Source organism: Hyperolius riggenbachi, chromosome 12, assembly GCF_040937935.1.
Source record: "Hyperolius riggenbachi isolate aHypRig1 chromosome 12, aHypRig1.pri, whole genome shotgun sequence".
Taxonomy (NCBI): Eukaryota; Metazoa; Chordata; class Amphibia; order Anura; family Hyperoliidae; genus Hyperolius; species Hyperolius riggenbachi.
In genome coordinates, this window is record NC_090657.1 from 82,659,170 (window position 1) to 82,731,258 (window position 72,089).

The 72,089-nt window shown below is 44.6% G+C and overlaps 1 protein-coding gene across 1 annotated transcript; it reads right to left on the bottom strand.

The window, feature by feature from the left end:
- Window positions 1–11,262: 11,262 nt before the first annotated feature.
- SOST (sclerostin) lies at window positions 11,263–23,364 on the bottom strand. Its single transcript, XM_068262125.1, has 3 exons — window positions 23,355–23,364; window positions 23,000–23,152; window positions 11,263–11,969 (listed from the first exon to the last, which is right to left on the bottom strand). The coding sequence occupies exons 1-3, from the start codon at window positions 23,362–23,364 to the stop codon at window positions 11,551–11,553; spliced, it is 582 nt and encodes a 193-aa protein (XP_068118226.1). The 3' UTR covers window positions 11,263–11,550.
- Between the last annotated feature and the right edge of the window lie 48,725 nt (window positions 23,365–72,089).

Consider the following 72,089-nt stretch of genomic DNA (forward strand, 5'->3'; position numbering starts at 1 on the left):
AAGTAAATTGCATATGGTCCAATGGGCCTTATTCAATTTACTTTTTCTCTTAAGTTTTCTCCTAGGTCAGGGATGGGCAAACTACAGCCCACAGGCTGAATCCGGCCCCTGTGGCAGTTTCTTCCGCCCCCATCCTGATGCAGGGCTGGATAGCGTGTGTCCCCAGGAGGGGAACTGGCTTGCAGCGTCCAGTTCACTGGCTGCTGCCCGCAGCTCACCTCAAGCTTACAGGAGTCTATGGGTTCCGGAAGACAGAGCAGGGCTACGGGAAAATGGTGCACAAAGCCCTGCACTGGAGACTATTTGTGTCTCCAGTACAGGGCTTTGTGCACCATTTCCCTGTAGCCCCGATCTTCCTGTCAGCACAGGACTTTTGCAGTTCAACTTGCTGCACAAAAGATGATCGAGGAGTGTTGCACCTTTATGTGCATTTTCTGGTGAAACAGTGCCACATTATTTGTATTTTCTAGTGAAAAGCTGCGCCATCATGTGTATTTTCTGGGTAAACGCTGCCACATTATCAGTATTTTCTGGTTAAACTCTCCGCCATTGTGTGTATTTTCTGGGGAAACGCTGGGCCATTGTGTATTTTTTGGGGGAAACGCTGTGCGATTATATGTATTTTCTGGTAAAACACTGCTTCAATGGCCTCAATTCACTAAGCTTTATCAAACGGTTGATAATTTACCTCATGGTTAAAATCTCGTTTTGATCTCACTAAGGTGTTTATTTATCAAATGTTTTATTGATAAAACATTCAATAAATATATAACACCTTAGTGAATTCAAAATTAGATTTTACCCATGAGGTAAATTAGCAAATGTTTGATAAAGCTTAATGAATTGAGGCCAATGTGTATTTTCTGTGGAGATGCTGCCACATTATGGCCTCAATTCACGGAGCATTATCAAACGTTTATCAAACACTTTATCAAACGTTTGATAATTTACCTCATGGGTAAAATCTCATTTTGAATTCAATAAGGTGTTATATATTTATCGAATGTTTTACCGATAAAACGTTCAACATATAATAACACCTTAGTGAATTCAAAATGAGATTTTACCCATGAGGTAAATTATCAAACATTTGATAAAGTGTTTGATAAACGTTTGATAATGCTCCGTGAATTGAGGCCTAAGGTGTTATATATTTGTTGAACGTTTTATCAGCAAAACATTCGATAAATATATAACACTTTAGTGAATTTAAAATGAGATTTTACCCATGAGGTAAATTATCAAACGTTTGATAAAGTGTTTGATAAACGTTTGATAATGCTCCGTGAATTGAGGCCTATGTGTATTTTCTGGTGAAACGCTGCCACGTTAAGTGTATTTTCTAGGGCAGTGCTGTCCAACTGGCGGCCCGCGGGCCGCATCCGGCCCGCCAGGCCACCTGCTGCGGCCCGCTCGTGTCCCTGGGATGCAGGCATGGCTTGCGCTATCGGCGCCATGCCTGCTCCCTCGTATTGTGGCCTCCTGTGTCCCCGCTGGCCTCTCCTATGTCCCCCCGCTGCCGCTGCCTCACAGATCAGACCTCACAGATCGCGGCGACTGAGGTAAACAGAGGGCGCATGGTACCCGCACGGAGTACGTCACATGCGAAAGTGAATCATTAGTCATTTCCGCATGTGACGTTCTGCCGCGTCTTCTTCTAGCCCCCCGGTATCCTGCGAGGTCCCCCGGCATCATCTTCTTCCCTGTCGTGGTCCTGCTGCCAGCTCTGGTAATCTGGCGACTTCGGCCGTGGCCGCGCATGCGAGACCCTAGCACACACCCTGCGCGTCAGCACGCTGGTCACTGTAAAGGTGGCCACACATGATACAATAAAATGATCCGATTTTACAGAAATTCGATAAAAACTATCGGATCTCCCGAAAAAATCAAAAGCTTTTTTTTCTCATTCGACTGAAAAATCCGATCGGATTTCCAGTTTTCTTTGATTTTAATCGATCCGGAATGCCAGATATTTTTCTTCAATCCTTCTAAAGATTGTATCGTGTGTGTTAGATTGTCAATTTATTAATATACACACCCTAGCAATGTTGTCAGAGTTTCCAATTATTTTTATCATAATTGAGGAAAAACTGAACATAGGTGTGTGGTACATTGGTCATATTTTTGAATGGTGTATGTGTATGGTGTATGGCCACCTTAAGAGTCCTGCACATGTGGGGTTCAGTCTTTAGAAAACCGCACATGCAGGTAAATCCGAATTTCCTTTTTTCATTACTGCTCCCTTTAATTAGTGAGTTAGTGACCTAAAGCTAGTATGCAGTCTCTGAAATCAGAAAATCTTGACCTTGTGCGTTGACGATCACTGATTTATTATTTAGAAAATCTGTGTTCAGCTATGGTTGCTAGCAACCATGTTATTAGCATCCATGCAATAAATCTCTTTTCATTGATATGAACTTTATCGACCCTATCATGTCAACTCTCTGAAAGATTGTTTTTAATTTGTAAATGCATTTTTTTTATTGGCTCACGTAGCTGTGACATGCTTGTCTCCTCACATTATTATATCGCATTATTGTTCTGTTGCTTTATGACACATTTGTGCTAAGGTTTGGTTTTAGCATATGTAGAAACAACTAAGCATAAAATGATTAGCAATGGTATTATAAATAAAACAAAAACAAAACATATTTATTAGAAAAAACATGAAAATTGATAATTTCTCCACAACCCATCTCCCCTGTTGGAGAAGACGTTTCCACAACCTTAAATGACACCTGAACTGCAGGCATATTTATTTCCTTTTAACCACTTAAGTAGCAGAAGCCTCTGGTCCCTTAAAGGGACTCTGTAACAAAAATGTCATTGTGTTTTCAACCATCCTACAGGTTCCTAAACCTATTATAATGTGCTCTGGCTCTACTGCAGCACTTTATACTATCACCATCTCTGTAATAAATCAGCTTATCTTGACCCTGTCGGACTTGTCGTCCTGTGTCTGGAAGGCTGCCAACTCTTCAGTGTGATCTGCTATGCATGCCACCTCTATGCACACTCCCCTGTGTGTGTGTGTTATTTACATTAGCCAGCTTTTCTCTGCTCTCTTATCTTTTACAAGCTGGATAAATCCTCTGTTCACATACTGATGAGTCACATACTGCAGAATTACAGACAACTGGGCAGAGCTGTCTGCAAGAGTAAACAAACAATCAGCTTGTAACTCTTCAGTGAGCTGCAGGAGGAAAGAAACACACAAATGATCTCTTGAGATTCAAAAGGAAGGCTGTATACAGCCTGCTTGTGTATGGATGTATTTTCTATGTGTGGACATACTGTACATCAACCTACTTCCTGTTTTGGTGGCCATTTTGTTTGTATACAAACAAACTTTTTAAAACTGTTTTTGACTACTTTTAATGCGGCGGGGAGCGGCGAAATTGTGACAGAGGGTAATAGGAGATGTCCCCTAACACACTGGGATGTTTACTTTTGTGTGATTTTAACAATACAGATTCTCTTTAAGGACCAGAGACTTTCTGGTAAAATAAAATGGGGTTCACCGATGTCACGTGACACAGACCCATCTCTTTTGCCGTTCGTGTGCACTCTCCCGTCGCTGCAGCCTAGTCGGTATGACAGCAGAGCTCCATGAGTCAGTCAGGAGCCACTTTCATTGGCTTCTGACCTTGTGAGCACTGTGAGCCAATCACAGTGATCACAGGGTCAGGAGCCAATGAAATCGGCTCCTGACTGGCTCGCGGAGCTCTGCTGTCATATGCAGCGCAGTAAAGGAAATCTATGCCCTGGCAGGGTTAACAGGTCCCAAACACGGCATACATTTCAATTACCATGGTCCATAGTGGTTAAACAATACCAGTTTCTTGGCATCCTGCAGTTTGCCAGCAGAGGGATGACACCAGCAGCAGCCAACAGCAATGGCTGCTCCAGATGGTAACTAGCTACTTTGGGTCTATCAGTATGCCAGACACCATGCATACTTATGAGGCTGTGGAGAATGTGGTCCCCAGAGAGTACATCTAGATTGAGCTAACTCAGTACCCACCTGAAGTTTTTTTCATGCTGCCCTTCCAGCGACCTATATGAGTGGGGGCTCAGTGCGTTGGGTAGGGTGGTCACAAAATCCTGGATCAGTGGGTATTTCATGGATAGGTTCTGTGTTCTTCCCTCACAGGCTTTCCCTTCTAAAGTCTGCTCTAGAATACAGTAAATGCAACTAATAATACCGTAGTATAAATTGTGTACTTGCTTAAAGTGGTCTGAAAGTCAGCATTTCTACTTTGCTCTAAAAGATTCCTTACAGCTTTAAATCTACTATCCCAGAGAAAAAAAATGGTAGCAGAACATCACTGAAATGGTTAAACACAGCACTTCGTCCTGCTGTGCAAATGCTATTCAGCTTCAAATCCGCATCCAGACTGGAGATAACAATCTTAACCTCTTGCCGACCGCGTGGCCGCGGCGGCAGCCCCAGGACCGCCTAACGCCGATTGGCGTAAAGTCCTGGGGCCAGCTAAAACAGGAGATCGCACGAAGGATGCGCGCGCATCTCCTGCTTGGGGGGTGTAGTTCCGCCCCGCCTTCAGTCTCCGAGCGGCTGTTGCCGCTCGGGAGACTGTTAGACGGCGTGATCGCGTCTATTTAGGTGTACAGCGCTGCGATCGGCAGCAGCGCTGTACTGGGGACAGCCGTGTGACACGGCTGTCCCCCTGGGACACTGGAGAGCGATCGGCTCTCATAGGCAGAAGCCTATGACAGCCGATCGCCACAATTGGCTGGCTGTGGGGAAGGAGGGAGGGAGGGAGGGAATCTGTTAAAGGAACATACTTTTTTTTTATAAAATCAGGAACAAAAATATTTGTACAAAAAAAATAAACAATCTGGGGGCGATCAGACCCCACCAACAGAGAGCTCTGTTGGTGGGGGGAAAAGGGGGGGGGGAAATCACTTTTGTGCTGTGTTGTGCGGCCCTGCAGCTTAGCCTTAAAGCTGCAGTGGCACAGTTTACTTAAAATTGCCTGGTCACTAGGGGGGTTTAGCACTGCAGTCCTCAAGAGGTTAACACTCTCCGAGAAGCTGTCTCTGCTTCAGACACATGCACAGTTCAGAACAGCTCATTAGAATAGTTTAATATATAATAAAAAGCAGATGGAATAAAATGCAATGGCAGCTTTCAGGGCAAGATAAACTACTTTGGAAACTTGTAATTTGTAGATAGACAATATTACTTGTGCACAAAAGCAAATATGATAACTGTATGAGTAATACAAAGTAGGAAAACACATTTTTATTGAATGTTATGTCGGAGTTTCAGACCACATTTTAATCATGTATTCATAATGAAATCCTGCACACTGATTTGTTTGCCTTTAACAATTCATTCTAATCCTTTGTAAATAAGTCAACTCTGGCAGTGAATTGTTTATACAGACTTTTATTATTTTGTAATGTTTGTGCTATATATGAAGTTTTTCAGTACTAACTCTTGTGTTATGCTGGGTAAACACCAGCAATGTTCTGTTTGATTTTCCGTTCAATCGATTTTCCGATTGATATTCTGATCGAGTTCCGATCGATTTCCTTATCGATTTCCATTCACTTCAATGAGAAGTCGACCAGAAAAACTATCGAAAATAAGTTCGAACATGACGGAAATTATCTATCGAACCATCGATCTAACTGAAAATTGTATGGTGTGTACCTAGCATTATATTTGCTTGGTTCACATTATACAGAGACACTATTTCTGTACAGTCTAATGTGCACATGCAGTCTGTTTGAAAAAAAAAAAAAAAAAAACCTATTAAAAGTCTTATTTTTTGTATGCTTAGGTCACATTATATTAAATATAAATATATCCAACGGCCTGGGTATACTGCTAACTTGTTTCTGCTTGTCGATGCCTTGAATCATTCTCCCCAAGCCTCTTTGGGAACTGAGACAAGGGATTACTTTTATATTGTTGCTGCTGCTGCAATGTTATTCTTTACAGGATTCATATTCCTGCCAATTTACTGTTAGGCAGTGGCGGGCCGGGGGCGGGGGGGTGGGGGAGGCCTCTCCGGGTGTCACCCCTGATAGGGGTGACACCAGGGCAGAACTGATCAAAGCTCCAGCGGATTCACGTAGCTTCGCCCCGATCATGTTCTTTGAAGCTCCGAACCTTGGTTGCATAGCCCTGTCCCAACAGGAAAGTTCCTGTAGGGAACAAAACTCTCCCTCCTGCCCCCCTCCAAACCACTGGCAAGCACAGCAGGTAGTTGGGAGAGAACGGATATGTGCCAGATAGTTGCTCTACAGAAGCCCCACCCCCGACAAACAGAGCAGAGGTTTGGGGAGTAATTACTCTCTCGTTCTGTGCAGGAGTTTTGAAAGAGCCATGGGATGGAGTAGACAGAGAAGTAGTTTCACCCATTTTGAGACCAACCACTTTCCCACACCACTATCTTCACCATTCCTCTGCGCCCAATTGCACCTAAAAGCAACCAGTGTGTCACTGTTCCTCCCTCCTTCCACACTAACCCCACCAGCACCCATCGGTTCTCCCACCTCACCAGCACCCACTGGTTCTCCCTCCTACCCACCCCACCTACTGTTTCTCAATTGCACCCATCCCACCAGCACCCAATGTTTCTCCCATCCACCCCATAAACACCCAGTTTTTCTAACACCCACCCCACCCGCACCCAGTGTTTCTCCCAACTACCCCATCAGCACCCAGTGTTTCTCCCTCCCACCTCATCAGCTCCCAGTGTTTGTCCCTAACACCTACACACCCATCAGCACCCATTGTTTCCACCCCACTAGCACCCAGTGTTTGACCCTCCCAATCAACCCACCAGCACTCAGTGTTTAACTCTCCCTCCTACCCACCCCATCAACACCCAGTGCTTCTTCCCCCCACCTTATCAGCTCTCATTTTTTTATTCACTCTTAACTATCCACCCCACCAGTACCCAGTGTTTCTCTCTCCTACCTCATAAGCTAACAGTGTTTCTCCCTCTCAACCACCCCCACCATCAGTTCCCGTGTTTCTCCCTGTCAAGTACCCACCCCATCAGGATCCAGTGTTTCTCCCTCCCAACCCATCAGCACCAACCCCATTTCTAAGGGCAGGTTAGGTGGGAGTCCACCCAGGGTGCAGTTAGGGAGGGGGGGCCCGACTCCTCTCTCCCTCTCCTCGGCCCCCCTTCATGCTCCCCCTCCATTGCAGAGATTTATGGGCAGCAGAAACGGTCATTTACTCACCTTCCGGGCTCCATTCGAAGATAATGTCACCGGGCTGCTCTGTCTCCAGTACCGACGGTGAGTAAATGGCTGCTTCCACTGCCCATAATTCTCTGCAATGGAGAGGGGACTACGGAGGGGGGCCTGAGGAGAGGAAGAAAATGAGTCAGACCCCCTTCCCCGTGGCTGAGTCCCTGTATGCCTGCTGCTCCCCACAGGGGACAATTTTACACCCTCGCCCAGGGAGAAATTTACCCTAGAAATTGCTCTGATCAGCACCTAGTGTTTCTTCCTCCCAACCCATGAGCACCCAGCGTTTCTAACTCCCACCTACGATATCACCTAGTGTTTCTCCTTCCCATTGACCCATCCCACCAGCTCCTAGTGTTTGCAACCCACTAGCATCCAGTGTTTCTCCCTCCACCAGCACTCAGTGTTTGATTTCCTAAACTCCAAAGTACAACAATGGGCAGCACGTTGGTGTAGTGGTTAGCTCTCTCGCCTTGCAGTGCTAGGTCCCGGGATCATATCCCAGATAGGGCACTATCTGCAAGGATTTTGTATGTTCTCCCCATGTCTGCATGAGTTTCCTCCGGATACTCTGGTTTCCTCACACATCCGAAAAACATACAGATGAGTTAATTGGCTTCCCCCTAAAATGGCCCTAGACTATAATACAAACACTACACAATACATACATAGACATATGACAATGGCAGGGATTAGATTGTGAGCCCTTCTTAGGGGAAGTTAAGTGACAAGACAATATACTCTGTACAGCGCTGAGGAAGAGGTCGGCGCTATATAAATACTGAATAATAATTTGTGGTCATTCTGACTCGTGGTGCGCAGGATGCAAGTCAGAGCGATGGACAGATCTCATCATACTTTGTCCCATTCTCCATCATTCTGGCTCGTGGTGCGCAGGATGCAAGTCAGAGCGATGGACAGATCTCATCATACTTTGTCCCATTCTTCATCATTCTGACTCGTGGTGCGCAGGATGCAAGTCAGAGCAATGGACAGATCTCATCATACTTTGTCCCATTCCCCATCATTCTGACTCGTGGTGCCCAGGATGCAAGTCAGAGCGATGGACAGATCTCATCATACTTTGCCCCATTGTCCATCATTCTGACTCGTGGTGCGCAGGATGCAAGTCAGAGCGATGGACAGATCTCATCATACTTTGTCCCATTCTCCATCATTCTGACTCGTGGTGCCCAGGATGCAAGTCAGAGAGATGGACAGCTCTCATCATACTTTGTCCCATTCTCCATTATTCTGACTCGTGGTGCGCAGGATGCAAGTCAGAGCGATGGACAGATCTCATCATACTTTGTCCCATTCTTCATATTGATGTGAAAAACATAGATTTACATTTGTCTTCACACATTTTACTCTTAAATAAATCAATATTCCAAAAATTACTTTTAAAATACATTTTATTGAAATCATACATAATAAATAAACGATAAAACTTTATATGCTTTTCCATGGAAATTAATAGGTGCATAAAAATGTACAAAATATTGCTTTACTTTTATTTTCATCACTACTTTTAAAAATCTGCTTATTACCTAATATTGCAAGTTTGCAAAGCGGCAGTAATGAATTCAATTCTATTCCAACTCCAGGGACTATGTTGGCGCTTTAACCACCACTACAGTATATCTACATCCTCTGTGACTTCACCTAAGCTAGGAGGACATAGATATAGGTCTTGTATCTGAAGCACAGCTGTGCATGATTGGGCTTGCTACTTTACACACCTAATTAGTGAAAGGGAATATATGTTCCCTGAGCCAATAAGATTGATTTCTACGGTAAAAAATGCTTTTATTTTCTCAGTTCATAGTGAAAAATACACACTGTAGCATTATTTCAGAATCAAATATTCTCACCATAAATTGTGACAGGAACATAATCTAAGTTTTGTGATAAATGGTAGAAATAGCCAAATAAAATGTGTGTTGTTTTTATCTACAGTAGCTCTTTTTATTTCTAAACTGGAATCGGCAAAATTGAGAAATAATGTGGATTTCTTTCTTCCATTTTTTTCCCTCTTTTTTCCAATTAAAATGCATAGAAAAAATAGTTTGAGGGAAAAAATGCCATACAATGAAAGCCTAGTTTGTCTTGGAAAAAAAAAGATATATATTTAATTTAGGTGTCATAAGTATCGATAAAGTTATTGCTGATTAAATAGGGACATAGCTAAAATGTCAAAACTACTCTGGTTCATAAAGGGGAAACAAGGTCTGCATGCAAAGTGGTTATACATAATAATAACAACAATAATAATAATAGTTGTTGTCGTCGTTATTGTTTTATGTGTTCATAGGCTTTACATTCACGAGTAAATGCTGTAAAATGTCAATTTATCAGTAAAACAAATGCATAGGCTTATCCCTGAAAATGTCACATATTTATTTCTATGCTGCATAAAAATGCAACATTATGAAATATATATTTACCATGCCCTGTTAGAATGTGATGGAGGTTTACAGCAGTTGTGTTTCTGGCTGCCATCTAACTTGTACTCCAGAACACAGCAGTAATCTCTAAAGCTCTGATGCAATCACTTTCCTTGTGCACTGGGGTTCAGAACAAGGTGAAATAGTAAGCATTGGCTGGCACAGACCAGTTTAATTTACACTGCTTCCCGAGCAATTGGCCACCCAAGATACTCTGGGATGGAGATTTCTACAGGAAAATTCGAAAAAGTCTGAAATCATGTACCCTATATAGAACAACATTAGCAAGGCACAATTCTAATACACACACATATAATAAATATAGATATTTGATTTTCATTGCAATAATATTGATAAATAAAGGTGATGTGAAATTATATATAATACATTGTATATTGTAAAATGTTAATATTTTACTTATTCATACTATATCTTGTATTATTATTTGATTACATATATTCTAATAGCCTTCGGTATATACCTGTATATTCTGGCGTATAGAACGACTGGGCGTATAAGACGGCCCCCCAACTTCTCCAGTTTGGACTACCGTTCTTCCAACGCACGCCAAATAAAAAAAAAAAATCATCATATGCTATGTATATGCCAAATAAAAAAAAAAACCATCATATGCTATGGTGCTATGTATGAACAGATACTGGTGCTGTACTGTATGTGGTACCCAGTATATAACAGTATATAGGCGATTGACTCGTTGGATTGGTCAACTCTCCCTAAGTGGATTGGTCAGCTCTCCTTGTCTACCTGTTTATCAGAGCGGTATGGAAGAATAGATTGCGCTGTGACCATAAAACACGCCTCTTTCACCCTTCTGGCCCACCCTTGTATCCTATTTACCTCCTTCCCTGCCTCTCAGATCTCGCACATGTGTGCCTGCGCCGCTTCACTACAGTCTTCAGCAGCAAGATCTGAGATGCGGTAACAGTACAGAGCGTATCACCCGGCAATAATGACACCCGGTGTATAAGACAACCCCTCACTTTTCAGAAGATTTTCAAAGGTTAAAAATCAGTCTTATACGCAGGAATATACAGTAACTTTTTATTGTCACTTATAACTAATAAACTGTGTATAGGACATGTAGGGCCCAATCCAATTCACTAATTATCCTAAGTTTTTTCTCCTAGGTGATATTTTCACACCTTATCAATAAAATACCCTTTAAGCCACCAGCAAAAAAAGAATCATTTTGACAGCACCTTTTCACCTACTTTTTCTTACTTTTCAGTGCTGAAAAGTTATTTTAAAGAGAAGATGAAAAATGATCTTTCAGGAGAAAACTTAGAAGAAAAAAGTGAATTGAATAAGGCTCATATGCAATTAACCTTTTCTCCTGAGTTTTCTACTTGGAGAATATTTTTCATCTTTTATTTAGAATAATTTTTCAGCACTTTGCAATTGAAAAAGTACCAAAACGTAGGTGGAAAAGAACTATCAAAACTATTTTATGTAATTTCTTGCTCCCTGGTGAGTTAAAACTCTTTCTCCTTTACTTCCCCCCCCCCCCCCCCCCCCCCCCCCGCACACACACACACACTCTCCCCCTCTGTTTCTTCCTTTCTTCCTCTCCTTTTTTACTTTCACCCTCTCTTCTTTCTTTCACTTGACTCCTACTCAAATAACTTACCACACACATAATAGATAAGAAAGATGTTTAAACAAGAAATGACTCTCTTAAGTGACAGGCACCATGGTAGGAAGCAAAAATTGGAGCAGATAATTGGATTTCAGCCTGGTCACATAAACAGGCATACATTCCCATGTCTGTGCCTGGAAATACACTTGAAGTATGTACACATACTTATATACTTAGATATAACACACACTTTCATAGACGTTTGCATGATTAATAGGCATTTTCCAGTTCATGGTGATTTGGTTTATGTCTAATTCTGGCAGCCTGGGACTTCTTTTTCTTTGCATTCTTCACTTTTCTCTTCCCGAAGTCTTTTAGCACAGACTGGTTGTGGAAGCGACTGTAGCGTTTGCAGCGGCATGATGTCACAATTCTTCTTTTGTATGTTCGCACTTCATTGTCAGGGCACAAGAGCTGGATGCGTTGCATGTGGCTGTGGGCAGGAACACAGCGGTATTCCCTGGAGCTCTGATGCCACCACTTTCCTCTACCAATGGAGTTTGGTAAGAGATGAAATGGTATGCACTGACCAGCACAGACCAGCTCTTTTACCATCTTCATACTCCGGCATTGGCCTTCAGTGATATATTCCATGGAGTGCAGTTCTCTACAGGCTAATTCTGAAGGATCTGAAAAAAAATGTATTCAAAAAATAAAATGGTATTAAACATACATGTAAAGTGAAAGAATCATTGTAACCGCTATATGTATAACACAGCTTGCATTTATCAAATAGAAGAAGACTTTACTTGGTTTAAAGGGATCCTGAGCAGTCCCCTAAAATAAAAAATTTCACTTACCTTGGGCCTCCTCCGGCCCACTGTAGGCCGCGAGGTCCCCCGGCGTCATCCTGGCTCCTGTCCGTATCCCTCCAGCGGCTCCCGTTACTGGCGACACCCAGGCCAGGTGTCGGGCCGGCTCTTCCTACCCGCGCAGGACTGTCACGCCGGCCGGTGTGATGATGCATAGCGGCCGGCGTGATGAAGAGCGGCGTTCAAGACCAGGAAGAGCCAGGCCCGACACCCGGCCCAAGTGTCGCCGGGATACGGGCAGGAGCCAGGATGACGCCGGGGGACCTCGTGGCCTACGGTGGGCCGGAGAAGGCCCAAGGTAAGTGCCATTTTTTATTTTAGGGGACTGCTCAGAGTCTTTTTAAAGGATACCCAAAGTGACATGTGACATGATGAGATAGACGTGTATGTACAGTGCCTAGCACACAAATAACTATGCTGTGTTCCTTTTTTTTCTTTCTCTGCCTGAAAGTTAAATATCAGGTATGTAAATGGCTGACTCAGTCCTGACTGACCATTTTCTGTGTGGTTAGAAAAAGGAATTATGTCTTGGCAAGGCCAGATTTATACTTTTTCCAGCCATAGGCAATGTAGGAGGTCCCATGTACAGCAGTGCCCCTCCCATTCCATGTACAGCCCCAGCTTTCATGTATAACATCTACAGTATGTACAGTGTGTACTGTAGCCCCTCTTTCATGTACAACTCCCTTGGGCATCAGCTTCAGTTTCCATGTGTTGCTCTCCATTTGCAACCTACTCTTTCACCCCTTAAATCCTATTGCAGGTCCAGGTGCCCCCTTGAGCTGCAGCTGCCCAAGGCCTGGGCCTTTGTGGCCTTTTCAGAAATCCAGTCCTGGGTCGTGGGATGGAGAGTAGTGATGGGCTCACGAGTAGTCACGACTCCCTAAGGACTCAAATTCATTATTTAAATGAGGCTTTATTGCCTCAGCTTTGCGGCTGGATGACAAGGGGCTAGTTACCCATAAGTCCATCTTCCTCCATGCGCTCCAAACAGCTTGCACATGTCCTATTAGACGCGTTGCAAGCCTCACTACGTGCACTTCCTCCTTCAAGCCGGAGGGAGGAATTGCATGGTGGTGAGGCTTGCAACGCGCCCAAAAGGACGCATGCAAACTGTTTGGAGCGCAGGGAGGACGACGGAATTATGGGTAACCAGCCCCTTGTCATCCAGTCGCACAGCTGAGGCAATTAAGCCTCATTTAAATAATGAATTTGAGTCCTTAGGGAGTTGTGACTACTCTTGAGCCCATCACTGATGGAGAGTGGACAATTACTCTTGGCTGTGGACAAAGATGATGACAGGTGCAACATGACTGGAGACGATTGAGACATTGGTTAGAAGGGCAGTATGGGAAATGAAAAGTAGGTAAATATGACTGAAGGGTTATCAGCTGATGGGTTATGAAGAATGACAGCTGACTATCTGAACTCCATGGGTATACATGATTGTGTTTGGGAAGAAATTATATGTAAATTATTTTTTTATTTTATCCTTTAAAACATTACTGCATGAGGGTCACTGCCTGCTAGCATGCCTGTCCTTCTCAATGCTGCATTTCAAGAGGATGGGCTTTTCATTGACTCATGTCAAAAGGTGAGACTTGCCAAATTGTAATTACAGGGACCTCACTATTATTTAGTATTAGCGCTGACATCTTCCGCAGCAATGTACAGAGTATATTGTCTTGTCACTTAAAGAGACACTGAAGCGAGAAAAAAAATATAATGATTTGTATGTGTAATACAGCTAAGAAATAAAACATTAGGAGCAGAGACATAAGTCTAATATTGTTTCCAGTACAGGAAGAGTTAAGAAACTCCAGTTGTTATCTATGCAAAAGAGCCATTGAGCTCCATAACTAAAAGTCGCAGAAAGTTCTGTCTTCTGAAGCTTGTTATTTCAACTGTCAGTCACTGTATTTTCGCATCATTTTACAGATGCAGCCTTCATGTATGCTTGTCTTCAGAACGGAAATGGGATTTTGTAAAATGTTAGTCAATGGAAACTCGCTAAATTAATTAAATACATTAATTAATTAATTAATTAAATACATGTGAATTAATTTCATTGCTAAGCACAGGAAAATTGCAGACTGAAAAATCAAAAGAATTGCATTAAAACAATCACCAAATGCAGAACTGACAAATAAACACAGAGGAATTGAGCGCGCCCAGCCGGGCTGCAGCTCTCTTAAGCTGCTCCAGACCTTGTCTCAGATTTCTACACCTTTAAACCTATTTGTGCTGAAACTGGACTCAAAATACAGAGGAATTCCACCCACCACGACTAAGGCTACAACTACAACCAACCAGAACAATCGGATTACTTTGGATGGCAGAGATATAAACTGGATTGAAATCCTCCATGAAGCTTACCACTGCTGAACTGGCTTGCAGCACCGGATCTTAAATTATAGCTATAATGTTTTCCCCAACAGCACCAGCAGAAACAGCCACATAAAGTGTCAGTCATAGCATTTTGTTAAGGAATGATAAAAATATACATTAAAGTATATATGCTATAAAAATCGAAACATTGTTGTAATTTATTTATAAAGTGCCAACATATTACACTAAGTAGTATGCTAAGCAGACTAGCAGCCCACACAGCTCACTCGCGTGGCTGGAAGAGAGAAGCGGTAAGTTCCCGCCCGCTGCCAGCCGCCGACACTACTAAATTCTGGAGGGGGGAGCGAGGACGTCTCTCCACCCCTTCCCAAGGTGAGAGAAGTGGTGGGGAGACGACCCCCTTCCCCCCCACTGTGCCCGTTGCTCCCCCTTCGTTGCACTGCCACCCTTCCTTGGGTTACCTACAGACCTGGCTTCATATACTGGGACACCTATACACCTGGCTACATATACTGGGGACACCTGTACACCTGGCTACATATACTGGGGACACCTATACACCTGGCTACATATACTGGGGACACCTGTACACCTGGCTACATATACTGGGGACACCTATACACCTGGCTACATATACTGGGGACACCTGTACACCTGGCTACATATACTGGGGACACCTATACACCTGGCTACATATACTGGGGACACCTATACACCTGGCTACATATACTGGGGACACCTATACACCTGGCTACATATACTGGGGACACCTATACACCTGGCTACATATACTGGGGACACCTATACACCTGGCTACATATACTGGGGACACCTATACACCTGGCTACATATACTGGGGACACCTGTACACCTGGCTACATATACTGGGGACACCTGTACACCTGGCAACATATACTGGGAACACCTGGCTACATATACTGGGGACACCTGTACATCTGACTACATATACTGGGGACACATATACACCTGACTACATATACTGGGAACACATACATATATATATATATATACACACACACACACACCTAGTTACATACTGTATACTGGGGACACCTGTACACCTGGCTACCTATTCTGGGGACACCTTTAGACTTGGCTATCTGTACTGGGGACACCTATAGACCTGGCTACATATACTGGGGACACCTATAGACCTGGCTACCTATTCTGGGGACACCTATAGACCTGGCTGTCTATACTGGGAACACCTATAGACCCCTGGTTACTTCCACTGGGGATACCTATAGACCTGGAAACCTATACTTGGGGCACCTATTTTGGGGGAACTACAGCCAGATTAAGTGTATTTTGTGGGAACCGCTGCTGCCAGATTAAGTGTATTTTGGGGAACAGCTGCCAGATTATGTGCATGTTGGGGATCTGCTGCCAGAATGTGTATGTTGGGGGAACCACTGCTTCCAGATTATGTGCATTTTGGGGGAACCACTGCTGCCAGATTGCATGTTTTTGGGTGATCTGCTGCCAGATTACGCATATTTTGGGGAACTGCTGCCAAATTATGTGTATGTTGAGGGAACCGCTGCTGCCAGATTATGTCTATTTTGGGGGAGCCATTGCCATATTATCTGTATTTTGGAGGAACCCCTGCCAAATTGTATGGATTTTTGGTAAAATGCTGTCAGACTAAATGTATTGTGGGGGGAAACACTATCGCAGAGCTCTAACTTCCCCGGCAGACTTTTTACACCACTGCCTAAGTCATGTATATTTGGCCCCACCCACAGAGGCGTAGCTAGGTACTTCAGCGCCCGGGGACAAAGAAAGTATTTGCGCCCCCAATAGACTCTTATGACGCGCAATGGAGCCAAATGTACATGAAGTTGCAATGCAGCAGAGAGGAAGATTCTGAAATGCAAACAAATGTTGCTGAACTATGAGGTTATAACATTAAACTGTGCTCACAATCTAATCCTACCATAGTCTAATCTCCTACTATTATGTATTTATATAGCACTGACATCTCCTGCAGCACTTTACAGAGTACATAGTCATGTCACTGACCTTCCTCAGAGGAGCTCACAATCTAATCCTACTATATTATTATTCTGTATTTATATAGCAGTAACATCTGCAGCTCTGTACAGAGTGCATAGTCATGTCACTGATTGTCCTCAGAGGAGCTCACAATCTAATCCTACCATAGTCATAGTCTAATGTCCTACCATATTATTATTATGTATTTATATAGCACTGACATCTCCTGCAGCACATTACAGAGTACATAGTCATGTCACTGACTGTCCTCAGAGGAGCTCACACTCTAATCCTACCATAGTCATAGTCTAATGTCCTACCATATTATTATTATATATTTATATAGCACTAACCTCTTCTGCAGCACATTATAGAGTACATAGTCATGTCACTGACTGTCCTCAGAGGAGCTCACACTCTAATCCTACTATATTATTATTCTGTATTTATATAGCAGTAACATCTGCAGCTCTGTACAGAGTGCATAGTCATGTCACTGATTGTCCTCAGAGGAGCTCACAATCTAATCCTACCATAGTCATAGTCTAATGTCCTACCATATTATTATTATGTATTTATATAGCACTGACATCTCCTGCAGCACATTACAGAGTACATAGTCATGTCACTGACTGTCCTCAGAGGAGCTCACACTCTAATCCTACCATAGTCATAGTGTAATGTCCTACCATAGTATTATTATGTATTTATATAGCACTGACATCTTCTGCAGCACATTACAGAGTACATAGTCATGTCACTGACTGTCCTCAGATGAGCTCACACTCTAATCCTACCATAGTCATAGTCTAATGTCCTACCATATTATTATTATGTATTTATATAGCACTGACATCTCCTGCAGCACATTACAGAGTACATAGTCATGCCACTGGCTGTCCTCAGAGGAGCTCACAATCTAATCCTACCATAGTCAGTCTAATGTCCTACCATATTATTATTCTGTATTTATATAGCACAGACATCTTCTGCAGCACATTACAGAGTACATAGTCATGTCACTGGCTGTCCTCAGAGGAGCTCACAATCTAATCCTAACATAGTCATAGTCTAATGTCCTACCATATTATTATTATGTATTTATATAGCACTGACATCTCCTGCAGCACTGTACAGAGTACATAGCCATGTCACTGACTGTCCTCAGGAGCTCACACTCTAATCCTACCATAGTCATAGTCTAATGTCCTATCATATATTATATATTTATATAGCAGTGATATCTTCTGCAGCACATTACAGAGTACATAGTCATGTCACTGACTGTCCTCAGAGGAGCTCACACTCTAATCCTACCATAGTCATAGTCTAATGTCCTACCATATTATTATATATTTATATAGCACTAACCTCTTCTGCAGCACATTATAGAGTACATAGTCATGTCACTGACTGTCCTCAGAGGAGCTCACACTCTAATCCCACCATAGTCATAGTGTAATGTCCTACCATATTATTATTATTATGTATTTATATAGCACTGACATCTCCTGCAGCACTTTACAGAGTACATAGTCATGTCAATGACTTATCTCAGAGGAGCTCACAATCTAATCCTTACCATAATCATATTCTAATTTCGTACCATAGTCTAGGCCATTTTTATGTATTTATTTTGGTGGGATCAGAATGGGTTTACTCACACATTCAAAAAAACACAGATAAATGGAGATTGCATGCTGCCTGAGATTCAAGCCAGGGACTGCACCTTTGCGAGGGTACAGGCACACATGGTGACACTTGAGCTCCGGAAGAAGCCGATAGTATCATTCCCCCTAACATTGTAGTAGATCAGCCGACCTTATTGACTGCTAACTCTATGCTTGGATTCAACGTCGCAAAATGGCCACTGCTAACTGGAACTGGAGACCTCATAGCCGCTGCTAACTCCAGCACCCAACCACTGCTAGACAGATTTCAGTGCTCAAATTACCTTGTTAGCATTACCATAGTCATTCTACAGTATGTCATGACCTAGTGCAGCACCCAAATAATAAGGCATGCTGTGCGCCCTTTTCTAACTGTTTAGGCACAATGACAACATGCCACCTTCAAGCAATAAGTGTACATATATTGATGCCAAGATTATCAGCAATAATTTTGGCCAATGTTGTTGCCAAAAGATATGTGCACTGAAAGTACTGTGCTTTATCCAGCAAATACCAACCTGCTCCATGAGATAGATGGGAGGTGGCAGGAATGTGGAAAAGAGATGGACAAAGCTGTAAAGGTGAAGAGACAAAGGGCTCTATTCTCAAAGACTTCCCGCATGCGGTAAAGTACATGAGGGAAGTTTGCACCCAAAATACCGGCAAGTTGGAATTCTCAAAATGTTCCGCATGTTTTTTCCGCATGCGGAAAAAGTGTGATAAAAGTGCGGGATTCATGCTGTAAAATTTCCGCAAAAGTCAGTATTTTCCGCAATAAAAGATCAATTCTCAAAGATGTTCAGGCGCATCATTTCTTCGTTAATTACCGATTTTTTATCACCTACAAGTAGTAGGTGATATATTCCGCATCCCATTGACTTTAATGAAGTCTGGAGGCTTAAGGGCTGTGCTTGGTGGACTTTCTTTTTTTTTTTTAAACACTTTTTCATGCGACCTTTTTACCGCATGATTCCCGCATGAATAATGCCTGTTTCCGCATCTTTTTTCCCGCATGCGGCAAACATGCGGAAAATGTTAATGAATGCTGAAAAAATGCGGAGTTTACCGCTGGCGGGAATTTAGCGCTAAAATTTTGCGGTACTTTTGGCTCTTTGAGAATAGAGCCCAAAGGAGGGAGAGAAAGAGACAGAAAGAGAGAAACTGAAACACAATGAAAAAGGAGAGGAAAGATAAAAATCAATGGGGGAGGGAGAGATAGATGACAGACAAGATGAAGCACAGCTGATATGGAGGAGGAGGGGGGGGAGAGAGTGAAAGGAGTTACATGTGCAGAGGAGATCTGACCCACATAGTTAAAAAAATGTCTATGTCCCTCTGCTAGTGGGGGAGAAGGGGGCGATCGTTGACCAGCAATAATCACAGACCTGTGCTGGCTGGCTGATAAACGCAGAGAGACACTAAACAGATCATGAGATTTGACGCTGAGCAGACACTGCTGCCCGCCCTGCCTGTCTTTGAATACTGCTCCGGATTCCAGAATATCATTCTTTACCTGGGGGTGCCGGGCAGACTCGACTCGGAGGAGCTTCTAACTGTTACATTTCTTCTTGTCTCTGCATTTGTAGCAGAGACAAGTTGGATTTGGCTGCTGCTGGCTCGTTGGCTCAGCTCACTCTGAACTCCCGCTTCACAGACGAACTTCTCCCTGCCTTCTTGCCTCGTCAGCTCGGCTCCTCCTCCTCACAACCCGCAGTGAATCATGGGGCTGGCTCTGCGCAGCGTTCCACTGGGGACTGACGTCACTGACCTCACAGGGAGACCCCGGCCAGCGAGCAAGCCCAGCAAAGTACTTAGGCAAATGACAAAAAAAAAAAAAAAAAAAGACACCGCACGGCAGGGCGCCCTTAGGGACCCAGCGCCCGGGGGCACATGTCCTACCCCGCCCACCCCAAGCTCCGCCCCTGCCCACCCATGACCATGCCCACATTCTGTTGCGTGTCCACGTCCATTTTTTGGTCTTTATAAAAAAATGTATCCTTTGCCAGTACATTTTTAGATCTTTGTCTGTAAAAACAACGTGAAAGATTGGCAACACTGGTATGGGGCCCCATAATCCTTTATTGCCCGGAGGCCCCATGAGTTGTCAGTCCGCCCGTGTCTCCATTTCTCAGCCAATCCTAAACACTGACATGGATATGGCTCTTGAGGACTGGAGTTCAACACCTGTGACCTATATTGTAATTTTCTGCCTCATTTTATTTATTTGCATGTGCTGTTTTTCTTTTTTTTAGTTCTAAATTTGTAATGCATTTAAATTCATGCTGCTAGATGATTTTCTATGTTTGTGTCCTTATTTTTTTGTAGTTGTAACACTTTCTGTTTCTCACTAATTATATACAGATCAGTGAATCATCTGTAAGCCATGTTTGTGATGACACAGAGATGAAGTCATAGTTATACAATGTTATTTCCTTCAAAGCAGTGTCCTAAAGCATCAGCCTTCTCTATCTTGCCTTCCCTTTCCCCTCTCTCTGTTACACACGATCTCATCTAATTACAGCAGACTGAAAGTAAGAGGGAGTTTTACAAAGTCAGAACTACTAATTTGACTCTATCTATAGATCATCATAGTTAAAACCGCATAAATGCTCCTAAAATAACGTAAAATGTCCCACGTATTTTAAATGTGTGCATTTGGTTTGCACAATGGTTCAAACAAGCCATTGGAAGTTATCTATAGATAATCATATGCATGAAATGTTTAGAATAAAGTAAAAGATTCTTGTGCGTGCGTGTTCATTTAAAGGAACTGTAGTGAGAAGTATATCGAGGCTGCCATATTTACTTCCTTTTAGGAATTACCAGTTGCCTGACTGTCCTGCTGATATCTGCCTGTAACGCTTTTAGCTATAGACCCTGAACAAGCATGCAGCAGATCAGGTAGCGGCACAGTGGTGTAGTGGTTAGCATGCTTGCCTTGCAGCACTGGGTCCCTGGTTTGAATCCCAGCCAGGACACTATCTGCGTAGAGTTTGTATGTTCCTGTGTTTCCTCCAGAACACTGCGGTTTCATCCTACATCCCAAAAACATACAGCTAAATTAATTGGATTACCCCTAAATTGGCCCTAGACTACATTAGATACAGATTTGTACAACAGGAGGAAATGGCAGTGCTTCCAAATGCAGGCTGCTCCCGAATTGACCAGCTGCATAGATGTGCATAGCCCAAAACACCTGCAGATTACACAACTTGCATTCAAAACTGATACAGGAAATGGAGGACGTTTGCTTCCAAAAACTGTTGCACACAGATTGTTCATTACTAGACTCTTCTACAACGTTGACATGTCCTCATGAAAGAGACCTAACCACTAACAATTAAAACATAGTGTAAACCTGATGCTGCTAGCTATAAATGGTCTACACATTTTCTAATGAACAGCAAAAAATTGGCAGCACTCCTAATAAGGCTGCAACTGAAATGAAACCAACAGAGGTGTGCACCGCCCCTCCCAGGGACTTAAATCCACACCTTGAATACAAATCAGATGCAAACTATGCACTACACTCTAGATAGATACTCTAGATAAATTGAATGCAAACTGATACACATGAATGCAGCTAGCCACAAGTAGTCCTACATTTTTGTACAATAGGAGGAAATGGCAGCGCTTCCAAATGCAGGCTGAACCCTAATTGGCTAGCTACATAAATGTGCAGAACCCAAAACACAGGCAAAATACACTACTTGCATTCAAAACAGATGCAGCAAATGGAAAACGTTAGCTTCCAAAAACAGTTTGCATTTAGATTGTTCAGTAGTAGACTCTTCCACGATGTTGACATGCCCTCACCTAACCACTAGCTAACAATTAAAACCTAGTGTAAACCTCGGGCTGCTAGCCATAAATGGTCTACACATTTTCTAAAGAATAGCAGAAAATTGTCAGTGCTCCTAATCAGGCTGCTGTACATTAGATACAGATACTACACAATACACACATAGACAAATGCAGGAATTAGATTGTGAGCTCCTCTGTGGCATGACAATATATACTTGATAGAGAATTTATGTGTGCATCAAACCAAGTAACACCTGACAAATCTAGCTTTGCAAATTTGGCCTAATTGGCTACTCACGAGACATAGTTAATGCAAATATGCATTTGCTTTCGCATGCCAAAGTTTGCAGGGTTAAAACCAATACAGCAAAGCGGTTGCCCTGCGGGAATTAGTTCATGCTACATTAGCACTATCCAGGAGCGCCACGGGGAGGCTTCCCAATGCCCCCATACAACCGGGGTGCTGCAGGGCCCCAAGCTCTCTCACTGCCTGGAAACCACAGTGGCATCCCGGAGGGGGAGGTGCAGGCGCCCGCACCTGCCTCCCAAAATTAAAAACAGGCACTTACCTTGACGTCCATTGCGTTTTAACCCTGCAAACTTTGGCATGCGAAAGCAAATGCATATTTGTATGAGCCATGTCTCATGAGTAGCCAATTAGGCCAGATTTGCAAAGCCAGATTTGTCAGGTGTTACTATAAAGTGTAGCATGACAATATATACTCTGTACAGTGCTGCGGGAGATGTCGGCGCTGTATAAATACTAAATAAGAATCAGTCAGCTGTTTCTGACATTATTGTCTGATCTATCAAGATTAGCTGCATGCTTGTTTCTGGTGTTATTCAGACACTACTGCACCCAAATAGATTAACAGGACTGCCAGGTAACTGGTATTGTTTAAAAGGAAATAAATATGGCAGCCTCCACATACCATACCTCTGACTTCAGTTGTCCTTTAAGTCATGCAGAAAATGTTAAAATATATATGTTACAAACGTTATCATTACCTGTTGGATCTGTAGCCTCTGGCAGGAATCTTCCTCCATGCTTAGCTTGGTTCAGAGTGTAATTGTCACTAGTGACAGCAGTTTCTATGGTCTTGCTGCTCTCTGTGTGTAGTTTTTCAGTAGCATCATTCTTGAGAGACGCCCCTCCCAGAGCTGAGCCAAATAGAATGTGAAACAGTGCAAAGGCACAGCATGCATCCAGAGAAAAGTACATGATGCTGCCAATGCTTCACTGATTAACCTCTCAACTCGGTCACAGTCAGAATATTCCCTGATGACTGATATTTCCCTTTTTAAATGTTCTCTTCAATAGCCTCAGCCAATGAGGACAGAGATAGGGAGGACTTCATCTTACCTTCATTCATGGGAGAGATGTGGTAAAAAGGTTGGGGCGTGGCGTGGTATGCTAATTCAGTTCATTAGTTTATTCTGTGCTGCCCTTCCTTCCATCTCTGGCTCAGACAGCTAGATTTCTCCATGTGACAACAGTCAATAGTCAAAAATTACTTTGAAATTCTAATTGTTTTAAACCTGTTGTGTTAGGTCATACAGGTCACCTGAGCTTGAAATTAAAGTCTTGGTGTACCTATTTTTGTACTTGCTTAACATGGGATGCAGCTTAATATTGTAATATACTAGTATGATTGATTTTAGCCCCATCCTATGATCCTGGCTTGTTACCTCCAGCATGTCTACTGTAAGCTGTTATCCTGTGCCTGCACTCTAAATGACCTGAGTGTTCGCTCGGTGCCCTTCATAGTTAGGGGTACCTTCAGAATGTACTGTACTGAAATAGTAGTAGCTGCTAATAAAAGGCTGCTGCTGCTGGCACAGTGGCGGCTGCTGGTGAGTAGCCGTTACTGCTGCTGGCGTAGTGGCGGCTGCTGGTGAGTGCCTGTTACTTACTGATGCTGGCACAGCGGCGGCTGCTGGTGAGTGGCTGCTACTGCTGCTGGCATAGTGGCGGCTGCTGGTGAGCAGCTGTTACTGCTGCTGGCACAGTGGTGGCTGCTGGTGAGTAGCTGTTACTGCTGCTGGCACAGTGGTGGCTGCTGGTGAGTGGCTGTTATTGCTGCTGGCATTGTGGCGGCTGCTGGTGAGTGGCTGTTACTGCTGCTGGCATAGAGATGGCTACTAGTGAGTTGCTGTTACTGCTGATGGCTACTAGTGAGTTGCTGTTACTGCTGCTGGCATAGTGATGGCTGCTAGTGAGTGGCTGTTACTGCTGCTGGCACAGAGACGCCTGCTGATGAGTGGCTGTCACTGTTGCTGGTACAGTGGTGTCTGCTGGTGAGTGGCTGCTACTGCTGCTAGAATAGTTGTGGCTGCTAGTGAGTGGCTGTTACTGCTGCTCAGGGCCTTGACAAGGCAGAGGCGAGAGAGGCTCCAGCCTCAGGGCGCAGTGTAGGAGGGGCGCACAACTCACTCAGCTATCATTCCTCTATTGTATTTTAAGCAGAGAGAAATAAGAACAGGGGATACATGGCAATGACTGCAAGCCAGATACCTAGAGATTAAGGTGCTGGGGAGGGGGGTCGCCTCTTAGCCAGTGTGTGACGGCTGGGGTGGGAGGGATGGAGGGGCGTACTTTGGTGTCTCCGCCTTGGGTGCTGGGGGACCTTGTCCCGCTCTGCTGATGAGTAACTGTGACTGCTGGTGATGACAGGGACAGTTGCTAGTGAGTGGCTGTTACTGCTGCTGGCATAGTGACAGTTACTAGTGAGTGACTGCTGCTGCTGCTGGCATAGTGGCAGCTGCTAATCAGTGGCTGTTACTGCCGCTGCATTGTGACACTGCAGGTTAGTGGCTGCTGCTCCTGGGATAGTGGTGGCTGTTTATTATTGGGTGTTGCTACTGCTGCTGGCACAAGTGGTGGCTTCTGATCGGTGGCTGCTGCTTGCTAAGTGATGGCACAGTGGTAGGTGGTGGTGGTGGCGACTGCTGCAGAAAGTGCAATATTTCCTTTTAAGACAACGGTACAGCAAGAGGAGGAGACTCCTATCCAATAATAAGCAGAAACACTATATTTAATGTTTCATATATTTTGCACAGCTAATGGTATATTTTTTCTCACTCTTTTCTCATACAAATAAGCAAAATGTAAGATTAGCCAAAAAGATGAATGTGGCTCTTAAAGGTTTTTTGGATGGAAAACAATGTTCTTTCTGGCATATTGTGTCCCCTTTGGACTTGTGAGCCTTCTCTACCCAAAAAATGGGCCCAGAAGAACAGAAAGGGTTAAAGTCATGTTTTGAGATAGGGATGCAGCCTCGTTAATCAATGCATGCATGTATAAGAAAAAGCTTTTCCCATCTTATGAAATATTGAGTGGGATGAATATTACCAGTCACTAGGCTTAGCGCTTTAAAAGCCTCATGTATGAAGTGTCTGACTTTACCTCAGCCTGCTCCCCTTCCTGCAACTAATCAGCATCTTGCTTTCCTGTTACTAGGGCAGGTTAGAAAATTGAGAGGGAAATTGGTTGCTAGGAGAAGGAATAAAAAAAATGCTTAACACTGTAACACTTTATACATATATACCAGTTTAGCATTAATTTCTAGATGTACGAGGGAAGTAATGAGCGTGGAAAGTATATTTGGAAACTACAGTGCAGAACTGCTAATCCTCGCATACATACAGAAGGAAAGAAAACGGCATGCTTAAAGGGAACCTTAAGTGACATGGTGGCAGAGCTGGAGGGGAAGCAGCGCTATAAGGAGGGGAAGCAGGGACATATCCCCCCCCCCCTCACCTGGGTCACCTCCTTCTGCACTCTTCTTCTCCAAAATGCGGGCGGCAAACAGGCAGGCAGGGTGGGAGGAGAATAACTCGCCTCACTTCTGCGTTCCAGCCGCTGGAAATCTGCATCGCCGTCACGTGCCACTTCATGTGGCACATGACGGCGATGCAGCGTTCCAGCGGCTGGAACGCGGAAGTGAGGTGAGTTGTTCTCCTCCTGCCCTGCCTGCCTGTTTGTCGCCCGCATTTTGGAGGAGGAGAGTGCAGAAGGAGGTGACCCAGGTGAGGGAGGGGGGGGGGGGATATGTCCCCCTCCCCACCACTGTCTCCTCTGCCTCTCCTTGTTGCGCTGCCCACCTCTCCTGGGGCAACTATACTACCTACACTGGGGGCCAATATACTAGTTATACTAGGGGCCACTATATTGCCTACACTTGGGGCAGCTATACTGGGGACCACTATACTAGCTATACTGGGGACCACTATACTAGCTACACTGGGGGCAGCTATAATACCTACACTGGGGGGAGCAGCTATACTACCTACAGTGGGGGCAGAAGATATACTACCTACACTGGGGGCAGCAGCTATACTACCTACATTGGGGGCAGTAGGTATACTACCTATAATGGGGCAACTATACTGCCTATACTGGGGGCAACTATACTAGCTATATTGAGGGCAGCTACACTGGGGGCAACTATACTAGCTACACTGGGGTAACTATACTGAGGGCAACTATATTACCTTAACTTGGGACAACTATACTACTTACACTGGGGGCAACTAGCTACCTATAATGCGAGCAACTTTATTACATATACTGGGGCAATTATATTACCTATACAGGGGGCACCTATACCTGGCATTACCCGCCGTGGCAGGCTTAGTATGCCACACTTACTCCTTTCCTATTCTTTTTTTTTGGGGGGGGGGGGGGTCTTATAATATGCAGCACTGGAAGTCAAATGCCCTAGGTACGCCACTGCTTCCAACAGAAGGGTTAAGAAGAAAAACAATGCACTTGGCGTTCTGGATCTCTTCTGAAAGCATTGGGAAGGCCTACTGATCACTTTGGTCAAGAACTGTCTAGCACATGTTAAAAGGCTTTAGTCTATCAGCGTGAACTTTATGACAGAATATACTGTACGTTGAATCACTAGCTTATCTTGGCAGAGATGCTTTGCCCTCTACTCTGTTTAATTTTTGAAGAATACAGGTGAGGAAGGTATGAAACGGCTTATATTGGCTATTTTGTTTTATTGAGATATCTGATTCCAGCTGTATGTTTAACTGTCTGCCTTGCTTTTTTCCCTTCATTTTGGAGCTTTGCTTGATATCATTCAGTGGGTGATCTCATCATGCGTTTTACAGAATTTAAAGTTGGCAAAAACGAGACCGTAAATAAAATGCCCTTTTATTCACCTTTAACTGTACTACACTCTTACAAAGAAAAATAAACCTATGTTGTGTCTACTTCCATAATACGTTATGCACTTATGCTCAAGGAATGACAACAAATACAGCATATGTAAATAACTGCCTTCCAAAAATAGACATGAGGGATATATTTTTATACAACATAAACAAGTTATCTAGTTGTTACATCTGAGATGTTTTCTTTTAAATATATATATATGTATATAACACAGGTGATCGGTTGCGCATGCTTTTGCCCCCTGTGACAGACACAGCGTAATACAAGTCTGAAGACAGTCTTCCATGATCCACAAACACCAGTCTTTATCTATGTTGGGACGGCCAAGCTATTTCCACAGCATTTACACTATTTACAGAGAGCGGGAAACAAAACATGAACCAGTGTTCTCCCCAGGACTAATTAAGCGGGCGGGCCGACCGACTGTTTTCAAGCCCCGCCCGGGTGCTATCCAAGGCTAGCCTGAATTTTCACGCAGTTCTTCTGCTTTGCCATCCGTGTGCCGATATGCACTAGTGTCCGCTCTCACAGAGCGGATCTCCCTTTGCATAGCTGCCCCGAGTTCCTGCAGCGCTGCCCTCTCGTAGAGTCACTCAGGCCTACAGATCAGCGACAGCCAGCAAAGATATGAGAGAGGGGAGCGATTTGCGGTAATGCGCCATAGACTTCAAATACAGAAAGTGACAAGTGATGTCACTTCCTGTATTTGAAGTCTATAGCGTGTAACCCCATTTCGCTCCCCTCTCTCATATCCTTGCTGGCTGCCGCTGATCTGGAGGTCTGAGTGACTCTACGGGCAGGTAGCACTGCGGGAACTCGGGGCAGCTATGCAAAGGCAGATCCGCTCTGTGAAAGCGGACAGTAGTGCATATCGGCACACGGACGGCTGCAGGAACTATGGAGCACATCTTCTCCCCCGTTGGTAGAGCGGCCTGGCCAGTACTCCCCTGGGCTGCAGCCGATTAAGTCTCCAGGACCAGTGGGCTGGGAAGCGGGTCACCATGTTCCAACAGAGGCCCCACTAGACGGATAACTTCATCCACAACATCCTGGGGTGCACGGAGCTCAGCGACCGGCAGGAAGGAGTGCTGGTGGTCGGGGGATGGGCACTACTATGTGGGTGCCAATGTGGTGAGTAGGGGGTGGGGGTGACATTGGCTAAGGGGAAGGGGAGGTGTTGTAAGAGTGCAAGCACACAGGATCAGGACAGAGGGATGCCCTATACTGTGGGGTGTAATAATCATAGTGGTATAGAATGGTTTTCTAATTATAAATATAATGGTTGTAGCAATGCAAGGGCTGCATGTATTGTGCTGTAATGTATTGTGATGTGCTGTAATGTGTGTGCAGTAATGTATTGTGCTGTAATGTATTGTGCTGTAATGTATTGTGATGTGCTGTAATGTGTGTGCAGTAATGTATTGTGCTGTAATGTATTGTGATGTGCTGTAATGTATGTGCAGTAATGTATTGTGATGTGCTGTAATGTATTGTGCTGAAGAAGTAGATATAGGTCGTACTACCAGCAGATGTAACGTCAGGATGTGCCTGGATCCCGGAAACTGACAGCCAGCAGTCCCAATTTTGCAAGAATAAAGTTCAGTCCGGCACCATCCAATATAGTGCTCTTATATTTTATTTGAAGATAACTGACAAGTATTATGCCAGTTATCTTCAAATAAAATAGAGCATTATATTGGATGGTGCCGGACTGAACTTTATTCTTGTAATGTATTGTGCTGTAATGTAATGTATTATGCTGTAATGTATTGTGATCTGCTGTAATGTAATGTATGCTCTGTAATGTAAGGACATTGCTGGGATGTAATCACTAATAAGCTATGAAGTTTGAAGGTTGGTGCAGTAATATGTGGAGTGTGGTGGGTGCTGCATGGGGCATACTGAAGTGCAGTAATATGTGGAATGTGTTAGTGGTGAAGTAGTGTATGAAATGTTTGAGAGTGCAGTAACCTGTTATAAGGAAATAGGACCCAGTATTGTTAGAGTTGTCAGGGGTGCATGGGACATGATAGGGGTTGCCGTACTGAATGGGACATGATGCAGTACTGGATAGGATGTGATATGGGATACAGGGACGCATGGGACGTGATAGGGAGTGCAGGGATGAATGGGACAGGATAGGAGGTGTACTAATGCATGGGAAGTGATAGGGGGTGCAGGGATGAATGGGACGTGATAGGGAGTGCAGGGATGTCCTATGCTGTAAGCATTCCCCCCCCCCCCCCGGCTACTTTTTCATGCCACCCGGCTGGAAAAAAATTCTGGGGAGAACCCTGTGAACAATAACCTTGCCACTAAATGCATTGCTAATTAAATGTATATGCTGAGAAACATTCTCTACACAGAGCAAGGCTTATGCTTGTCCCGAACTAAAACAAGGTAAATACTACATTCTTCAGCACAAATCACAATGGAGTTGATTCCCTATAGTATATCACACTGAGGAGCACGAGATAACTAGAGGTACGCAAGGTAAATGTAACACTGCACGCTACGCACACTGTTGGCTACATAGTGTGTGTTCTTAAGGTGCGCATGCTCGTTTTAAATTATGTGCACTAATGCAGTACTGCTACTGCGATACTAGACTAGGGCGGGCGCTACTGCGTTAATTGATGAAGTAGTGGTCGCGCTAGTGAAGTATCGTGGTAGTGGTACTGCACTAGGGTTCGTAATTTAAAACAAGTGTGCACACCTTAAGAATGCACGCTATATGGCATGTATCAGTGATCCATACTCTAAAGCTTCATACACCCATATGAGGCATCCGCCCCGCAGGATTGTGACTCCATCACTTGGGCAACAGTGTGGGGCCAAGGCTGTGATGTGTTCTGTTGCTATGGATTGGGAGGAGGGCTAAAGGATCAGGGCACGACAGAGTGTCATGGAATGGGCAGGGTGAGTAAAAGAGCAATGCCCTGGCAGAGGCATTGAGAAAGATCAGGGACCATTGTACACAGACTAGACTCAGCTGAGAACAGACTCTAGAATGCGAACAAGGCTTATTTGGTCTGGCATTGAACATAGCACATCACTAAGTTTGTTTTGGGCACTTGATAACTTGAGTAGAATGTTTGTGAATTCCAGTTCAGGCAAAGTTCTGCTTAAATTAGCGCCTGTCACCTGTATAAAAGGTAGAATTGTTCACAGAACTATTTCTGGGAAGGATCAATGGGCTTGATTCACAAAAGTGTGCTGTTTTCTCGTTTGCGTGCGATCGCGAATTTTCGCGCGCAAATGCAAACTTTCACACAAAAATTCCTGTTTGCATGCGAAAACGATAACAATTTCGTGAGAACATTTGTGGTTCCACGCAAAAAACGTTTCATTGCATGCGAAAATTCGCAAACGTGAAAATTGTGCGAAAACGGCCGTGCTAACAGTTAGCACTCTTTTGTGACTCAAGCCCAATGTATTCAGTTGGTGTTATAACTAAATTTTTAGGTGTTTTCTTCATTAATTGTAATTGAAAATATAAAGAAAATCTCAGGCCTTCATGGTCGATTGGATGCGCAGTGATAATGGCATGTGAGATCAGGATGAGCGATGAACATGACGGAACCCCCGGCCCCTGTCTTCTCAAATGATTATGTGCCCCATGGGGCCCGTGCATTAATATCTCTCACCTGTCCAGCCACTGCGAGTCCAGCTGCTCCTCAGCTGCTGCTCGGGTCCCACGTGGCTGATGCGTACAGCACTGGCTCACGTGTGATGTCACAGGCGCCACGTGCTATGCGGGACAGCCATGTGGGGACCAAATGTGGAAGAAGAGTAACTGGACTCCTGGAGGAGGGACAGGTGAGAGATTTTAATTCACAGGCACTTGGGAGGGGGGGTTAAATTAACATTTGGGGGCACAGCGACGGAGGTGGCGTTTGCGCCGATTCTACAAAGATACCATGCTGAAATTGATCGGAAAGTTGCCTGCAGTGTAGGAGCGGTCAAGAGATCTCTCTCTGGTCAGATTCGATCTGAGTGAGATCGGTCTCTTGGTCAATCTAGCGATGTATGGGCACCTTTGTTTTTGCATTAGATAACCATGCAAATCCCATACCTACCCAGGCTGACTTTTCTTTCTCCCATTTATGGAAAGCAGCCGTTTAGCTAATGACTAAATAGAAAGTGAAGTTCCTAATGACTGAATTACTTTAATGAGCTTAATGAGTTTATTGAACAGTATGAAACACAAACTGTACAGCCTTGTTCTTGACAGCAAAGATAATGTGTTTTATCTGCTTCTAATCTGTTTGACTCACATCTGTCTGCAGCACTGCAAACGCTGTTCCCTCTCACAGTCTTTACAATAGTTGATTATTACACAAAAATACAGTTCAAACTCTATTTTGGTCATTTAATCTCAATCCTAAATATTAATCCATGCCTTGCACTGATAAGAAGCAAAAACTCTGAAACAGCTGCATGCATATTGGATTAGTATGGCTCTGTGAAATTAACCTTTTCTCAGCTGTATTTTTTTTCAATGATGTGCACTGCAGCGCCACATTTTTTGTGCCTCCCCAGCGTAATGTAGAGCGGCAGGGAGCACTTCATATTTTCCTGATCCAGATGCAGGCTTCACTCACCCCTTGCAGGATCAGCCCCTCCTCTTCTACCACCGAGCAGCGCTGTAGTGCCGACATCCTCCTTTGGGTCCCGATCCCATGTCAGATCGTGTGATTGGGACCCAGGGAAGGGGCTCAGCATTACAGCACTGCTCCTGCAAGAAGAAGGAGAGCCAATCCTGCAAGGGCAGAGGGAAGACAGCGTCTGGATCCAGAGACGGATTTACCATAAGGCACTGTAGGCACATGCCTACAGGTGCCTGATGATGGAAAGGTGACTCACTCCCATCCCCGAGCGCCTCCCCCTCCTCCTTCCCTATGCAGAGCCCTGATGAGAGTGTAAATGAGAGGTTACTCACGCTGCTCATGGAATTCCAGTTTTCCCTTCAGTCAGGGGCACATCTACTTAGTATTAAGCCAATCATGCGCTCACTGTGCTTCCTGTGAGAGCGTGATTGGACAGTCAGAGAAGACCAGAGCAGCCGCATGCAGAGCCGGAACTAGGAAGACGTAAGTTGTTCCCTGCTCGCTGCCGCCTACTACTGTGATAAATTCTGGAGGGGGGAGAGTGGAAGGTGGGGCCCCCAGGTGAGGGAGGGGGGAGACTTGCCCACCTCCCCACTGCTACTCCTCCTTCCTGCGCTGTGCCCCGTCTTGCCGCTGAAGCTGGGGGCATCTGTAGACCTGGCTAACTAAATTGGGGACACCTATAGACCTGGCTATCTAAACTGGGGACACCGATATATCTGGCTACCTAATCTGGGGACACCTGTAGACCTGTCTACCTATACTGAGGACACCTGTAGACCTGTCTACCGATACTGAGGACACCTGTAGACCTGGCTAACTAAACTGGGGTCATCTATAGACCTGGCTACCTAATCTGGGGACACCTATAGACCTGGCTACCTATACTGAGGACACCTGTAGACCTCGCTAACTAAATTGGGGACACCTGTAGACCTGGCTACCTAAACTGGGACACCTATCGCCCTGGCTACCTATACTGGGGCACCAATACCTTTCTACCTATACTAACTACTTATACTGGGGACACCTATAACTTGCTACCTATACTGGGGACATCTATAACTTTCTATTTATACTGGGGACACCTATAACTTGCTACCTATACTGGGGACATCTATAACTTTCTATCTATACTGGGGACACCTGTAGCTAACTACCTATACTGGGGGTACCTATAACTTGCTACCTATACTGGGAGCACCGATAGCTAACTACCTATACTGGGGACACCTATAGTTGGCTGCCTATACTGGGGGCAGCTATACTCAAGCTGTAGGCCCTTCATATGAAACTTGCCATAGGCCCTGCATACTCTCCACTAACTAACTCCAATAAGGCCACCCAGCATTGCAGGCAGTAGAACCCAGGGTTGTGGAGTCGGTACAAAAATCTTCCGACTCCAACTCCGACTCCTCAGTTTATGAAACCACGACTCCGACTCCAACTCTGACTCCGGGTACCCAAAATGGCTCAGACTCCGACTCCTCGACTCAGACTCCTTAGTCTAATACTTAACAGGGCTGTGGATTTTGTACAAAAATCATCCGACTCCGACTCCAGACTCCAACTCTTCAGTTTATGAAATCAACGACTCCGACTCCAACTCCAGGTGCCCAAAATTGCCCCGACTCCGACTCCTCGACTCCAACTCCGACTCCACAGCCCTGGTAGAACCCAGCCCTCCCCAGCCAGCACTGACTACCTAATACTGATGTATATGGGCACATGGCTACTTAATTCTGTTTTCTGGGGAACATGGCTACTTAATTTATGTATACAGGGCCAATTTGGCTACTAAATTATTTTATTTTGGTGCGCCTGGCTATTTATTGTAAGGCACTTACATTGTAAAGCACTTGGCTACTTAATTATTTTATCTGGAGGTGTGTGACTACTTAATATTTTTTATTTACCGGCATTTGACTACTTGATGAATAATCTTGATGCTTGATTATTTTATCTAAAGTTTATCTGGTCAGACCCACTCTCTGTGAATAACACCACTACTTATTTTGTGTATTTTTGGGTCTGCCCATGACCCATCATGACCACGCCCATATTCCAGTGCAATGCCATACCTGTTTTTTTTTTTTGTTTTGCTGCGGTGCGTTGTGTGTGCCGCATGTGGCCACTTCCCTATCGTGGACTGTTCCCAGAAGAGCTCACAATCTATTCCCAACCATAGTCATAGTCTATTATCCTGCGCAGAATTTCATTAGTGCATGCGTATGTTAGCCCAAAAGGTGGTGGTGGGGGCATTGTGTGTGTGTGTGTGGGGGGGGGGGGGGTGTAGGCCCGAGGCTGAAACTTATCTGGTGGACCCTTAGTGTCCCAGTCCGACCCTGACTGTATCCCACTTCTGGTTACAAAGCCCTCCCTTCTTTACATTGTAAGCTCACAAGGGCTGGGCTCTCTCACCCTTTTGTGTCTTAGAATTGGTTATTAATTTTGCAATTAGTTATACATTTTGTTAATTATGATCAGGGGCGTACCTAGAAATCCCCGGGCCCCCCTGCAGAAAAAATCCGCCCCCCCCCAGGGCCCGTTCAGGAACTTTTGGGGGGCAGGAGGGGTCACAGCATAAGAGGAGAGTGTGGCAGATCGGTGGGGAGGGGGGACATCCACCCCCCCTCCCTCACGTCGGGCTCTCCTCTCAGCGCTCCCCCTCCTGCAATCATTGGTGGCAGCGGGCAGCAGCAGCAGGGGCAGGCTGAACACATTACCTCCTTCTCGCCGGAGGTCTTCCATTCTCTAAGAGCAACTTCCTGTTTACACAGGAAGTTGCATGAAGCTCTTAGAGATCGGAAGACCACCAGCGAGAAGGAGGTATGTGTTATCCTGCCGCCGCCGCTGCCCGCTGACACCAATGATTGCAGGAGGGGGAGCGCTGAGAGGAGAGCCCGAGGTGAGGGGGGTGGTGGTAATGTCCCCCTCCCCACCGATCTGCCACACTCTCCTCTTATGCTGCGACCCCTCCTGCCCCCCAAAAGTCCCTGAGCGGGCCCGAGGGGGTCGCATCCCCTATTGTTACGCCAGTGATCATGATACATTTCACACTGTAATTACCAATTCTGTATGTTGTAGCAGTGTCTATATTTGGTGTACACCATTGTCTGTATTACATACAGCATGTTTGTTTCTTACTTTGTACAGCGCCATGGAATAAGTTGGCGCTTTATAAATCAATGAAAATCGTAATAGCATTACGCTACAACAATGCACTGGCCTTAGTATGGGTGAGAAAATTGCCTACATGCCATATCTTAGTCACGTCCAACCTGCGTTGAACAGCCTGCTAGGGGTCACCAGATCCCCACTTTTTTTTAAATGGATGTAACTTGTATGGTACAACCTGCTTTTAATTCAGCTCTCGACTTTGTTTCCATTGCTAGAGCACAGCAAAACTTCTTAAACGTTTCATTCCTGTGGTTTATCGCTTATTTTACAGATCAGACCTTCAAGGCAATGTTTCCTTTTTCTCCATATCACAGTATAGATTGAGACCTAAATAACACCACAGACCATGTATTTTCTGAAAGCAGATAAGCTGCAGGCTTGAAAGATAGTATTGATATTTTGAATACCCCGTAGCTGTCAGAAACAGAAACACTTGGGATGCGCGCAAAGTACCCTTAGAAGTCAATCTCCTGCAGGCGCTCACTTCAGCTATTTGGATGCTTAACCTCATGCAGTGTGCACAGTAAGAGCGGCATCCTGCTCAGCAGCTCTCTTCATGATTATATTTTAGGATGGTCATTGAAGTAAGCAAAGTAAGAAGTGATATAGTATAGATTATATTTTTCTTTAAAAAAGGGAAGCAGGACTAACATATTTGGAAACGTTTAAGAGGTTAAATGATGAAATATTTAGAGTTTTCAATTCAAGATTTAGAGAGCGATGGCCTTGGTAAAAAAAAGAAATAAAATTATATATATATATATAATATTTTTATAGCACCCACACATTACTCAGCACTGTCCAGAGTATGTTGTCTTGTTACTGACTGTCCCTCAGAGGGGCCCACAATTGAGTCCTATATATATACCCTATATAATTAAATCCCTGGGTCGCTGCATGCATACAAGTCAATTCGTTCTGCTCATGCGCGGCATTCCCTAAGGTTCCGGGGTTGCTGTGAGACATTGGCAGTCCACAGCCAGGGAGAGCAAGGGATGGAGAGCAGACTATGTGCACAGGTAAGGGGGAAGGGGGGGGGGGTGCGACTGCCCTCAAGGTGGGGAGACTGACCTTGCCATGGGTTCCTGAAACACTATGTAGCCAAATTTTCTGCTACCCTTCAGATACCCTGCTAGTATAATAAACTGGCCGAAGAAGCCCACTGATGTGGAAACCCAAGAACTCTGTGGATGGGATGTACACCCAAAGTATAATACCCATAGACTGTACATCAGCCAGAAAGAGTGAAGGCAGAGAATGGTAAATATCAAACCATTGTCTTAGATAATATTTGAAGTTTTCAGGAGTTAATCAGTAAGTTACCCAAAGATGAGCTGCTGAGAGAACATCTGAGACAGCAGCAGGTATGGAAGGAAGGCCAAGCAAAGCAAGGGTCATGGCAAAGCAAGACCCTGCATGGGATGTACTATCAAGACAAAGACAAATAATTTTTTTATTGCACTTTACTCCTGGCAGGCTCAAAGTGCCAGAGCTGCAGCCACAAAGAGCAGGCTCTATAGACAGTAGCAGCGTTAGAAAGTCTAGCCCAAGGATCCTTACTGAATAGGTGCAGGCTTACTGAACAGGAAGAGATGAGTTGGTCTCCTGTGTCAGAGGCTAAACCATTACCCAGTACACTATACAGCCACTGCTGTCGACAGACATCGAAGGCAACTGACATTGGGAAACCTTACCAGTGGCGTTAAAGGAGTCCAAAGGCAACACTTTCTATTCTAAATGACTTTCTATTCTAAATGAGGCAACCCCTCTCTGCCAATCCCTCCATTGGCTACCAGTTGCCCAAAGGATCCAGTTTAAACTTCTCACACTTGCATACAAAGCTCTACACAAGCTATCGCCTCCATACATTTCCTCTTTAATCTCCAGATACCTCCCCGCCCGGACCCTCCGTTCCTCACAGGAGACCCTTTTGTCCTCCAGCCTAGTCACCTCCTCTCACTCTCGCATCCAAGACTTCTCACGGGCTGTCCCTCTCCTTTGGAACTCCCTCCCTCTGCCGGTTCGTCATGCCACAAGTCTGGAACCCTTCAAAACGTACTCTGAAAACACACCTGTTCAGACAAGCCTATAATTTGCTCTAGGCAGCACTGAAGGCACACTGGCTCACCCACTAATCCTTGTGTTTCCTTCCATTTTGTTTCCTCCCCACTACCCTCTAGATTGTAAGCCCGCAAGGGCAGGGACCTCCTCCTAGTGTTTCTCATACTGCTGTTATATTAACATATGTACAAGTACCAACTACACATCAACTATGTATTTATCTATATTTATTCTATACAATGTCATGACTGTACAGTGTCTTGCATTTCTTATGTATATTTGTTCCCCATTATTTGTTTGTATTATGTACAGCGCTACGGAAGATGCTGGCGCTATATAAATAAAAAATAATAATAATAATAATAAATGACTGTTCATTATCTGCACTACCCTTGTCTGTGTCATATAATTGTCTCTACACTTTTTCGGTCATTGTAAAGTCCCATGGAATATGCTCCTGCTATATCAGTCCATAGAAATAAAGCAATGTTGCAATTTCCACAGTCTAAAATAAAGTTTGTTTTCGGAAAAATCTGAAAATTAACTTTTACAAAGTCGATTACATTTTTTAAGCAATAAATGCTGAAATGAAAACCATTGTTATGCTATCTTTATTAATAAGTTGAAAACGTTATGACTTATCACTGCTATCATTTATTGTTAACAAAAATGATAAAAATAATAGTAATAACTTGGAAAAAAAAGTTGTATATAATTGATATGGAATCGGTGTATGGAAAGAAAATGCAGAAATATGTTATGACCTAGGAAATGTAAAATTCATAATTCTATATTGTGTTCTTGAACTGTCTTAATTCCTACATAGAAAAATTCACAGGATGTTTACTTAGTTGTAAAGGAGACACATTCTGCTTTTTGGACTGTAAGAAGTGTTTAATGCTAACATGAAAACAAGACGAGACCCGACAAAAAACCGCTCAGTATATGTGGGTTATGGGGAAATGCATGTGAAAAGTCACAAATAGCAATATGACATATTTTTAGCGATTTATAAATAGATCTTCTATTTTAGGTAACAGAAAAAATTGCCAGGCAGTAACTCACCAATGGAACAACCACGTAAATTCTTTTGATTCCTTACAAGCCCGCTGTGATGATAAGCAATGAAAACACATCTGAAATATACAGACATATCTTATTGCCAGTCAGAAGTACTTCCTGACTCTTAGATAAATTCCCATCATATTTCTCGCCTACCAGACAGCACATTTTGATATGAATGTTTCTATGGTTGGTTAAATGACAGTTCCCCAAAACGGACCAAACTTGTTCAGCAGGTCTTAATGCTATATTGCTATATTAAACATCTTTTTGAAACATAAACTGTGGCTATGTCTCGAAGTAAAGCATGACGCGTGCTTAAAATAAATATAAATCAGTAATGGAAATCTCAGACTGAGGGCATGGGTTTAAAAATAACTATACTGAGAAAAAGAGCCTAGAAATAAAATATATTACTATTTATGCACCCTGGTCTGTATGCTTTTAAATCTCAACTCAATAATTTAGTCTTGGAGCTCCAAACAATTGGTTAAGTCAGTAGAATTTACAGAATAGTTGTTTTGCTACACGTTTCAAACTAAACGTTCAAAAGCAAGGGTAGGGTTAGTTAAAGGGGAACTTCAGCCTAAACAAACATACTGTTATTAAGTTACATTAGTTATGTTAATTAGAATAGATAGGTAATATAATCTTTTACCCACCCTGTTTTAAAAGAACAGGCAAATGTTTGTGATTCATGGGGGCTGCCATCTTTTTGGTTGAAAGGAGGTGACAGGGAGCAGGAGACACAGTTCCAACCGTCCTGTGTCCTGATAATCCCTCCCAGCTGCACGCACTAGGCTTCAAATGTCAAATTCAAAATGTAAAAAAGAAAAAATTCACCAAAACAGCAGAACGAGAACAACAACATCAGAAATCCCATCATGCTTTGCACAGCATAAGGTGAAAACTGCCCGGGCAGCTTTCTTCTGTGCAGCTAAAAATGAGACATGTATAAGAGAAACAAAGTTCTGATGCTGTGAAACTGTAAAAGAAACACCAGGCCTTTCCAGTGCTGCTGAGTCGATTTTTAGTCTGGAGGTTCACTTTAAATTGGTCTTCAGCCCGCTTCATGTTAAGCCATAAACTCCCTTTCCCCAGTGGTAGAAATCCTGGTAGCCATATTTGGTGAATGACGTCATACAGCATATATGATATGGGGGCACTCTTCAGATCAGAAGACTGACAGGTGATGGTTTTGCAGACACTGAAGATAAGAGGCCTTATTCAATAAACTTTTCTCCTGCTTTTTCTTCCAGGATAACATTTTTCATCTTCACTTTAAAATAACATTTCAGCATTATGTATTTAAAAAAACATATCACATAGGAGAAAGCTTAGGAGAAAAAAGTTGATTGCATATGGGAGTATTAAGAGGGGGAAGCTGTGCTGCGACCAATTTGACACCAACCAACCCTGCAACTTTCCTGTCACATTCAAAAACAAATTTTCCCACCAAAACTAAAACAGAGCTGTATATAAGAAATACACTTTTTTACTTGAGGCATATTACTTCACAGGTTCAAGCAATACATGGCAAAACTTTAATAAGGAGTTTTACAATTAACTCATATCTGATGAGAAAAACAGTGAAAGTTGAGAAAAAAAGACACCCTGTTTTTTTTTTTCATTACTTGAAAAATTATTGAAGTCAAATGTACAATATTATAGAAGAATTTTACTTGCACGATTAAGAAATTTAGCCTTTCTGGGGTATACAATATGAGTGTGACCGCAACGGCAGCCCCAGGACTGCCTAACGCCATTGGCATCAAGTCCTGGGCCCGGCTACTGCAGGAGATCCCGTGCACGCTGCGCGCACATCTCCTGCTTGGGGGGGGGGCACGGCTGTCCCCCTGGGATATTAGAGAGTGATCGGCTCTCATAGGCAGAAGACTATGACAGCTGATTGCTGGGGTTGGCTGGCTGGGGGAGGGAAGGATTTTAGAAAATAAAAAAAAACCAAAAATTATCAGAAAACGACTTATGTAAATATTTATAATAAAAAACAAACACTGTGGGCAGAATCGGACCCCACCAAAAGAAAGCTCTGTTGGTGGGGGGAAAAGGGATCACTTGTGTGCTGAGTTGTGCGACCCTGCAGCTATGCCTTAAAGCTGCAGTGGTCAGATAAGTAAAAATTGGCCTGGTATTTAGGGGGCTTAACACTGTGGTCCTCAAGAGGTTAGCAAGCCAACTTGATATACCTGTTTTGGCAAGTGATTTCTCACTTCACTATGCAGTCATAATGTGCAGAAAGTACTGATTACTGGATCCACGCCAGGATCCATTCAAATGAATACCGAACAATGGCGTGCGCTACCAGGTCTAACCGTTGCACACTTCTGCACACCCAAAAGCAGCTTCAGCTGGCTTTTAGGAGAGAACAAAGGGGGACAGAAGTGAATGGGGGAGCGGTGGGACGACTGCTCCTTGCATCGTTCTTACAACCTTATTCGCTTGGATATCCTTTAATGCAGAAATAGCAGACAGACAGTCAGGGAATCAAGATAATAGTGTAGGGAGGTCAGGAGGGGAGAGATCGTTTTGAGTGTCACCAGCGTAGATGGAGAAGACGTCCTAGAACAAAGCCTTGTGGTACACCAACAGATAGTGGGCGTGAAGGGGAGTTAGTGTTGGAATAGGAGACAGTGAAAAAGCATCCAGAGAGGTAGGAGCTAATGCAGAAATGTGCTAGGCCCTTGACACCCAGTGACAAGAGTGTCTGGGCAGAGGAAATGTCAAGGAGTATTAGTACAAAAAATTGGCATTTGAATTTTGCAATGAGCAGTTCATTTACAGCTTTGGTGAGGACTGATTCGGCTGCATATGGCTGCAGGAATGTCTGAGTCACACATCTGATGCAGCTAATCTTGTTAGATTTTTGTTGTAAACATCTGATCTACATATGCTTGTTCAGGGTCTATGGCTAAATGTATTTGAGGCAGAGGATCGGCGGCACAGCCAGACAAATGGTATTGTTTAAAATAAAACAAATATGTCAGCCTTCATATCCCTCTCACTTCAGGTTTCCTTTAAAATGAACCTAAAGCGAGGCTCCCATATTTATTTCCCTTTAAAGAGAATCTGTATTGTTAAAATTGCACAAAAGTAAACATACCAGTGTGTTAGGGGACATCTCCTATTACCCTCTGTCACAATTTCGCCGCTCCTCGCCGCATTAAATGTGGTTAAAAACAGTTTTTAAAAGTTTGTTTATAAACAAACAAAATGGCCACCAAAACAGAAAGTAGGTTGATGTACAGTATGTCCACACATAGAAAATACATCCATACACAAGCAGGCTGTATACAGCCTTCCTTTTGAATCTCAAGAGATCATTTGTGTGTTTCTTTCCCCCTGCAGTTCTCATGCACTGAAGTTTCAGGCTGCCTGTTTCTTCCTGCAAACAGCTTTGCCCTTGTCTGTAATTCCTCAGTATGTGAAAGCCCAGCCAGCTCAGAGGATGATTTATCCAGCTTATACGAGAGAAGAGAGAAGCTGCTCTAATCCTAAATAACACACAGGCAGTGTGCATAGAGGGGCCTGGAAGGGGGAGTTCATAGCAGAACCACAACACTGAAGAACTTGGCCGCCTTCAAGACACAGGCTGACAAGTCTGACAAGAGAGAGATAAGTTGATTTATTACAGAGACAGTGATAGTATAAAGTGCTGCAGTAAGCCAGAACACATTAGAATAGCTTTTTGAACTTGTAGGATGATAAAAAACAGGATGCATTTTTGTTACGGAGTCTCTTTAAAGGGAACCTAAACTGAGAAGGATATGGATTTTTCCTTTTAAAATAATACCAGTTGCTTGACTCAGCCCCTCAACAAGCATGCATATCAGGTGCTCTGACTGAAGTCAGACTGGATTAGCTGCATGCTTGTTTCAGGTGTGTGATTCAGCCACTTCTGCAGCCATAGAGAGCAACAGGGCTACCAGGCAACTTTTATTGTTTAAAAGGAAAAATCGATACCCCTCTCAGTTTAGGTTCCCTTTAAGCAATCCCAGCTGCCTGGCAGTACTGCTGATCTATTCGGCAGCAGTAGTGCCTGAATCACACCAGAAACAAGCATACAGCTAATCCAGCCAGACTTCAAACAGAGCACTTGATCTGCATGCTTGTTCAGGGTCTATGGCTAAAACTATTAAAAGCAGTGGATCGGCAGGCCAGCCAGGTAATATGCATTGTTTAAAAGGAAATAAATATGGCAACCTCTATATACCTCTCGCTTAGGGTTCCCTTTAAGCACACATATCAATCACATTTTCTTTTTAAGACATAGCCGTTTTAAACCTGTCAAACATCACCATCTAGTGGCATGTGTACAGCATTCAAGAGAATGGCAAAGGGTTGCCTTTGAAAACAAGATAAAATGATTGTAGCTATGTTATCGTACTTGTATCATCAAATGAACAGTTGAGTTCTATATGGAATTATCTTTTTATATTCACTAGCAGCAATAAACTCTTTCACAGATCCACAAGCACACTGAGGGCTGGTTCACACTTAGCACCTTTTTAGCACTTTGCTGATCGCCGACGATCAGCAAAGAGCTGCTGCCAATGTATCCCTATGGATTCATTACAGCGTTTGCGATTTTAATCAATCTCAAACTCGGTGCATGCAGTGTCTTCAGGGCGATTGTGCTGTGATTCTCATTTTACTGAACGGGAATCACAAGCACAAATCACGCTGAATCGGGAGATTTTGCCTGCCAAATCGCGATCGTGGACCCGAACACGATCGCAGGGAAGCACCAAGTGTGAAATAGCCCTGACACAGCTTCCAACCTTTTCATAATACATTGCCCTAATGTATTGCCAATGAAACTTATTATGATAGTCTACTATAGTTAGTAAAGTATACTTATAGTTAGATGGTATACTTATAGTTAGATAGTATAGTTAGCTACTTATAGTTATATAGTATACCTTATATCAATAGTATGATACTATTTTGTGTTCATTTAGCACTGACATCTACAGGGCTTTAGAGAGTATATAGTCATGTTACTAACTGTCCCTCAAATGGGGTCTATCAGTCTGCAACCATTTTTGTTTTAACCTTTTGGGGACCAGGTACGTTAAAAAGAGATCAATAAATTGTGTAAACGTCTATAAATCAGTATGCACACTGGTGGGGGTTGGGGGAAGGTGGGCAAACTACTAAGCTTCCCTTTCTCCGATACTCCAGATCAAATATTGTGGGTGTGAAGATCATGACGGCCACACTTGTTTTAGAAGCCTTGTGAGATGAGCCGCCAAGGCTGTGAGAGACACGACTATCTCACACACTCACGCATGCGCAGTATGAAGCCGCTTGGCTTCAGGAACACTTGGACTCCCGAAGACTTCCGAAAACCTTGGCGGGAGATTTGAACTGGGGAGCCAGCGCTAGAAGGAGGGAACCGTGAGAAGAATGGCAAGGTTTTCGTATGACCCAGAGCCTTCATTTTCCTTTAATATCAGTTTTTTTTGTTTTTAATTTATTTTCAGACTCCCTTTAAATATAAGAATTTAAATATGTAGAATGTCCTGGAATGGTTTATAGGTGTACTTGTGATTCTCAATCATGTTAAAACAGTGATAGATCATTTGTGCACACTGTTTATGTCTTACGTCTTTTATATGGATCCAACAGTAGAAGAAATTGGTCAGCACTCCGGCTTCTCAGTGAGCAAAGTTTATTCTCCAATCATATGTCAACACTCAAGTTAACAATTGTTTCGGTGCCATCAAGGGTCCCCTTCTTCAGAACAGTGCAGACAAACTATTTTGGTTTGTCTGCACTGTTCTGAAGAAGGGGACCCTTGGTGGCCCCGAAACAATTGTTAACTTGAGTGTTGACATATGATTGGAGAATAAATTTTGCTCACTGAGAAGCCGGAGTGCTAACCAATTTCTTCTACTGTTGGACTGCTCTTTGGATGTTGCTTAACCTCCTTGGCGGTAACCCCGTGTGTGACACGGGGTAAGCCGCCGGAGGGTGCCGCTCAGGCCCTGCTGGGCCGATTTACTTCATTTTTTTTTTGCTGGACGCAGCTAGCACTTTGCTAGCTGCGCCAGCACCCCGATCGCCGCCGCCGCGCGCCCGATCGCCGCTATCCGGTGCGGCGCGCGGCCCCCCCCCCCCCAGACCCCGAGCGCTGCCTGACCAATCAGTGCCAGGCAGCGCCGAGGGGTGGATCGGGTCTCCCAATGACGTCCCGACGTCGCTGACGTCATTCCGCCCCGTCGCCATGGCGACGGGGGAAGCCCTCCAGGAAATCCCGTTCTTTGAACGGGATTTCCTGATCGCCTATCGCCGGAGGCGATCGGCGGGGCTGGGGGGATGCCGCTGAGCAGCGGCTATCATGTAGCGAGCCCTCGGCTCGCTACATGATTTAAAAAAAAAAAAATTAAAAAAAAACTGCTGCGCTGCCCCCTGGCGGTATTTTTCATACCGCCAAGGGGGTTAAAGGGAAGGTTCAAGCAAAATAAAAAAATGAGTTTCACTTACCAGCCCCATGCAGCCATCCTGTGCCCTCGTAGTCACTCACTGCTGCTCCAGTCCCCTGCTGGCAGCTAGCCGACCTCAGAGGCAGGCCGCATTGCGTACATTTTTACGCATACCCGCTAGTGCAGGAACATTAACACATAAATTTTTACGCGTTACTGGTTCAATGCGTAAATTTTTACGCATTGACCCAGTGATGCGTAAAAATGTATGTGTTAATGTTCCTGCACTAGCGGGAATGCGTAAAAATGTACGCAATGCGTCCCGCCGACCTCCGAGGTCGGCAAGCTGCCAGCGGGGGACTGGAGCAACAGTGAATGACTAGGAGGGCACAGGATGGCTGCATGGGGCTGGTAGAAGCCCCAGGTAAGTGAAACTCATTTTTTTATTTTGCTTGGACATTTGCTTGGACATTCCCTTTAACATCTATGGTTATGCACCCAAACACTACGTAAAGGTGTGCCTCTCCCTACCTCTTACTTTTATATGGATCCTTCTTGGAGGGGATTCGTCCAGAGTACGATCTGCACAGCATTAGATGAAGCGCATAGCAACTGGTCTGGCATAAGAAAATATTGTTGCCATTTGTGACAATGGTTTATTCTTGTGCAGTGTGTTTAAGTAAAGTGACATCCTGACATTGAAAAGCTCTGCAATGCACATCACAGTATATTGCTTTTCACAAAGGCAATCTACGCTCCATAGTAAATGGATTTGAGATTGGCTACCAAAGAGCTGCAGAGTGCAGGGCAGCCATTCTCACGGTTCATGATCAGTGTGACCCCTGCGTCTGATGAGTTCCTCTATCTTCTGTACCGCTTGTTATAAGTCGTATATCTATAAGGAAGAAGCCTTTAAATGTTAATATTTGGATTTCAAATTTAGAGACTGCTTCACATGAATTAAATATGACTTGCTCTAATTGATTAATGTTAATCTAATGTGACTCAGCTGAATGTTAATGTTATGCAGTTGATTCAATTATCTCACTGTATCTACTTAGTTAAGCTGTGAAACACAAACATTATCTTTGGCAAAACAGCAAGGAGAACCATCCATAAGAGCAACACTGAGCATCTTGCTTTGATCAGAAAATCCTTAAAGGACGACTATCAACGTTAACTAAAATTCTAAATGCCACATATATTTTCAGTTATTACTAGCAAATAGCAATACAGAGGCTTTTTTTCATCTTTTCATGTTTTACGTGAAGAAAATATGACATTTGCAGAGAACAGTTTTCACTGTGGGCATTACTATGGAGGACTGTGTCCAGCACATCCAGCATACAGAAACAATCTTCACTGGTTTTAATACTGTGACTGGAATCTGTTCAGAATGATAGAAAGCAGAAATATAGCTTTAAATATGTGTAAATAATCGTCAGCTGCAGCTCTGTGTGCCTTATCCTGTGCGTCTCTCGCTCTCTCTGCCTCGCAGTGTAAAGTAAACAGTTTACAGCCAGGAAGAGCTCATCCTGAATGGGGGGGGGGGGGGAGATGGGGGAGCATCCAAGTGAGGAAAACGTACAGGTCCTTCTTTTCAGATCCTTCTCTGTATCTAAAAATCCCTAAGCTGTTCTCATATGATCTATGAGAAAGCAGGCAGGGCAGAAATAATCAGTAAATCATTCCTCTGTGAATAGTTACAGAGTAGTGTAACTTATCTACATGGTATAGCTATAGCCTCTAGCCCAATACCGACACAAATTGTTACAAACAGCTGGTAAACAAGGTATTTTTTCACATAGGCTGTGATGAGAGACCTCTAAAAAGCTTTCTAGTGTTGCTGTCTAAAAGCTCTATAGGTATATGGGGTTTACAGAAAAACAAATTCTTCGATAGTTGTTCTTGAACCTCTTGCCGACCGCGTCACGCCAATGGGCGTGGCCGCGGCGGCAGCCCCAGGACTGCCTAACGCCAATTGGCGTAAAGTCCTGGGGCTCTGTTTTGCAGGAGATCGCGCACAGGCTGTGCGCGCATCTCCTGCTTGGGGGGCAGAGCTCCGCCCCGCCTTCAGTCTCAACTGTTAGATGGCGTGATCGCAGTCTATTTATATGGTGCAGCGCTGCGATCAGCAGCAGCGCTGCACTGGGGACAGCCGTGTGACACGTCTGCCCCACTTGGGGACAAGAGAGCGATCGGCTCTCATAGGGTGAAGCCTATGAGAGCTGATCGCCATGATTGGCTGGCTGGGGGGAGGGAGGGAGGGAAGGGGTTTAAAGGAACATGTTTTTTTTAAAAACATGAACAAAAATATTGATAAAAAAAGATAAACATGGGAGGAGCGATCAGACCCCACCAACAGAGAGCTCTGTTGGTGGGGAGAAAAGGGGGGGGGGGGAATCACTTGTGTGCCATGTTGTGCGGCCCTGCAGCTTGGCCTTAAAGCTGCAGTGGCCTTTTTTACTAAAAATTGCCTGGTCACTAGGGGGTTTAGCCCTGCGGTCCTCAAGAGGTTAAAGTGGACCTGAAATCTTGCACAGGGCAGAAGAAAAACAGAGAGAAATTCACCCTTTATGTATTTAGAGAGTATAGCCTGTCTAATTCCCCCTAATCTGTGTCTAATCACCACTGTAGTTTGTTCTCTTCAGATGTGTCAGCACAGGAATCTTCTCTCTGGCAGAGCAGCTAATTTGTAAACACAGGATGTTAACCCTATGTCTGCTTCCATGAAAGCAGAAAGTAGACATACTGCAGGTTTATTGCAGGATTTGTATCAGCTGTAACAAAATGTATTTCTTCAAATGTTACTATGCTGTTGCTTATCTTTTAGAGCAGATGGAAGTTCTGAGTTCAGGCCTAAGGCTGAACAATAAGATGCACATATTTTCAAGTTGCAGGATTATGTAAATTTCTATGCAAGTTTATGCAACTTGAAAATGGATCAATCAATTCTCACCCTGGTTTAAATTAGTTGGTCCATTTTCAAGCTGCATGTATTTACATACAAATTTACATAATCCTGCATGAATTCAGAAATATATGGATCTCATTGATCATCCCTATACAGGTCCACTTTAAAGTGAAGCTGAAGTGAAAACAAACTGATTAGATAGCCAACTGTATCTATCCTCCTACCCCGAAAAATGACCTTTTTTTAGATATTTTGTTTCAAAACTTAAAAAGTAGATTTAATGTCTGCTTAATGACACACTCTTTGCCTGCCCTAGACCTAGACAAGGGAGATAGAGCATACACAGGACAATCAGTGGATGACATTGGCTGGCTGGTCTTAGAATAATCTCACCTAGAAGTAGCAGGTAAGCCTGTAAAGTGTTAACCAGTGGTCAGGCTTGTGTCCCTCTTGCCAGGTACCAGGTTTGATGAAATAGCAGTATTCCTCCATGCAGCGGTACCCAGCGTCAGCAGCACTGGCACTGTGTGTACACCAAGTAGAGTGTTTCGCACTCTAGGGGGGCACAGCAGACAACGTTAATGGATCTTATGCAAAGTCTGATTGGTGGAGCAGCTTGCGGGTGGCAGGGAATGGCAATAAATAAAACCAGAAGGCTGTGCATAAAGTTAAAAAATGGAAGTGAAAGCTAAAATGTATTTGTAAAGTGTTGCAACACATTTTAGGAGGTTATCCTCCTTTCATCAGGAGATGCCTGACCACATTGACTGATGAAAGGAGGATAACCACCTGAAACACCTTGCAACATTTTACAAAGACATTGCCTGATGAAAGGGGGATAACCTCCCGAAACGCGTTGCAACATTTTACAAAGACATTGCCTGATGAAAGGGGGATAACCTCCCAAAACGTGTTGCAACATTTTACAAAGACATTAGCTGATGAAAGGCATCTCAGCCATATGCAAGATGGAATTAGGTTAATTTCACTTCATCAATATTTTGTGGAAATCTACACATTTTCACAAGCATGGAAAAAATTGTGAATTTTTTTTTTTCCAAATAAAAAAAAATTCAAAATATTTTCTTAAAACTTTCTCCTCTGAAAAAGAAACATGTTGCTTGCAGGAAAACATTATTTGATGGATTTCATCCCTGCTTACAAATGACAAGTTCAGACACTTGTAAAATGCTTGTAGTCGGGCCCAGATTTACATCACAGGAGCCTATAGGCACAGAAGTCCCGTCACCCTAGACTTCACCCTCAAACCTACAAACACGCTGAATCTCACCACAAGTGTGCTGGCTGGGCTAGCTGTCAATTTTCTCTTAGTTCCCTTGCCCGTCATAGGTAGCTACAGGTGTCCCTTAGTATTAGGTAGCCAGAGCTATTCTCAGTATTAAGTAGCTAGAGGTGCCCCCAAGTATTAGGTAACTAGGGGTACCCCTGCCTTAAGGGAGATCTGGTCAGGGCAATGCAGAGACCTGGGTGAGTAACCTCTCATTTGCACTCCGCTCGGGACTCTGCATAGGGAGGGAGGGAGGCCCTTGGGGGAGGGAGTGAGCCGCCTTTCCATCATTAAGCGCCTGTAGGCACATGCCTACAGTGCCTTATGGTAAATCCGAGCTCTGCTTGTGGTGATAACTTTTCTCTACTAATGGGAGGTCCTGAGGCACCAATTAACTTTCTCTGCCTATCACTAGATGCATCTGGGAAATAAGAAAATATACAAAGGTGCAGATGAATGCAGAAAACTGCAGATTGTAAATAGCCTTGAGTGCAGCGCTGTAACACCCTGCAAAATACAAGCATGTTCGGCTCTTATAAAAGCTTTTTCTTTTTTATAACTGAAAGGTCACTTACAGTCTGTAAACAGCTGACAGCAACTACAACCCATCACTGAAGTCAACATCATAGTACAATAAAGTCTAATCAGTGTAAGACGAGTGACAAAACCCAATAGAAGATGGTCGGGCTGACTTGACCTTTTACACTAGGAAATAGTCTATCTGCCAGATAGGAAAAAATGTACTTTTCTTCTTGCCTTGATGCCGCCGACAGAATAATTTTCACCTACTTTAAAAACATGATTTTATGGCATGGATGTGAAAGCAAAAATACAAAAAATAAACCAGTAATTAGAAGTTGTTTAAATAATGTGCTAATGGCATTTTAAAGTGAACCTGAACTCAAAACTTCCTCTCTGCTCTAAAAGATAAATGTATATGTAAATGTGAGGAAAAACTTGAACAGAGGTGCCAGAATAGAGTAAAAACATTTAAAAAGGGTGGCAGTGGTGGGCTTACCTCCCCAACAAGTAAAACACAGACTTTGTTAATTAAAGTTTCAACAAAGATACCGTTTATTTAAAGAGACACAGTAACAAAATTTTCAGCCTTATTTCTTCTATCCTATAAGTTCCTATACCTATTCAAATGTGGTCTGGCATACTGCAGCCTTTTCTAGTTGCACAGTGGCTGTGTTATCTCTGTTATATAATCTAATCTTCTCTCTTCTGTCGGCTCTGGCAGGAATGTGCTGTCTGCTGTTATTGGCAGAAGCTATACACACCCTCTCCACAGCCTATCACAAGATGGTAACAGCCATGTATTTTGTTTGTAAACACTGTCTAAAACTAGTAATTACAAGCGAGGATTGCAGCAGGGAGTGGCAGAAACAGCACAGAGGGGCCCAGGAGAACATAATGAATAGAATAATATGCTCTTTATTGTAATAATTTTAGAGTACAGATTCTCTTTAAGTACTCCACAATGCAACGCGTTTCACAGGTTCTATACAGCTTCATCAGGCAATCAAAGGAGTAAAAACTAGTACAAGTCTGGGTCCAAGCAAAACACCTCTGGACAAAACTCAATTTCTGACACCTCTGTTCAAGCTTCTCTTTACATTGTCAAGTCCACCCCTGGTGGAGGCGTGTTACCCCTTGTTTCCTATCTACAGGGAGCGACTTCTTATTCTGAGTGGGGTCAGGTCATAACATTCCCACCCACCTATACAGTGGTTGCCTTTGTGGTACACCACCACTCTGCCGCTTTGCTTCAGTTGCCTCTCCTGCTTGCCCCATTGATAAAGGACATTTCCGAAACGCTGCGTCTGGGTAATGCAGCGGTGTCTGTACCTCGCTCTCATTCTGATTGTACTGCATTAGACTGTTTGCCATTTTTTTCTGATTTCTATGTCATTATTAGCTACAGCAGCTTGCCGTTTATCTCCTGCTCACTAGCGTGCATTTATTGCACATGCTTTACAGTTTGCAGGCTGTACCTACAGTTGTTGCTGAGCTTTTTGTACATTTTTGCACATATATGTCTTATTGTATCTTGTTGCATGTTTTTGACTGTATATTGTCAGCCTATGTTTTTCATTATACTCCCTTTTGCACTTGAAACTACATGGCGTGCATGTTTTACATTTCTCTATAGATTGTCCTATTTTACACAGCACCCAATATTAGCATAGCTATTGTAACCATTAACCCCTTATATGGTATGCTTCCTCATGTGTTTGCATTGCCTTTGTGGTAAACCTAAGTCTGTGAGATAAACTCTTATACACCTTACTACCACCAATAGCTTCCTGAACGTTCTACACTATTTTGGGCTCTCGGTGTTCCATTTTCTCCTTCTGCAAGTTTATATGTAAAGGTATTTATGAACATTTATATGCAAATGTATGCAGCTTGAAAATGGACCAATCAATTTAAACCCGGGTGAAACTTGATTGGTCCATTTTCAAGTTGCATAACTTTGCATACAAAATTACATAATTCTGCATGAACTCGGAAATATGTGCATCTCATTGACCATCCCTAGACCTGAACTCAGAACTGCCTCTCTGCTCTAAAAGATAAGCAACAGCATAATACTATTTTAAAGAAAATCAATTCTTTGTTACAGCCGATACAAATCCTGCAATAAATCTGCAGTGTGTCTACTTCCTGCTTTCATGGTAGAAGACAGTGGTAACATCCTGTGTGTACAAATTAGCTGCTCTGCCGTTGCAACCAGCTGACACAGCTGAGAGATCAATTTACACTGGTGATTAGTCACAGATGAGAGGGAATTAGGCTAAGTATGTATTTAGAAATTAGCCTGTCTCATAAAGCTCGTTTCTTTTGCATGATCGACTTGGCTGTGAGATATTACTAGTAGAGAAATAGAGAGAGGAGCTTTGTCGAGAGGGAGAGTTAGGAGGGTGCTCACTGCGCAGCAATCCTTTTCTTGATTTGTTTTTTATTATTATTTTTACTTTTTTTAGTCTCTTTTTAGTTTTTGCCTAGTGTCCTGTATATCATTAAATATATTATTCTATTTGGAATATTTCAAGGGGGGAAAGATACAGAGAGGAGGTATAAGCAGAGGAAAGAATATATTATGTGTCAATCATGTCTTAGAGACTAGTGTATTTTTTCCTTATTATACTGATATCAATTTTCATGTCATCATACAGACACAGAGGAAGAGATGAATCATAGTCTATTTCTGGACATGAAATAATCCAGAAAGAGATAAAGAAAAGGAGTAGAATCAGGTATCTCTGTATCCAGGAAAAGAAAGAAAGGCTCAAATTGATTTGACTAGTCTCAAAAGCCAATGCTACCGGTCAAGCAAAGGGGGCAATTGCCCCAGGGCCCCCGGAGGGCTACAGGGCCCCCTACGTTGCCGAAAGACAACCCCCCTCAGGTCTCCCTGGGCTGCTCCCCGAGGTCCCTGCATGATTTGTGTAAGGATTATAACTCACCTGTACTGGTGTGCTACTCCAGATTTCCCATCTTCATCTCTGCTGCCTGCATCTCCTTCAGACCCATCACGTTATTGTGTAATAACATGATGCGCCGGGTCACTGAGATGAGGCAGGCAGCGCGTTAGAAACAGGAAGCAAAGACATCAGGGTCGTAACTAGATATCATTGGGCCCCCCTGGATGGGGCCCCTCCACCCCTACCCCCCTCGCTTTCTGCACAAGAAAATGGAAAACCAATGTGTTTTCCTCATGCAGATAAAAACACTTAGACTTAAAGGAAGCGTCAGGCAATTTAGGCTACCCCCAGATCTACTTACCCGGGGCTTCCTCCAGCCCCTTGCAGCCGACAAGTCCCTCAGCGCAGCTCTACTCCCAGTACATACATACACACACAGCTGTATTATTTTACTACATGAGAGCACATGCTATATGGAGGAACAACAATGACATGCTGAACATAAGATATAGTATTCACTGTAACTTTGGCAAAACATGCAGAATGTCACTGATTGATACTGTTATTATGGGATATTGGACTTAGTATGAAACAACAAGCTCTCAATGAGGCAGCGACAGTCAGACATCAATCTTACCCACTCCACTGTGTCAGTAATCAGACACCATAAGGTCACTAGCCTGTGTGTGATAAGAATCTAGAAATCTCTTCTGAGGGATTGCTGAATAAGGGCAGGTCTACAACTTTTTTTTCAACCCGTGACTCCTTTGTTTGTAACGTTGTACATGAAGTCATCAGAACTTTGCTGCAGTGTAAGACATGTTTTTTAGGAACCGTAGGGAGCAGGAACAGTGTACACATTCCAGTGTGTATGATTCCTTATCTGTGTGGTGGACACATGCAGACAATATAACAATGGTACGAGAGCAGATTACGTTTTCTCTCCATGCCCTTAGTTGTCAGTCTTTCAAACTTTTACCACCATGGGGCCGCCTGTGGCTTCTGCCCCCCCCTGCAGAGGCATCCCTTGCAGGGTCTATTGTTATGCCCCTGCTGGACTGATGAGTTTAAATCTTTACACAAATCCTGCGGTTGTGGGACCCCAGGGAGCAGTCGAGGAAGAACTGGGGGAGAGGGCAGAAGAATGTGGGGGGTCCACACAGCACTCAGGGGCTGAATTTACTAGGGGGGGACAGAAGGGGGCCCCCAAGTAAACCTTTCCCCCCGTTGGGACTCAATCTGGCCCTGGGTAGGGTCCTCTTTTGCTCCTCAGAGCTGGATTTAAATAAAAAGCATATAGGGCATGACCTCGGTTTGAATCCTCACGGGGGGGGTCACAGCCTGGATACTACAAAAACAACAATTACTAATCTGCCCACTGATGGCAACTCAGTGCTTCACTCATACTCCACTGTTGTTAAATTAGCGACTTCTGCTTGGTTGGACCACCCTTTCCAATCAATGGCAATGCAGTACAGTATCTGCTACACTACCAGTCATAGCTGCTTTATACAGTAGTTGGTCTTGGCTGTGTTGGCATGATGTCATTGAAAGGTCTGCAAGTGCTCTGCAAAATTCACTTTACAGATGCTGTGCCCAGAGACGGATTAAGATGAAATGGAGCCTGAGGCAGGGTTGTAGTTTTGGCTACCCATAATAGTCATCCACTAAGCCCCAGGCATCCTTGACATCCACTAAGTCCCAGGCATACCCTGCCTAGGTTGGCCCTGTGCGCACCCAGTGGCACAAAAACTCACCAGATGCATAGACCTCCAAAGCCAAGATGAGCTTGGGATCAGATCACAATCGCAAAGACATCTTGAGCACTGCATGGGCAATCTTGTATGATTAACTAACTTGAGAGAAAGCTAGCTTCATAGTACTGATGTACGCGAGTTAGAAACATTTTTTGACATTCTAACAAAAGCATCAGGTAAAACCTGACACTCATACGGCTGGATCCTCCTATTAGGATCTGGAAAGAGGGAATAGAAGACATCCAACAGAAAGGATGCGTTCTACTATCTCCATGTAGGACAGGGTTCTTTCTCTAGACTTCTCCAGCACCATGCAAGTGCTGATAGACCCATTTGAAGGCAGGAAGCACCTGCACTTTGACTTGCAGTACACAGAAAAAAGGAGAAAAGGCTGCAAGAAGTCAAGGTTCATTCATGGCGACGGGAGCAATATTTGAAGGAGGAAATTCCTCTCTATTCTATCGATACAGGAGGAACGTGCCTATCATTTTGTCTCCAGGAAAGCAAAATACATTCTTAAATTAACAGTTAGGAAAGCTTTATTGGAAGTATTATGATTTAGCATCACAGGGCAAAGTTACAGCAGAGACATAAACATAACAACACTGTTTTGTGTTGTTATGTTTATGTCTCTGCTGTAACTTTGCCCTGTGATGCTAAAACCAATTCCGGGCATGACCCAGTCATGCTTGGCGAAATAAACGATTCTGATTCTGATTGCAAATTGGGCAGCATGGTGGCGTAGTGGTTAGCACCCTCACCTTGGAGAGCTGGGTCCCCAATTCGAGGGCCACCTTCAGGGCATCACAGGGGAGACTGCTGTATGGGGCCCGGTGAATGGAGCCACACACAGGCCCTAGCTGCAGTCTGTGTCTGGTCGTGTCTGTCCTTCTGGCTGCCCATTAATGTGTTTGAGAGGTATCGGGAGGCTCATCCAGGAGGTACCTTAGTCAATTAGTGAATAAAGTGAACCTGAGATAAATGGGAGAAAAGGATTTTTGTTTACCTGGGGCTTCTTCCAGCAACCTGTAGTCCATCAGCTCTCGATACCCATCTGTTGTGCTCCTGTGAAGTCCACACAATCCAGCTGGGTTGCGGGGCACTGCACATTCATTGTTCTGGGCCGCACATCTCCTCCATCATGCTCACCATGGCTGTGAGCATTCTGCACAAGGACACCTATAGTCTTAATGAGCTGAGCATATGCAGAATGCTCCCAGCCATAGGAGAGTGTGAAAAGCAGAAGCATAGATGTTAGTGTGTCCAGGCCTTCAAAGATTGTAATTTGCCATACAGGTGCACAGGGGAGTGGGCGGGGGGGCAGTAAGTTTGCCCAGTATGGGGCCCAAAAACTTCTGATGGCAGCCCTGCATGGTTCAATTCCCAGCCAGGGCACTATCCTCGTGTCTGTTTGGGTTTCCTCTGGGCACTCCCATTTCCTCCCACATTCCAAAACAAACAGATAAGTTAATTGGCTTCACCCTAAATTGGCCCGAGACTATAATACATACACTACATAATACATACATAGACATATGACTATGGTAAGGATTAGATTGTGAGCCCCTCTGAAGGACAGTTAAGTGACAAGACAATTGTCAGGATCCCTCCTGTAGCGTGTTGTGTCCGTTGCAGTAGAGCTGCAAACGGACAGTTCTGGCTTATCTACTTGCATTCGGTTGTGCATTCGCAATAAGTCTCATTGTCATTTGCAATCGCTCTGCAGTTCTGGGCAGCTCAGGATGCTGTCATCATTCCACCAATTGCTTGCTGCAGCTGAGCTGTGGCCGGATAGCCCTGGATTTCCTGCATGCATGTTGTTACATAATACTGCATGTATTTCTTATGAAAGTCCTTTGCATTCACAGCCAGCTAGCAAATGATAATCAAGCCAGCTCAGGATTGAATCATTACCATTCACCTGTGTGGAAAGTTGCATACTTGCATCCATTGGTTAATTCTGGCATAAAAGTCTGCCTCCCATTTTAGACTCTGCCCGACATAGCAGTTAGTACGCTGGTCTGCTGGGCACTTTGTCACTCTGTAAAAGATCTGGTATTGTAGTTCAATGCGACCTTATTACTTGTGCTTTAGCTAGTTTCTTGATAAATACAGTGGCTTGCAAAAGTATTCAGCCCCCTTGAAGTTTTCCACATTTTGTCATATTACTGCCACAAACATGAATCAATTTTATTGGAATTCCATGTGAAAGACCAATACAAAGTGGTGTACACATGAGAAGTGGAACGAAAATCCTACATAATTCTAAACATTTTTTACAAATCAATACGTGCAAAGTGGGGTGTGCATAATTATTCGGCCCCCCTGAGTCAATACTTTGTAGAACCACCTTTTGCTGCAATTACAGCTGCCAGTCTTTTAGGGTAAGTCTCTACCAGCTTTGCACATCTAGAGACTGAAATCCTTGCCCATTCTTCTTTGCAAAACAGCTCCAGCTCAGTCAGATTAGATGGACAGCGTTTGTGAACAGCAGTTTTCAGATCTTGCCACAGATTCTCGATTGGATTTAGATCTGGACTTTGACTGGGCCATTCTAACACATATGTTTTGTTTGAAACCATTCCATTGTTGCCCTGGCTTTATGTTTAGGGTCATTGTCCTGCTGGAAGGTGAACCTCTGCCCCAGTCTCAAGTCTTTCGCAGTCTCCAAGAGGTTTTCTTCCAAGTTTGCCCTGTATTTGGCTCCATCCATCTTCCCATCAACTCTGACCAGCTTCCCTGTCCCTGCTGAAGAGATGCACCCCCGAGCATGATGCTGCCACCACCATATTTGACAGTGGGGATGGTGTGTTCAGAGTGATGTGCAGTGTTCGTTTTCTGCCACACATAGCGTTTTGCATTTTGGCCAAAAAGTTCCATTTTGGTCTCATCTGACCAGAGCACCTTCTTCCACATGGTTGCTGTGTCACCCACATGGCTTGTGGCAAACTGCAAACGGGACTTCTTATGCTTTCTGTTAACAATGCCTTTCTTCTTGCCACTCTTCCATAAAGGCCAACTTTGTACAGTGCATGACTAATAGTTGTCCTATGGACAGTCTCCCACCTGAGCTGTAGATCTCTGCAGCTCGTCCAGAGTCACCATGGGCCTCTCGACTGCATTTCTGATCAGCGCTCTCCTTGTTCGGCCTGTGAGTTTAGGTGGACAGCCTTGTCTTGGTAGGTTTACAGTTGTGCCATACTCTTCCCATTTCTGAATGATTGCTTGAACAGTGCTCCGTGGTATGTTCAAGGCTTTGGAAATCTTTTTGTAGCCTAAGCCTGCTTTAAATGTCTCAATAACTTGATCCCTGACCTGTCTTGTGTGTTCTTTGGACTTCACGGTGTTGTTGCTCCCAATATTCTCTTAGACAACCTTTGAGGCCCTCACAGAGCAGCTGTATTTGTACTGACATTGGATTACACACAGGTGCACTCTATTTAGTCATTAGCACTCATCAGGCAATGTCTATAGGCAACTGACTGCACTCAGATCAAAGGGGGCCGAATAATTATGCACACACCACTTTGCAGTTATTTATTTGTAAAAAAAAAATGTCTGGAATCATGTATGATTTTCGTTCCACTTCTTATGTGCACACCACTTTGTCTTGGTCTTTCATGTGGAATTCCAATAAAATTGATTCATGTTTGTGGCAGTAATATGACAAAATGTGGAAAACTTCAAGAGGGCCGAATACTTTTGCAATCCACTGTATATATGCAGACTTGCTAATATATATTTATCCGTTAGTTGAGCCATTTGTTATTTTTCTGTATTATTGTGTATTGCCTCGTTTCCATGCCTGATGGACGTTCACTGCATCCGCGTTGGGTCAGTGAAGTCCACTATCCTGATGGCTTGGATTCTGCCATCACCACGATGGTGACTGGTAGTATTCCTGCTACTCTAGTTCCTAGGAACGTAACTATAGGCTGCAGTTGCTATTAGTTACGTTCTTTCTTGTAGTCTTGCTTGTGTGAATGCTTGCTGGTGACTGATTGTTAACCTGGTTGCTACTAGTTATGCTCCAATCTATAGTCCTGTCTTGTATCTGTCTGAATGCTTGCTATCGCTAGAGCAGCGCTTAGTCTTGCTAGCTTTCTGTCTGTCTGTTCGTTCGTTGTCTGGTTACTCAGACCATAGGCAGCGCAATATCGCACTGCGCTGCCATTGTGTCTTATTTGTAGCGATATCGGAAGCCCAGAGCTGCAGTTACTCTGGACAACCTGTGCAGCCTCTTCCATTATCTAGCTGCTTAACCTTGTTGCGCTTGGTGGTCAAAGTATGCCCCCCCAGCATTACAACAATATACTCTGTACAGCGCTGCGGAAGATGTCGGTGCTATATAAATACTAAATAATAATAAAAAATAATAATAGGAATGGGAATTAAAACTGCTAGTCTGGCTAATGTGGCTAAATTTGAGGGGTAATATGGAAGGTTTATGAATGGCTGCTTTTGGGTAATAACATGACTATTGAGTGTGGTTACATGTTGTTTCAATTGGTGAGGGTAGCTGAGGGATGGGTGATGTTGGACACATATCTGAATTTAGTGGTGATTTATCTGTAACTGATCAATGTGAATGCATTAGGAGACTATGACTGGAACTACACACATTGTAAATCTCAGTTGCCCAGCTCCAAACGCAAGGAGTTGCATTATTCATGCCTTGCACTGATGAGGACGTACAAGTCGGAAACAGCTGTACCTATGCACGATACATCAATATGACTCTGTAAAATGAAAAGGCTACAGACACGCTCCACAGAGTTACAGGATGCATGTCTTCTTTTCAGGGACATAAAGTAATAATTTTCATATTCAGTAGTGATGCATCATGGGAGCTCATCCTTGCACACATAAAGCAGAATAATTGCAAATTCCTTCTGTTTCAAGAAGACAAAATGCCAAAACACATCCCCAGGGCCTGATTTCTGGAAAGGCCACAAAGGCCAGGGCCTTGAGCGGCTGCAGCCAAAGAGGGGAACCTGGACATGAAAGAGGGGTTGCTACATATGACAGAGGAGACTAAAAATAGGGAGCAACATATGAATAAGTGGACTGATGCCCAAGGGAGCTGTACATGAAGGAGAGGGGCTGCTGTACAAGGATGATACACATGGAAGAGGGGACTACACATGGAATGGGAACCAGAACATACTTGGCCTAGGAGCACACTAAGTATAAATCCGGCCTTGCACAGCTCACTTTACCAACCAACACGCCATAACTACGTCAAAGAAAGTCATAGTCATTGAGTGATTTTCTTTTTGCTTGGGAAATTCTAAAAACAGTTTATTGATAAGATGATTAACAAATCAGAAAAGCAAGACATTCTGAATCAGAAGGATTGCAATTTTTTGGATTAACTTAACCCTCTGGGGACCGGCTGCCTAACCCCTCTTAAGGACCATGCGATATTGCATGGAAAGGGGGGGGGGGGTCAGGCAGCCAGATCCCCAGTGTGGCTGGGTAGGTGTGTGGTCCCCTGTGTGGCCAGGTGTCCCCCCCTGTAGGAAGCAGCCTTAACTCACCTCCCAGGCTCCAGCGATGAGCAGCTGTGGATCCCTCAGTTTTGGTCAGCATCCCCACTCATACTGCTGCTAAGTTCCAGGTCGCGACTTGATGACATCATCAAGCCGGGACCCAGTGCTGACGTCAGAGAGAGAGCAGGGATGCTGGCCAGAGCGGAGGGGAGCGACAATCGCCATGGGATCCCCCCCTTCTGCCGCATCACTAAACAGTGATCATTACAATCCGCCGGCGAGCGTAGTGATCATGTTATCATAAGCCATACGTGATGGCTTCTGATCACTGAGGGGAGATGTCAGCTGTCATATAACAGCTTAATCTCCCCTCTCGGGTGCGCTCGATTGCGTCGGGAGCGGAAACCGCGGCTGGCGTAGATCCTATGCCGCAGCAGGCTAGAACAGCCACAAGTGCGGCGTAAAATCTACATTACGTGATCCCCAAACGGGTAAAGGACCACCATCGCGAAAATCGTGGAATTTAAAATACATGTAATCACATACAAATAAGAAGTACTTTTCTTACAGAGTAAAATGAGCCATAAATTACTTTTATTCCACGTTGCTGTCACTTACAGTATGTAGTAGACATCTGACAGAATCGACATGTTTTAGACTAGTCCATCTCCTCATGGGAGATTCTTAGGGTTTTGTTTATTTTCAAAATCGCTAAGGAACAAGCCCAGACTAAGGGCATTTTCAGCTTTTTTTTAAGCACCGGCGATTTTTAAAATCGCCCTAAAAGCGCTTGTGCAATGATTCCCTATGAGAATGTTCACACATGAGCGATTCAAACTGCCAAAAGAGTGTGAAGCCAGAAAGAAGGCTGGTCAGCATCTTTATATAAATCCTTTTCAGGGAGTGTCTTTATAAAGAATAAAATCCTTGCAAAGAATCCCCCATGAAGAGATGGACTAGTCAAAAACCTGTCGGTTCTGTCAGATTTCTACTCCCTACTGTGAGTCACAGCAACATGGGAGAAAAATAATGTATGTCTCTTTTTACTCTGGAAGAAACATACTTCTTATTTGTATATGTTTAAAGAGACTCTGAAGCGAGAATAAATCTCGTTTCAGAGCTCATACTTAGCAGGGGCATGTGTGCCCCTGCTAAACCGCCGCTATCGCGCCGCTAAACGGGGGTCCCTTCACCCCCAAACCCACCCCTCCAAGACTTGGTCGTAAATCATCCCTTCCTGGAGGCAGGGCTAACGGCTGCAGCCCTGCCTCCAGTCGCGTCTATCAGACGTGCATCGCCGCCTCTCCCCCGCCCCTCTCAGTGAAGGAAGACTGAGAGGGGCGGGGGAGAGGCGGAGATACACGTCTGACAGACGTGCGTGGGGCAGGGCTGAGGCGGTTAGCCCTGCCACAATGCGGAAGCGCTCTCCCGCTTTACGGAGGGGATTTGGGGGTGAAGGGACCCCCGTTAAGCCGCGGGATAGCGGCCATTTAGCAGGGGCACACATGCCCCTGCTATCTATGAGGTCTGAAGCGAGATTTATTCTCGCTTCAGACTCTCTTTAAGTGTATTTAATTTTTTTTTGCAATAGTGGTCCTTTATTTAAAGTGGTACTAAAGCGAGGGCTCCCAGAGGCAGCAGGATTGCATAGCGGGCAGTGACAGCGCTGAAACAAAGCAATCAACAGAGCATGGGGAAGGCTCTATGAGATCCAGAGCCTTCCTTCCTGTAGGTGAGTATGTGCCTTAAAACAATACTCACGTCAGTAATGCTTTAGACTAATGACAGAAAAAAAAGAAGACATCCCGGATATAACAGAATATGACGTTCAGTAATGCTTTCATAGTGGTATGGTTTAGCGGGGGTTTGTAAGTTCATGGAGGGCAAAGTCTAGGGTGCCAGGACATCTGTGCCTATAGGCTCCAGTAATGTAAATCTAGGCCTGTTGTTAATAAAGTGTCTTTCAATCCACCAGCAAGCAGGAAAATACTCTAAATAATTTTGAGAGAAACTTTAAATACTTTTTGGCACTTTTTCAATTGCAAAATGCTGAAAAGTAATGTCAAATAGAAGATGAAAAATTATCTCCTAGGAGAAAAAGTTAATTGCATATGGCCCACGCTGTCATCCTGATTCCAAACTTCCTGCTTTTACTAATGGCTAATGCCTGGTACACACCATGACATTTCCTGTCAGATAGACAGGTCAAATCAGTCTTTTTTTCTAACAGGTCCGATCTGATTTTCGATCATTTTATTGCTTTTTCGATCACTTCTATACAGAAAATAAAGAAATAATTCATCATGCTGGGAACACATAATGCAATTTCCCGGGAATCCTGGGATGGGAATCAGGCGATTATTTCCAACATGTGTCATCCGTTTCTGATCGAGGAAAGGGATCAGTTTTGTGTAGTTATCATCGGAAAATCGATCCCTTTATCAATCGGGAACGGTTTAGACATGTACACACGATACAACTTTCTGTCCGATCACCCGTCGATCGGATGGTAAATTGCATCATGTGTTCCCAGTATAAAATACGTTTTTTTTAATCAGATGTATTGTTTTTAGTCGTGCCCACACAAGATGCCAAACTGATAGATGACAGTGGCTGGCATTCAACATTTTGTACAGATCTACCAACAAACCCCATCTCTGTTTGCATAGCCATTTAGCTGTAAGCATTTTTCTTGCAAAATATGCTTTAAGGCTGCTTTCAAATTAAGACGTTACAGGCGCGCATTAGTGCAGCCTGTAACGCAGCCCACCGCACAGTAATGAAAATTCAATGGGCTGTTCACAGTGCCCACGTTGCGTTACATTGTAACGCAGCACGTCCGTTGAGAGTGCTGCATGCTGTGCGTTATGCGCGTTAGACTGTGCGCACATGCTCAGTAGTGTTGGAGGAGGAGGTCTCCCCTCCTCCTCCTCCTCCTCCTCGACCAGGCACATGGCTAATTAATATTCACTGCACGGTGTGACGTGCAGTGTTTACTTCCTGGAGCGCCGCTGTGTGCGGTGATTGGCCGGTTGGACCATGTGATGCCGCATGCGTCCAAGAGTATGCATCACGGACGCCAGAGTGAGCTGCACAACGCGGCTCACTCTGACGTCCACATCCAAGAGCACCAGGCGTTGCGTTAGGGGCAAGTTATGTGACCATAACGTCCCCTAAAATGCAACGTCTTAGTGTGTAAGTAGCCTAACTGTATCCCAACCCAAATTTGAGAAAATGATTGTTTACTTTCAAAAGCTAAAAATAGAACTAATATGCAAACTATTCACAGAAAGGGGAAAAAGTAGGCACAGTATAGTTTTATTAGCAGAATGTAGGGAAGATAGCTGGGATATCGTAGTAAACATTACAAATCCAGTCCTCCTTTTTCTGTCTTAAAGAGAATCTGTATTGTTAAAATCGCACAAAAGTAAACATACCAGTGCGTTAGGGGACATCTCCTATTACCCTCTGTCACAATTTCGCCACTCCCCGCCGCATTAAAAGTGGTTAAAAACAGTTTTAAACAGTTTGTTTATAAACAAACAAAATGGCCACCAAAACAGGAAGTAGGTTGATGTACAGTATGTCCACACATAGAAAATACATTCATACACAAGCAGGCTGTATACACCCTTCCTTTTGAATCTCAAGAGATCATTTGTGTGTTTCTTTCCCCCTGCAGCTATCTTCCACTGAAGTGTCAGGCTGTTTCTTCCTGCAGAGTGCAGACAGCTTTGCCTGTATGTAATTCCTCAGTATGTGAAAGCCCAGCCAGCTCAGAGGAGGATTTATCCAGCTTGTAAAAGATAAGAGAGAAGCTGCCCTAATCTAAATAATACACAGGCAGTGTGCAGAGAGGGGCCTGGAGGGGGGAGATGCATCACAGAACCACAACACTGAAGAACTTGGCAGCCTTCCAGACACAGGCTGACAAGTCTGACAAGAGAGAGATAAGTTGATTTATTACAGAGATGGTGATAGTAAAACGTGCTGCAGTAAGCCAGAACACAGAATAGCTTTTGGAACTTGTAGGATGATAAAAAACAGGATGCAATTTTTGTTAGAGTCTCTTTAATTTATCTTTTTATCTATATGAATTGGGAATATAGCTCCCCTATTCTTATTGCTCAGTGCTGCAGAAAATGTTGGCATTTAAGACACTGATCAGCTAGACTGATCAGTGTTGTAAAAAAAAAAAAATTACGTTATTATAAGTAGTAATAAAATCACCACTGAATCCATAGGGACAAAGCTAAAATGTCAAAATGTTTTGATCCATAAGAGGTAAACAACCTTCAGATGTGAACCAATTAAGTGTGTGAGGCCAGAAAATGCTTTCAAAAGCCTTTTCTATATCCACCGATAATAACTGAATTGTTAGCTTAGTTATGTTTGCATAGTTTTACAAATTAAGCATGTTTTGTATATTATTCAAGGCATTTCTAAATGGCACAAAAGCCTGCTTGATCCACGTGTACCAAAGGGTTTAAATATTTATTGGGCTATTAGACAAAAATACCTATAAAATTTAGATTTAAGAGGGAAAGATGCCTGCAGTTTTTGATACTAAAAGGACATCTGAAGAGAGGGATATGGAGGATGCCAGTGGCATCTCCAGTTTCAAATTTTTTGTGGGGGCACAATGGCTGGATGGCGGGGCCCATTTGGGTGATCAAAATTGACATTTTTTTGGCAAGCTTTAGATATTAGATTATTATTCAAAACTTCCTGTTTGTAAAATACAAGCGCTAGTTTATTGTCTACTTTAAAATAAAAAGTAGTATGCCTTCTTCAGACTCTATTCCTGTTGCTGGAAATGTTAGAACATACAATCAGAAGGAGGTAAGACAGATTTTTAGACAGATCCAGATACATTTATTACAAGAGATCTTGCAAGGATTGTCAGGTATTTATGGCAAAAAGATAAGACCTTTGGTTTACTTAAAGTGAACCAGAGATGAAGCACCCTTGTGTATTTTACCATATATATCAGTGGGAACATTAGAGAAAACACCTACCCTGCTCTCTGTTTTATCCTTCAATGCTCAGCCTGCTTGTTATCAGCCCTGATAGAATCCCTGACTGAGCCTTCAGTCTGGCTTTGCTCAGGAATCATTATAGCTGAGTCTGTCTTCTCTGATGTCTTTTCGAGCCCAAGCCTGCCCCCTTCTGGCTCTGCTATAATGACTCAGCTATAATGATTCCTGAGCAAAGTCAGACTGAATGCTCAGTCGGGGATCCTATCAGGGCTGTTTAGAAGCAGGCTGAGCAGTGAAGAATGAAAGAGAGCAGGGTAGGTGTTTTCTCTAATGTTCCCACTGATATATATGGTAAAATACATGAGGGTGCTTCGTCTCTGGGTCACTTTAATGCCTGTATATCGACTTAGGCTGACATGGAGAGTTCTTTACACATCCTATCCTGTTCATTGTACGCTGCTGGAGCCTGAAAACAGTTAAATATATGTTACTGAGCGTGTGGGGCACAACGAGGGGGACAGTGATTCACGGGGGAAGGCGTTTACGATACAGTCACACTCGACCACTGTGGAGAGCACATCTCACACATACAACATCTCAGATTGCGGTCCCCTAATCTTGGTATTATCTGATATTTATATATTCGCGTGCCTCTGAGGAAGCGGCTTATGGCCGTGAAACATGTATAAGCAATCTTGGTTCTGTGAATTGGATTCTTATGTAATTTATCTATTTTTCACGACTGCAATCGAGGTGAATTTGTACTTACGAAGAATAAAGACTGATGCTGTTCCTATAAAACCCCTAAGTTTGTGGACTTTTTTGACTATATTTGCTATCAAGATTAGCTGCATGCTTGTTTCTGGTGTGATTCAGACACTACTGCAGCCAAAAAGATCAGCAGGGCTGCCTGGTATTGTTTAAAAATAAATATGGCAGCCTCCACTTCAGTTGTCCTTTAAAGGAGTTATCAGGGATTTTTATAGAAAATAAACGCTACTTACTGGGGGCTTCCTCCAGCCCCAAGCTCCCAGGACCTCCCTTGCCGCAGCTCTGCCTTCAGCCGTTCGCCGGAGCTCCGACCCGGTCCCCGGCGATGACGTCAGAGCGACCTCCAGGTCGATCTGTACTGCGCCTGCGCGAGCGGCGCTGTCAATCACTGCCACGTGGGCCGGAGCGGACTGCGCAGTCCGCTCCGGCCCACGTGGCGGTCATTGACAGCGCCGCTCGCGCAGGCGCAGTACAGATCGACCCGGAGGCCGCTCTGACGTCATCGCCAGGGACCGGGTCGGAGCTCCGGCGAACGGCTGAAGGCAGAGCTGCGGCAAGGGAGGTCCTGGGAGCTTGGGGCTGGAGGAAGCCCCCAGTAAGTAGCGTTTATTTTCTATAAAAATCCCTGATAACTCCTTTAAATGATCTTTGTGTGATTTAAGCAACACCACAATTAACATAAGCAATAAGGACCTATGAAAATATGTTATCTGTTTTGAACTTTTAACAAGTGGTTATAAAATGTATTCAGAAATGGTGGTGGTATGTTTTATTATTTTTCGTACAGCAGAGGGCTGTATCTGGGTCTTATGATTGGTCTGACTCCACCTTTTTAATAGTTTGAATGACTTCTTCATCTTTAATAGGGATATTTAACATGTCAGATGCAATATTATGTAGGCTGTTAGGTGTTCTCTCATCTAGGTTCTGGTACCCTGTGGGCAGAAAATTTCTCAAAATAGATTCTAAAAGCTTCACAGATCAAGTTAGGGTCAGAAGTATTATAGAATTACGTTGTTCTGTCACTCTCAATTTACTGGCTAACATTCCACCTGGCTTATTTATGTGTTCAAGAATAGTGCTTATGTCTACATCATAACACGTTCTGTTTTCTTCCGTTCTAAACGGGATTTCCTTCAGGGCTTCCCCCGTCGCCATGGCACTGAGCAGAGTGACGTCATCGACGTTGTGACATCACAGGGAGTCCCGATCCACCCCATAGCGCAGTCTGGCGGCGATTGGTGGCGATCGCAACGAACACGCAGCTAGCAAAGTGCTTGCTGCGTGTTTGAAAAAAAAATTATGCAAATTGGCCCAGCAGGGCCTGAGCAATCCTCCGCGGCGGGTTACCCCGAGCTCAGCTCGGGATTACTGCTAAAGAGGTTAAAGGACACCCGAGGTGAAAATAAATGACTGAAATAAACAATTGTATCTATCCTCATTCTCCTAAAAAATACTTTTTAAGATATTCCATAGTATATTTTATATTTACAGGCAGTGTTCTCCCCAGCATTTTTTTCTAGCCGGGTGGCATGAAAAAGTAGCCGGGTGGGGCAAGATGAGAGAATGCAGGGCCAGTGCTTCTGTGAGCAACTCTGCTTACAGAATAGGAGAAGGTGAGCTGATAGCAGCCGGGTGCTCACCAAAATTAGCCGGGTGGAGCACCCGGCTAAAACAGCCTGGGGAGAACACTGACAGGAAATCTACGTTTTAAGTTTTTACTGTTTTATTGTTTTTGCTCATTGACACATTCACTATTTTTATCTCTCTCCTGCTCTCAAAACCATTTCTGCTAGGAAAGTGTCTTATAGTTGTAATTTCTTATCAGTGAGGGTCACACTGTAGTGTGACCCAGTCCTGACAGAAACTGCCACTTACATACCCAATGTTTAACTCTTTCAGGCAGAGAAAGAAAAAAAGGAACACAGCATAGTTATTTGTGTGCTAGGCACTGTACATACACATGTCTATCTCATCATGTCACCTTGGGTATCCTTTAAGAAAGGTCCTGCTCAGTTGTCCTTGAAGCCTCCGTATGATTTTAGATTTCATTTCTAGTTTTATAGGGAATATTGATAGGACAGAATCATGATCAGACCAATCACTCAGATTCTGCCTATGGCACTGCGGGGTTGATGCACTAACCGACAGTAACATTGCTGTGTGCAGTACTACCAGCCATGTACCATGCATTACACTATTAGAGCGACCCGTGGTATGTGGGAAATGCAAGCTTTGCTATGGTAATGCGCAGTATGCTACTTCCGTAATGCGTGTTACTTATATACCGTGGGTCACGTTAACAGCGAAAGGCCCAGAACACTGCTGGTGGTTGTACCGGTAATATTGCTGCTCGCTGCATGCACACGGCAATCAGTGGTGCTCACCGCCAGGTCGTGATCACGCTTACGCGTGGATTCACGACCATTTTGACGCATTCCGCCTCGGACACGCTAAGCCGTGAATAGATTTTCAACCACGAAAATCTACTTCTGCTTCGCGTGAATGCGGACAGAAATCCGCATTCACGCTCGTGAAACCCGGCGCTGAAGTCGTGGTTTGCGGAAATGCGTCAAACTATGCGGAAGTGACACATTGCAGGCCAATCAGAGTGCCCCAGCCAGGCCCTAGCAACCAATCACAGGAGGGGAGCTATGCCCTCCCCTCCTGAATATAAAGCGGCGGCCATGATGAAAAAGCTCTGTCCTTGCTAGACTGTGGTGCTGAGAGGATTATCTCCAGGCCATTGTTGTTTGAGCAAGTGCATTTATTGTGTTAAAAACAAAGCGTTTTTTTTTTTGCTAACACTGCTCTTATACTGTACACAGTTAGCTAGTCAGTGAGTGATTGCTGTAGTTAGTTGTAGTCAGTGTAGTGTAGTGGGAGTGTGGGAGTCTAGTGATTATTTAACTGTGTGTAGTGCAGGCAGGTTCAGTGCTGCAGTGTAGTGGGAGTGGGGATTATCTGTGTGTAGTGCAGGCAGGCAGGCAGGTTAGTGCAGCTGCAGTGTTCACTTGTATATTCCAGTGACAGTTATACACTTGTACTATTTGCAGGCAGCCAGTCACACCGCCGGCGCCGCCACTCTCTGCCAGCGCTGTTCATTCATTCTGTCAGTGACCTTGTGCCGTGCTCAGTGCCCACTGCTCGCTCGCTGGCATATGAGCATCTCATTACACAGTGTGACATCCTTGTGTGCCCACTGCATCCTTCAGTGACCTAGTTGTATATCCAGTGCCCACTGCTGTGCCCACTGCATCCTTCAGTGACCTTGTACTGTGCCCACTGCATCCTTCAGTGACCTAGTTGTATATCCAGTGCCCACTGCTGTGCCCACTGCATCCTTCAGTGACCTTGTACTGTGCCCACTGCATCCTTCAGTGACCTAGTTGTATATCCAGTGCCCACTGCTGTGCCCACTGCATCCTTCAGTTACCTTGTACTGTGCCCACTGCATCCTTCAGTGACCTAGTTGTATATCCAGTGCCCACTGCTGTGCCCACTGCATCCTTCAGTGACCTTGTACTGTGCCCACTGCATCCTTCAGTGACCTAGTTGTATATCCAGTGCCCACTGCTGTGCCCACTGCATCCTTCAGTGACCTTGTACTGTGCCCACTGCATCCTTCAGTGACCTAGTTGTATATCCAGTGCCCACTGCATCCTTCAGTGACCTTGTACTGTGCCCACTGCATCCTTCAGTGACCTAGTTGTATGTCCAGTGCCCACTGCTGTGCCCACTGCATCCTTCAGTGACCTTGTACTGTGCCCACTGCATCCTTCAGTGACCTAGTTGTATGTCCAGTGCCCACTGCTGTGCCCACTGCATCCTTCAGTGACCTTGTACTGTGCCCACTGCATCCTTCAGTGACCTAGTTGTATATCCAGTGCCCACTGCTGTGCCCACTGCATCCTTCAGTGACCTTGTACTGTGCCCACTGCATCCTTCAGTGACCTAGTTGTATATCCAGTGCCCACTGCTGTACCCACTGCATCCTTCAGTGACCTTGTACTGTGCCCACTGCATCCTTCAGTGACCTAGTTGTATATCCAGTGCCCACTGCTGTGCCCACTGCATCCTTCAGTGACCTTGTACTGTGCCCACTGCATCCTTCAGTGACCTAGTTGTATGTCCAGTGCCCACTGCTGTGCCCACTGCATCCTTCAGTGACCTTGTACTGTGCCCACTGCATCCTTCAGTGACCTAGTTGTATATCCAGTGCCCACTGCTGTACCCACTGCATCCTTCAGTGACCTTGTACTGTGCCCACTGCATCCTTCAGTGACCTAGTTGTATATCCAGTGCCCACTGCTGTGCCCACTGCATCCTTCAGTGACCTTGTACTGTGCCCACTGCATCCTTCAGTGACCTAGTTGTATGTCCAGTGCCCACTGCTGTGCCCACTGCATCCTTCAGTGACCTTGTACTGTGCCCACTGCATCCTTCAGTGACCTAGTTGTATGTCCAGTGCCCACTGCATCCTTCAGTGACCTTGTACTGTGCCCACTGCATCCTTCAGTGACCTAGTTGTATGTCCAGTGCCCACTGCTGTGCCCACTGCATCCTTCAGTGACCTTGTACTGTGCCCACTGCATCCTTCAGTGACCTAGTTGTATATCCAGTGCCCACTGCTGTGCCCACTGCATCCTTCAGTGACCTTGTACTGTGCCCACTGCATCCTTCAGTGACCTAGTTGTATATCCAGTGCCCACTGCTGTGCCCACTGCATCCTTCAGTGACCTTGTACTGTGCCCACTGCATTCTTCAGTGACCTAGTTGTATATCCAGTGCCCACTGCTGTGCCCACTTCATCCTTCAGTGACCTTGTACTGTGCCCACTGCATCCTTCAGTGACCTTGTACTGTGCCCACTGCATCCAGTGATTCATTACTAGCAACATGTCTGGCAGGGTTTCGCGGGGTGAGAGGAAAGGGAGTTCAATTGCCTCAGCCACTTCTGGGACTGCTCCACGTCCAGGGAGAGGACGCCCAGCTGTACGTGGTCGTGATGCAGCAGAAAGGGGGGCATCAAAGCCTGGGCCGAGTCAGCGGACGCCATTGTCCAAATATTTTAAAGTTTCTGGTCCCCGTGTGGTGGTTGAGCAAATGGAACCTGACGTACTCATGGACATCATGACTTCCTCCCAGACCTCTACTGTAAGCACCACTCCAAGCAGCAGCAGCAGCAGCAGCCAACGTCCCACGCTTGTTGTGACATCCACCCCAGCACCCACTGGTCAGCAGCCCTCCCAGGATGACAGCGTTCTGTCCCTCAGTCCGGCATCTGGGAACCTGCTGATGCAAGAAGCTCAGGACTTACTGGGGACTGATGTGGCAGAGATTGAGATCGGGCCACAATCACAAGCGTTGTTGAGTTCTGGTGATGAAGAAGAGGGGTCTGTGTCTGGGGATGTAGGGACAGAAGAGGAGGCGGGGAGTCAGAGGAAGAGCTGAATTATGATGATGCTGCTGATGATGACGACGTTGTGGACCCTAACTATGTGCAGCCTGCTGAGTCCGTGGAAGAATGGTCAGAGGCAGAGCAGGATGACGAGTCACCTCGGCCTAGGCAAGGATATCGCCATATGTCAGGCAGGGGCATCGGCAGCAGTGGGCGTGGAGGAAGTAGACAGGACACTGCTTCAGCCGGCACCACCACCATGCAACCCCCGGCAACTACTACCACACATTGTTCCGCTGCACCCTCTGCTAGTGGGGGCCACAGTAAATTAAAGTCACCAGTGTGGGATTGCTTTGAGGAATGTACTGATGACAAAAGGTATGCGGTGTGCAGGTTATGCAGCAAAAGATTGAGCCGTGGGAAAAGTCTGAGCAAGATGGGTACCTCATCCCTCCAGGGCCACCTGAGAAGCCGCCACTGCCGCGAGTATGCGGACTTTAAGAGGAAGCAGGCACTGCTGGCAGGGGTTCCTGAGAGCAGAAGGCCCACCAGCGCAGCAGCATCATCCCTCCCTCAGGGTCGTGAATCCCCCACAGCAGCAGCAGTAGTAGCACGCAAGCGCTCTTCCACCTCGGCTACTCAGGACACAGACATTGAGGCTGGCAGCCAGTGTTCGTCTCTCTCCTCTGTCTCCCCTGCATCCCAGCGTCGTCAGACCCTGCTGAGCGACACCTTTCAGGGTCTGACCAAGCCTCTGCCTCCAAGCCACAGGCGGATCCGCAAACTAAATGGCTTGCTGGCCCGGGCCATGGCATCACAGCTGCTTCCCTACTCCCTGGTGTAGGAGGGGAGCGCTATGCGGACGCTGCTCTAATTTGGCATCCCCGAGTGGCAAGTCCCCAGTCGCCACTATTTCAGCAGGAGCGCGATCCCAGCACTCCACAAGTTTGCGGTGGAAAACGTGGCCCGTTCCCTGGACTACTCTGTGGGCAAGCGGGTCCACGTGACCATGGACTCGTGGAGTAGCAGATTTGGGACAGGTCGCTACCTGTCCTTTACGGCCCACTGGGTGACACTGATGGAAGGGAGGGAGGACAAGAGCGCATCAGCCCAGCTAGTGGTGCCACGACGCGGGATCAGGGGGGGTGCAGAAGGGTCCTGTCACGACACTCCCTCTGCACCCGGAAAGCAAGCCCGCCTCGGCAGCAGCAGCGCCAAGCCTCGGCACTGCCAAGCCCTTTTAAAATTGGTGACCCTGGGGAAGGAGAGGCTTACGGCCACCAACGTCCTGGCCGCCCTCAGGAAGCAGGAGCGGAGGTGGCTGACCCCCAGAGGCCTGGAAGTGGGGTATGTGGCAGCCGATAACGGGGCCAACCTGGTGGCAGCAGTGCAGCAGGGAAACCTCCAGCACATCCCCTGCTTGGCCCACGTGCTCAATCTTGTGGTGCAGCGCTTCTTGCGCACCTACCAGGGGATGAGCGAGCTGCTGCAGGATGCCCGGGCGGTGGTACGCTTTTTCCGC

Coding starts and splice junctions, on each gene's coding strand:
- SOST (XM_068262125.1), bottom strand. Junction 11,970..22,999: donor AGAGGCTACAGATCCAACAG/GTAATGATAACG, acceptor ATTTTTTTTCAG/ATCCTTCAGAATTAGCCTGT.